The sequence below is a fragment of the Somniosus microcephalus genome, chromosome 33 (genome assembly GCF_052327205.1).
Source record: "Somniosus microcephalus isolate GS21.2 chromosome 33, FLI_Smic_1.0, whole genome shotgun sequence".
NCBI lineage: Eukaryota > Metazoa > Chordata > Chondrichthyes > Squaliformes > Somniosidae > Somniosus > Somniosus microcephalus.
In genome coordinates, this window is record NC_141019.1 from 2,237,614 (window position 1) to 2,309,702 (window position 72,089).

Below are 72,089 nucleotides of genomic sequence, written 5' to 3' on the forward strand. Positions count from 1 at the left end.
CGCATATGTAGAAAGGCATGAGCTTTATTGCATAGTAAACAAGGTGAAAGATGACGAAAAGGCAGCAACCTTATTAAATTCTATGGGGGCAAAAACATACGGTCTGCTGAGGAATCTTCTTACTCCAGAAAAGCCAGCAGACAAAACGTATGCCCAAATTGTTGATACGTTAAAGGAACATTTAAACCCTAAGCCACCATTTATAGCGGAAAGGTACCGCTTTTACAGACGCGACCAAAGGAATGATGAGTCGCAGGCAGCCTATTTAGCTGAGCTCAGACGGTTGTCCAAACATTGCCAGTTTGGAGCCTTTTTGGCGGAAGCGATCAGAGACAGATTTGTCTGTGGCATGTTAAATGAGAGTACACGAAAACGGTTGCTGGCCAAGAAACAGCTCAGCCTAGATCAGGCGATAGAAATAGCATTGGCACATGAAGCAGCAGCACAGGGTGCTGCCCAAATACGACAAAATACAACCGGCTATGACACCCATGAGGTGACATTTCACAAAGGTAAATGCTACCGTTGTGGCAAAACCACCCACGACCAAAGTAATTGTTGGTTTCGTGATAAAATATGCCGGCAGTGTGGGAAAAAGGGGCATATAGCGAAAGTTTGTCGGTCGGGTACGAAACCCAATAGTGGGGGCAATCCGAGCAGTACCAAGGCAAGGACAAAAATACATAAGATATCTGACAGTAGCTCAGACGAGTCACAGGAAGGCACAAAAGCAGAGCCTAAAGGTCTGGGATGTCTCAAGTTATATGGTGTAGACAAAACGGAGGACCACAGCACAATGTGGGTTAAAATGAAGGTAGCAGGCGTCGAAGTTAATATGGAGCTGGACACGGGTTCAGCCCTATCAGTAATTAATGAACAAGATTATAACAGGCTGTTCAAACGCATTCCCTTAAAGGATACCGAAATCAAATTAAAAACATATACGGGACAAAAAGTTTACCCGAAGGGAAAAATGCAAGTAACAGTTAAATACAATGGCAGAAAAGTGCCAGGACTTTATTTATACGTCCTACCAAACGGTGGACCACCACTTTTGGGTAGGGAATGGATAAGAAAAATCCATTTCGACTGGAAGTCGATACACGAGATAAAAGTAGAGACCACCAAGGATGATGCAACCATTACAAGCAGGCTGTCGAAAATATTGGCAAAAACGCCAGAGGTGTTCCAACAAGGGCTGGGGACCTTAAAGGACATTAGAGCAAAAATAACTATTGCTCAAGACGCAAACCCCAAGTTTTGTAAGGCCAGACCGGTGCCTTACGCCATCCGGCCAGCTGTGGAAGCAGAACTGGATGCCTTAGAGAGTGCAGGTGTCCTTACAAAGATTGAGTGGAGTGAGTGGGCCACGCCCATCGTCCCAGTTATAAAGAAATCTGCAAATAACACGCCGGGGGAACCAAAGAAGGTTCGCATTTGCGGGGATTTTAAAATAACTATTAACCCAGTCCTGCACACGGTACAGTATCCGCTGCCGCGGATAGAGGACATATTCGCATCGTTAGCTGGGGGTAGACACTTTACGAAGATTGACCTTTGTCAAGCTTATTTACAGATGGAGGTGGAGCAGGACTCGAAAAAGCTCCTAACGATTAACACCCACAAGGGATTGTACCAGTACAATCGCCTGGTATTTGGTGTGGCGTCCGCCCCAGCCATATGGCAGAGGACCATGGAACAGGTCCTACAGGGCATTCCAGGAACGCAGTGCTACCTGGATGACATCCTGGTGACAGGACAAACGGATAACGACCACCTCGCTAACCTGGAGCGAGTACTTCTGCGGTTGCAACAATACGGACTCAGGGCGAACAAGCAGAAATGTGAGTTTTTCCAGGAACGTATCTCATACTGTGGTCACATTATAGATAAGGAAGGCCTGCATAAGTCCCCAGAAAAGATCGAGGCAGTAGTGAAGGCCCCGCCCCCTGAGAATGTATCTCAGTTACGATCATTCTTAGGCCTTATAAACTATTACCATAAGTTCCTCCCGAACTTATCGTCCATTTTACATCCACTAAATTCATTGCTGCAAAAGGGAGTCTCCTGGAATTGGGACGAAGCGTGTGAGGCTGCTTTTAAAAAGGGTAAACAACTCATTACATCAAAGGAAGTGCTCGCACACTTTGACCCAAAAATGCCAATGAGGTTGGCATGTGACGCCTCCCCGTATGGTATAGGGGCAGTGTTGTCACACAAATTTCCCAATGGGACGGAAAGGCCAATAGCATTTGCCTCAAGGTCGTTAACTACAGCCGAAAGAAACTATGCGCAAATCGACAGGGAGGCCCTCAGTCTGGTGTGGGGTGTAAAAAAATTCCACCACTATCTACATGGACAACGTTTCACACTACTGACGGATCATCAACCATTGGTGTCCATATTTAATCCAACAAAAGGGGTGCCCCTGATGACGGCCCAAAGGCTACAGAGATGGTCACTGTTCTTAGGAGCACACCAGTACCTTATCGAATATAAGGGTACCAAACAGCATGGCAATGCGGATGGCCTGTCGCGGCTACCATTGCCTGCAGAGATCGAAGAGATAGTACAGGACCCCGTGGAAATATATCATACGGCGGTTATGGAACACTTGCCCATCACCAGCCAATGTATCGAGCGGGAAACACAGAATGACCCGACACTGGCAAGGGTTTACGAATTGACCGTGAAAGGCTGGCCGGCGCAGGGTGACGCATCATTGCCGGCGTTTTCGGCAAGGAAGGACCAGTTGTCCGTATGCCGGGGCACATTGATGTGCGGAGCCAGGGTGGTGGTCCCTCAAAAATTACAACATAAAGTGTTGCGGGACTTACACGAAGGTCATCTGGGGGGTGTCAAAATGAAAAGCCTCGCCAGAGCCTACGTCTGGTGGCCCGGCATTGACAGGGACATCGAGGAAGTAGCAAAAGCATGCCAAGGGTGCCAGATGGTACAGAACGTACCACCCCAAGCCCCACTACATCCGTGGGAGTGGCCCTCAACGCCGTGGCAAAGGATCCACGTGGACTTCGCTGGGCCCTTCATGGATGCGATGTTCCTTATTGTAGTGGACGCCCACTCAAAATGGCCGGAGGTCATAAAGATGTCATCAACGACAGCCGAAAAGACGGTCGCAGCCTTAAGGACCATTTTTGCCCGAAATGGGGTGCCCGAGCAAGTCTGTTCGGACAATGGGCCACAATTTGTGGCAGAAGAATTTCAAGCATTCCTAAAAAGGAATGGAGTGCGACATTATACGTCCGCACCATATCATCCGTCTACAAATGGGCTGGCAGAGCGATTTGTACAGACTTTTAAAAAGGCCATCAAGGCGATGGGGGAGGAAAGGTTGCCACTACAACACAAGGTGGACAATTTCCTATTCGCGTACCGTAATGCTGCACATACGGTGACCAACCAGGCCCCCGCCGTCATGTTCTTTAATAGAAGGTTAAGGTCTCGCCTCGAATTGCTCAGACCAAACATCCGGAGAGATGTGGAAAACCGAGTATTTCGTAGGGCTCCTGACAGACAGACACGGAGCTTCGAGGTGGGGCAGCAAGTGTTGGCCCGTGATTATAGAAATGAAAAGTGGCGGTCTGGTACGATAAAGGCCCGCCAGGGACCTTTGATGTACACAGTGGAGACAGGGGACGGCATAATCAGACGACATGCTGATCAACTTGTGGAGTCCAGAAACCCAACTGATTCACTACCTCAAACGTCTCAGCACATTGTTCCAGCGGAATCACGGCCCAGCTCGTCGCTACAGAAGTCTCAGGATGGCGAGGAGTTCAGCACTCCAGTGAGCTCCACGGCACAGGATGTGCCATCAGACACCGACGACTCCAGCGATGAAGTGGTGACGGAAGTACCGCCGCCTACACCGAGACCGACTAGAGAAAGACGTTATCCTAGTCGAGACAGGAGGCCTCCTCAGAGACTGAATCTATAACATGTTTCTTTTTATATATATATAGGTAGACAACTCTGATGTAAATATGTTATGTATGTTGTGTTACCAAATGTTATTAGCCCTAGTTATGGTGCATCTGTTGACTTAATTGCACGGGTACGTTTTAATTAAAAGGGGAGGAATGTTGTGTATGTAATATGTATGCTACTTTAACCCTATGGCCAGGGCAGCACTACTTTGTAGGGCGTAGTGATACCGTAGTACCACTCCTGGCCATAGGGGTATAAATAGTACTGCGGGTACTGATCTCCCCTCAGTTCCCGCCTGTGGGTATGAAGTAAAGACCTAAGTTAAACCCTTCCAAGCTGTCTCTTCCTTTTTGTATATCAAGTATATGCGCATACTTTACAAGTCCGGCCGGGCCTCACGCGGTAGGTTGCGCGGCGGCGTCTCTCTGGTCTTGAAGCCGGCTCGGGCGGGGACATTGGGAGATCTGGGGGCGGGACATCGGGAGATCCGGGGGTGGGACATCGGGAGATCGGGGGACGGGAGGTCGGGAGGCGGCACATCGGGAGATCGTGGGGCGGCACATCGGGAGGTCGCGGGGCGGGACATCGGGAGATCGCGGGGCGGGACATCGGGAGATCGGGGGGCGGGACATTGGGAGATCGGGGGGCGGAACATCAAGAGATCGGGGGGCGGGACATCGGGAGATCGGGGATCGGGAGATCGGGGGCGGGGCTCGGGGACTCCCCCTCTCCTCCCCGTCCTCCCCTTCCTCCCCCTCCCCCTCCCCTTCCTTCCCCCCTCCCCCTCCCCCTCCCCTTCCTCCCACCCCTCCCCCTCCCCTTCCTCCCCCCTCCACTTCCCGCTCCCCTTCCTCCCCCCTCCCCCTTCCCCCCTCCCCCTCCTCCCCCCTTCCCACTCCCTCCCCCCCTTCCCCCCTCCCCCCTCCTCCCCCTCCCCTCCCCCCTCCCCCTCCCTCCCCTCCCCTCCCCCTCCCTCCCTCCCCCCTCCCCCACTCCCTCCCCCCCTTCCACTCCCCCCTCCCTCCCCCCTTCCCCTCCCCCCTTCCCCCTCCCCCCTCCCTCCCCCCTCCCCCCTCCCGCCCCCTCCCCCTCCCCCCTCCCTCCCCTCTTCCCCCCTCCTTCCCCTCTCCCCCTCCCTCCCCTCCCTCCCCCTTCCCCCTCCCCCCCTCTCCCTCCCCCCAGTCGCTGTCTCTCTTCCCCCCAGTCACACTCTCTCTTCCCCCCCAGTCACACGCTCTCTCTCTCTCTCTTCCAACAACAACATGCCCTCGAAAAAGCCTCGGCACCGTCGGGCACTCCAGCTAGTCTATATATATAAAAGGATACTTCTGTCTGTCATTCCGTCTGTCTGTCTGTCTTGAATTAACTCGAAAGTTATAGAGCGTACCTACACGTGCGTTACGTCAAAAGAAAGCTGACGATTCCAGAACCGTCCTAAGCGTATTTACGTTTCGGCCGGACCAAAATTGCGCCCGCGTTATCCCAAAAACGTTCAACATTCCGCTCATTATCCACTCATTAGCATCGAGTGACGTCGAGGTCGACCAATCGTACGGCGGGTTCCTGGCGCGTGCGGCCGGGCCCTCTTCCGGTCGAGTGACGGGACGATTGACCAATCCTACGCTTCGGTGACCTGACGGTCCACCAATCGGTGCCTGTGTGGGCAGGCCTTATCGTTCTGAACCGAGGTGAGTCGCCGCCATCTTGATTCCAAACTTTTCATTTCTTTTTCCCGCTTTCTGCGTCTTTAAAAAAAAAGTTCCTTTTAAAACAGAAATTCGTTTTAAAAAAAGTTAATTACTTTCAGAAATTGTTTTAAAAAAAAGTTAATTACTTTCTAAATCTTTTATCTAATCGCATTAATTTTCCTACCTTTCCCCGTTTTTGCAGGTAGGCCTCTAATCCTGGGCGTCTGTTGCCAGCCATGCTGGACCCTAGGCAATTGTTTTGTGGCAAGCTCCTCCCACCCCTCACCACCGCCCCCCTTTGGTCTCCCCCATCACGTGATGGTTGACCAATCCTATGGCATGTGTGGGCGGGGCTTGATGCTTAATAAGACAGAATAAATAAAAGTTACTTTAGTCTTCGCGAGCACTGGAGTGACTGCAGCAACTATTGCAACGTAAGTGAAGAGATAGAAAATAAATAATTCAGTTTTTATATCTTCTAACTTTATATCTTCTTTCCTTAAAAACTTTTGGCTTTTGTGAAGGCTGACAGACAGCTTTTTTTTCTTTCTGCCCCCGCCCCCTATCCCCTCTCCCCCCCCTCTCAAGGGTTAACCCGGCAACCGGCTCTGGAGATCGGGAGGGGAGGAGGGTTACCCCGGCAACTGGGCCCGGCCATCTTTCATCCTGGCAGCAGTTCAATGCAGCGACACCAAAGCGCCATATTTGATCCTGGCGGCATGACAATTTCCTCGTGACGCCATCTTTGATCATGGCGGAACTTCAATGTGGGCCCGAACAGCGCCATCCTTAGTCTGGGCTGCCCGGTTTCTTCCTCCTTCCCTCTCTCCTTCCCCCTCCCTCCCTCTCTCTCCCCCCCTCCCTCTCTCTCCCCCCCTCCCTCTCTCTCCCCCACTCCCTCTCTCTCCCCTCCCTTTCCCTCCCCCCTCTCTCCCTGCCCTCTCCCTCCCTCCCCCCTCTCTCCCTCCCTCCCCTCCCTCCTCCCTCCCTCCCTCCTCCCCTCCCCCTCCCCTCCCCTCCCTCCCCTCCCCCCCTCCACCCCTCCCCCCCTCTCCCTCGCCCCCTCCTCCCCCTCTCCCACCCTTCCCTCTCCCCTCTCCCCTCTCCCTCCTCCCCCCCTTCCCCCCCTCCCCCTTCCCCCCTTCCCCCCTCCCTCCCCCCCTCTTCCCCCCAGTCGCTCTCTCTCTCTCCCCCCCCAGTCGCTCTCTCTCTCTCTCTTCCAACAACAACATGCCCTCGAAAAAGCCTCGGCACCGCCGGGCACTCCAGCTGTTTAATTATAGTATAATTGGTGGTATTGATTTAATTTAAATTAATTAAAGGGTAAGTCATGGCAGCACAGCTCGGCCCCGTGGTATGCTCCACCTGCACTATGTGGGAAATCAGGGACACTTCCTGTGTCCCTGACGACCATGTGTGCGGGAAGTGTATCCAGCTGCAGCTACTGACAGGCAACACTGCGGCGCTGGAGCTGTGAATGGATACATACTGGAGCATTTGCGATGCTGAGGACGTCATGGATAACACATTTAATCAGTTGGTCACTGTGGTAAACCACTTTTATCGTTCACTATCGTTACACTATAGTTATCACTGTTGTATTGTTATCACTGTTCTCACTGTTGTATCACTATACGAGGTCGCCTCTTGTCGCGCTGTTATACCTGGGCTGACCACCTCCGACTCCGCCCATGGCTCCACCTACCTGCCCAGGTATAAAGGTAGTCGACTGGCTGGTATTCCTCCTTGTTGGACCCGATCACCCACGAGGGTGGGCTCTGTTATTTAGTCAATAAAAACCTTTGGTTACGTTCCTAACTCGTCGCTTTTTATTGGACGAATTGATAGGTATATCAATTTTATTGACTAAATTTTAAAGATGTCTACTACTGGCCAGCCAGAAGCCCTCCCAGAAGCACAGCCACAGCAGCTTTCAGACACCGGGCTACACCAGCCACACCAGCCGGCTTGGCTGCAAGCCCTCAAACCACCGTACCTGGATCTAAACCCACAGGCAGCAAACTCAGCCCTCGACTTCAAACACTGGCTGGGCTGCTTCGAATCCTACCTGGAAGAATCCGGCGTCCCTCAGAGATCCAAACTAAGAGTTCTGAACGCCCAAGCGAGCCCGAGAGTATACGCACTCATCCAGGACACGGCTACATACGAGGCCGCTATCAACCTACTGAAACAGCAGTACCGGAGCCCGGTAAATTACATGTACACCAGGCACCTCCTAAGATCCCGCCCGCAACAGCCAGGAGAGTCTGTAGCTGAATTTTTACGGGCGCTAAGAGCACTCGGCAGGAACTGTGACTTTAAAGCGGTGACGGCTGTTGAAAATACGGAAGATAATATCCGCGATGCCTTTGTGAAAGGCCTACGGTCCGACTACTCACGGCAAAGACTGCTTGAAGCTAAAGACCTCGACCTGGACAAAGCTGAAGCCCTCGCTCTCTCCCTAGAGGTGGCCCATCAGGACCAGGAGGCGTTTTCCAGGTACTGCTCGCGACCCTGGGACTCGGGCCCGACCCCTACCGCAATACCCTTCGCAGCGCCGCCCCCGGGACCTACCTCAGCGTCGGCGTCCCGGACCCGACCGGGACCGCCACCCCCGGTACCGGCTCCGACATCGGGCACCCGCGATCGGGCCGCCGGCTGCTTCTTTTGCGGCCAGGAGAAGCACCCGAGGTCGCGCTGCCCAGCCAGGAACTCTACCTGCTCAACCTGCAGGAAGAAAGGCCACTTCTCTAAGGCCTGCAGGAGCGGATCTTCAGAGGCCAGCAGTGCCTCATGCAAACTGTGGGGGCGGCCATCTTCTTTCAAGGCAACTGAGGCCAGCATCCCCACACGTGAGTCATGGGGGTGGCCATCTTTGATCAAGGCAACCGACCCCAATAGTGCCTCATGTGAGTTATGGGAGCAGCCATCTTCTCCGCCATTTTGTCCTACCTCGTGGGAGACGCCATTTTACCCACCACGCCCGACTGCCACCGGGCCTCCGGACCCGACGACCGCCTCGCCTGCAGACGACAACGACTCGCTTACCTACACACTAGCCTCCGTCACTCTGGATCAAGCCCGCCCACACCACCTGTCCAAGTCGATGATGGACATCAAAGTAAATGGCCACGCCACGACCTGCCTGTTCGACAGCGGAAGCACGGAGAGCTTCATCCACCCAGGCACGGTGAGCCACTACTCCCTCCCTGTCCTGCCAACGCGCAACCGAATCTCGATGACATCGAGGTCCCACGCCACGGACATTAGCGGCTACTGTGTTGTGACCTTGTCGGTTAAGGGTACGGAGTATAAAAATTTTAAACTCCTCGTCCTCCCCCAGCTCTGCGCTGCCGTCCTACTAGGGCTGGACTTCCAATCCCACCTCCAAATTGTAACCCTAGCATACGGTGGACCCCTCCCCCCACTCACAGTCGACAACCAGCGAATGTTAAACCGCCCACCGCGTAACACCTGCAGCCTATCCACCCTCAAGGTGCCGCCACCTTCCCTGTTCGCTAACCTCACCCCTGACTGCAAACCCGTCGCTACCAAGAGCAGGCGGTACAGCGCTGGGGACAGAGCCTTCATTAGCTCTGAGGTGCGGCGCCTCCTGAAAGAGGGCATTATCGAGGGGAGCAACAGCCCCTGGCGTGCCCAGGTCGTGGTCGTTAAGACCGGCGATAAAAATCACCTGGTCATCGACTACAGCCAGACCATAAACAGATACACCCAGCTGGACGCATACCCCCTTCCCCGCATATCTGACATGGTCAATCAGATTGCACAATACCGCGTATTCTCGACCATCGACCTTAAGTCGGCCTACCACCAACTCCCTATCCACCCCGAGGACCGCCAGTACACCGCCTTCGAGGCGAATGGGCGCCTATACCACTTCCTTAGGGTCCCCTTCGGTGTCACCAACGGGGTCTCGGCCTTCCAAAGGGAGATGGACCGGATGGTTGACCAGAACGGACTGCAGGCCACATTCCCCTATCTAGATAACGTCACCATCTGCGTCCGCGACCGGCAGGACCATGACGTGAATCTGGAGAAATTCCTCCGTACGGCCCAACGGCTGAACCTCACCTACAATAAGGAGAAATGTGTGTTTAACACCTCGCGCCTTGCCATCCTTGGCTGTGTAGTAGAGAACGGACTCATCGGCCCCGACCCCGAAAGAATGCGCCCCCTCATGGAGCTACCCCTCCCCCACTGCCCTAAGGCACTTAAGAGAACCCTGGGGCTCTTCGCCTACTATGCCCAATGGGTGCCCAATTATGCGGACAAAGCCAGACCCCTCATGAAGTCCACATCCTTCCCCCTCACGGAGGAAGCGTGCGCAGCCTTCTCCCTCATCAAGGGAGACATAGCCAAGGCCACAATGCACGCAGTGGATGAGTCCATCCCCTTCCAAGTGGAGAGCGATGCATCCGACTTCGCCCTAGCCGCTACCCTTAACCAGGAAGGGAGGCCGGTGGCCTTCTTCTCAAGGACCCTACAGGGCCCCGAGATCCGACACTCGTCGGTCGAGAAGGAAGCCCAGGCAATTGTGGAGGCGGTACGGCGCTGGAGGCATTACCTGGCAGGCAAACGATTTACCCTCCTCACCGACCAACGTTCGGTTGCTTTCATGTTTAATAACAAGCTGAGGGGCAAAATCAAGAATGACAAGATCTTGAGGTGGAGAATCGAGCTATCCACCTACGATTATGATATCTTGTACCGGCCAGGTAAGCTGAACGAACCCCCTGATGCTCTTTCACGAATTACATGCGCCAGCGCGCATATTGATAGACTTCAGACCCTCCACAACGACCTCTGCCACCCCGGGGTCACCAGACTTTACCATTTCATTAAGGCCCGCAACCTGACCTACTCCATCGAGGAGGTCAGGACCATGACCAGGAACTGCCAGACCTGCGCCGAGTGCAAACCGCACTTCTATAGGCCGGACAGAGCAAGCCTGATCAAGGCCACCCGCCCCTTCGAGCGCCTGAGCATCGACTTTAAGGGGCCTCTACCGTCATCTGACCGCAATGTGTACTTCCTCAACATCGTTGATGAGTACTCCCGTTTCCCTTTTGCCTTCCCCTGCCCAGGCATGACCAGTACCACGGTCATCAAGTGCCTGAACGACCTCTTCGCCTTGTTCGGGTTCCCGAACTATATACATAGTGACCGGGGCTCCTCCTTCATGAGCGAGGAACTCCGTCAGTTCCTACTAGCGAGAGGTATTGCAGCAAGTAGGACCACCAGCTACAACCCCCGAGGGAACGGCCAGGTGGAAAGAGAGAACGCGACGGTATGGAAGGCCGTCCTTTTAGCCTTAAAGTCTAAGGGCCTCCGAACCTCTCGCTGGCAGGAAGTCCTCCCGACAGCGCTGCACTCCATCCGGTCACTACTTTGCACTGCCGTTAACGCCACCCCCCATGAACGAATGTTTGTTTTCCCCAGGAAGTCGACTACGGGAACCACTCTACCAACCTGGCTGACCTCTCCGGGGCCCGTCTTGCTGCGAAAGCACGTGAGGGCCCATAAAATGGACCCCCTGGTCGAGAGGGTGAACCTCCTGCACGCCAACCCCCAGTACGCCTACGTGGCTTACCCAGACGGGCGGGAGGACACTGTCTCCTTACGAGACCTCGCACCCTCGGGCACTCCGGAGACACCACCTTTACCCCCCCCCACCACCCCCCCAATTCCAGCCCAGGTAGACGGCATGCCGGAACCCCACGAGCCTTCGCCGACCACGCAGACACCAGCATTAACACCGGATAATGCAGCACCGCCGCTGCGACGATCGGAGAGGCTTACGAGGCCTCCGGACAGACTGACATACCAGAACTGGTAGTACACTTCACCCCGCCGGACTCAAATCTAAACAAGGGGTGAATGTGGTAAACCACTTTTATCGTTCACTATCGTTACACTATAGTTATCACTGTTGTATTGTTATCACTGTTCTCACTGTTGTATCACTATACGAGGTCGCCTCTTGTCGCGCTGTTATACCTGGGCTGACCACCTCCGACTCCGCCCATGGCTCCACCTACCTGCCCAGGTATAAAGGTAGTCGACTGGCTGGTATTCCTCCTTGTTGGACCCGATCACCCACGAGGGTGGGCTCTGTTATTTAGTCAATAAAAACCTTTGGTTACGTTCCTAACTCGTCGCTTTTTATTGGACGAATTGATAGGTATATTAGTCACACCGCAGGTAAAGGCTGCACAGGCAGGAAGGGAATGGGTGACCACCAGGCAGAGTAGTAAGCGCAGGCAGGTAGTGCAGGGGTCCTCTGTGGCCATCCCCCTCTCAAACAGATATACCGCTTTGGATATTGTTGGGGGGGATGGCTTATCGGGGGAAGGTAGCAGCAACCAACTTCCTGGCACCATGGGTGGTTCTGCTGCACAGGACGGAAGGAAAAAGAGCGGGAGAGCTATAGTGATAGAGGATTCTATTGTAAGTGGCATAGATAGGCGTTTCTGCGGCCACAAATGAGACTGCAGGATGGTATGTTGCCTCCCTAGTGCAAGGGTCAAGGATGTCTCTGAGCGGCTGCACGGCATTCTGGAGTGGGACGGTGAACAGCCAGTTGTCATGGTGCATATAGGTACTAACGATATAGGTAAAAAATGGGATGAGGTCCTAAAAGCTGAATATAGGGAGTTAGGAGGTAAATTTTAAAATAGGACCTCAAAGGTAGTAATCTCAGGATTGCTACCAGTGCCACGTGCTAGTCAGAGGAGAAATAGAAGGATATTTCAGCTGAATATGTGGCTAGAGGAATGGTGCAAGGGGGAGGGATTCAAATTCCTGGGACATTGGAACTGGTTCTGGGGGAGGTGGGACCAGTACAAACTGGACAGTTTGCAACTGGGCAGGACTGGGACCGATGTCCTAGGGGGAGTGTTTGCTAGTGCTGTTGGGGAGGGTTTAAACTAAAATGGCAGGAGGTTGGGAACTTGTGCAGGGAGACAGAGGAAAGGAAAGCAAGGATAGAACCAAAAGACAGGAAGGAGAAAAGCAAAAGTGGCAGTCAGAGAAATCAAGGGTGTAAATCAAGCATGGCTGCAGTAAACAATAATCCTAAAAGGTCTAAGAGTGTTATAAAAAACAAGCCTGAAGGCTTTGTGTCTTAATGCGAGGAGCATTCGTAATAAGGTGGATGAATTAGCTGTGCAAATAGATGTAAATGAATATGATATGATTGGGATTACAGAAACATGACTCCAGGGTGACCAAGGCTGGGAACTCAACATCCAGGGGTATTCAATATTCAGGAAAGACAGGCATAAAGGAAAAGGAGGTGGGGTAGCATTGATGGTTAAAGAGGAGATTAACGCAATAGTAAGGAAGGATATTAGCTCTGATGATGTGGAATCTGTATGGGTAGAGCTGAGAAATACCAAGGGGCAGAAAACGTTAGTGGGAGTTGTACAGACCCCCAAACAGTAATGCCGAGGTTGGGGAATGGCATTAAATGGGAATTTAGAGACGCGTGCAATAAGGGCACAGCAGTTATCATGGGTGACTTTAATCTACATATAGATTGGGCTAACCAAATTAGTAACAATGCTGTGGAGAAGGAATTCCTGGAGTGTATATGGGATGGTTTCCTGGACCAATACGTCGAGGAACCAACTAGAGATCAGGCCATCTTAGACTGGGTATTATGTAATGAGAAAGGATTAACTAGCAATCTTGTTGTCCCTTGGGGCGGAGCGATCATAATATGATAGAATTCTTCATTACGATGGAAAGTGAAGTATTTGACTCAGAGACTAGGGTCCTGAATTTAAATAAAGGAAACTACGATGGTGTGAGACGTGAGTTGGGTAGGATGGATTGGGGAATGTTACTTAAAGGGTTGACGGTGGATAGGCAATGGCAAACATTTAAAGATCACATGGATGAACTACATAATTAGTTCATCCCTGTTTGGCATAAAAATAAAACGAAAAAGGTGACTCAACCGTGGCTAACAAGGGAAATTAGGGATAGCATAAGGTCCAAGGAGAGGACATATAAATTGGCCAGAAAAAGCAGCAAACCTGAGGATTGGGAGCAGTTTAGGATTCAGCAAAGGAGGACAAAGGGATTAATTAAGATGGGGAAAATAGTATATGTAAGTAAGCTTGCAGGGAACATAAAAACTGACTGTAAAAGTTCTATAGATATGTAAAAAGAAAAAGATTGGTGAAGTCAAGCGTAGGTCCCTTGCAGTCAGAATCAGGGGAATTTCTAATGGGGAACAAAGACATGGCAGACCAATTAAATACATATTTTGGTTCTGTCTTCACAAAGGAGGACACAAATAACCTCCCACAGATGTCGGGGAACATAGGGTCTGATGAGAGGGAGGAACTGAATGAAATCAGTATTTGTAGGTAAATGGTGTTAAGGAAATTGACGGGATTGAAGGCCGATAAATCCCCAGGGCCTGATAATCTACATCCTAGGGTACTTAAGGAAGTGGCCCTAGAAATAATAGATGCATTGCTGGTCATCTTCCAAAATTCTATAGATTCTGGAACAGTTCCCATGGATTGGAGGGTAGCTAATGTTACCCCACTATTTAAAAAAGGTGGTAGAGAGAAAACTGGGAATTATAGACCGGTAAGCCTGACATCGGTAGTGGGGAAAATGCTAGAGTCCATTATAAAAGATGTAATAGCAGAACACTTGGAAAACAGTGACAGGATCGGACAAAGTCAACAGGGATTTATAAAAGGTAAATCGTGCTTGACTAATCTACTGGAATTTTTTGAGGATGTAACTGGTAGAATAGATAAGGGAGAACCAGTGGATGTGGTGTATTTGGACTTTCAGAAGGTTTTCGATAAGGTCCCGCATAAGAGATTAGCGTGTAAAGTTAAAGCACATGGGATTGGGGGCAAGGTACTGACTTGGATAGAGAACTGGCTGGCAGACAGGAAGCAAAGAGTTGGAATAAACAGATCTTTTTCCGAGTGGCAGGCAGTGACTAGTGGGGTACCGCAGGGATCAGTGCTAAGACCCCAGCTATTTTCACAATATATATTAATGATCTAGATGAGGGAACTAGATGTAATATCTCCACGTTTGCAGACAACACAAAGCTGGGTGGGCGTGTGTGCTGTGAGGAGGATGCCGAGAAACTCCAGTATGATTTGGACAGATTGGGTGATTGGGCAGTTGTATGGCAGATGCAGTATAATGTGGATAAATGCGAGGTTATCCACTTTGGTGGCAAAAACAGGAAGGCACATTATTATCTGAATGGCAATAGATTGGGAGAAGGGGGAGTGCAACGAGACCTGGGTGTCCTTGTGCACCAGTCGCTGAAGGTAAGCATGCAGGTGCAGCAGGCGGTTAAGAAGGCAAATGGTATGTTGGCCTTCGTAGCGAGGGGATTCGAGTACAGGAACAAGGAAGTCTTGCTGCAGTTGTACAGGGCCTTGGTGAGACCGCACCTTGAGTATTGTGTGCAGTTTTGGTCGCATTATCTGAGGAAGGATGTTCTTGCCATGGAGGGAGTGCAGCAAAGATTCACCAGACTGATACCTGGGATGGCAGGAATGATGTATGAGGAGAGATTGGGTCGATTGGGCTTATAGTCTAAAGATAAGGGGTAAGCCATTTAGGACAGAGATGAGGAGGAATTTCTTCACCCAGAGAGTGGTGAACCTGTGGAATTCTTTACCACAGAAGGCAGTTGAGGCCAATTCATTAAATATATTCAAGAAGGAGTTAGATATATTTCTTAAGGCTAAAGGGATCAAGGGATAGGGGGAGAAGGCAGGGACAGGGTACTGAGTTTGGATGATCAGCCATGATCTCATTGACTGGTGGAGCAGGCTCGATGGGCCGAATGGCCTAATCCTGCTCCTATCTTCTATGAGCCTGTTACACAGGAACAGGAGGAGGCCATTCAGCCCCTCAAGCCTGTTACACAGGAACAGGAGGAGGCCATTCAGCCCCTCAAGCCTGTTAAACAGGAACAGGGGGAGGCCCATTCAGCCCCTCAAGCCTGTTACACAGGAACAGGAGGAGGCCATTCAGCCCCTCGAGCCTGTTACACAGGAACAGGAGGAGGCCATTCAGCCCCTCGAGCCTGTTACACAGGAACAGGAGGAGGCCATTCAGCCCCTCGAGCCTGTTACACAGGAACAGGAGGAGGCCATTCAGCCCCTCACGCCTGTTACACAGGAACAGGAGGAGGCCATTCAGCCCCTCGAGCCTTCATTGCTATGCAATTAGATCATTGCTGATCTGCACTCTAACTCCATTTAGCCACCATCGAATTACAGTATGCAGACGATGCTTGCGTCTGCGCTCACTCAGAGGTCGAACTCCAAACCATCGTAAACACCTTCACCGAAGCATACGAGAGCATGGGCCTTACACTAAACATCCGTAAGACAAAGGTCCTCTACCAACCTGCCCCCGCCACACAGTACTGCCCCCCGATTATCAAAATCCATGACAAGGCCTTGGACAATGTGGACCACTTTCCATACCTCGGGAGCCTACTGTCAACAAGGGCAGACGTCGACGACGAAGTCCAACACCGCCTTCAGTGTGCCAGTGCAGCCTTCGGTCGCCTGAGGAAGAGAGTGTTTGAAGACCAGGACCTCAAACCCGGCACTAAGCTCATGGTCTACAGGGCAGCAGTGATACCTGCCCTGCTGTATGCCTCAGAGACATGGACCATGTACAGCAGGCACCTCAAAGCACTGGAGAGGTACCACCAACGCTGCCTCCGCAAGATCCTGCAAACCCATTGGCAGGATAGGTGCACCAACATCAGTGTTCTTGCTCAGGCCAACATCCCTAGCATCGAAGCTCTGACCACGCTCAATCAGCTCCGATGGATGGGTCACATTGTCCGCATGCCTGATACGAGACTCCCAAAACAAGCGCACTACTCGGAACTCCGACACGGCAAGAGAGCCCCAGGTGGGCAGAGGAAACGCTTCAAGGACACCCTCAAAGCCTCCTTGAAAAAGTGTAACATCCCCACCGACACCTGGGAATCCCTGGCCCAAGATCGTACAAAGTGGAGGAGAAGCATCCGGGAAGGTGCCGAACACCTCGAGTCTCTTCGCTGGGAGCAGGCGGAAGCCAAGCACAGGCAGCGCAAGGAGCGCACGTCAACCCAAGCACCCCACCCACCCGCCCCTTCAACCACCGTCTGCCCCACCTGTGACAGAGACTGTAGGTTCCGCATTGGACTCATCAGTCACCTGAGAACTCATTTTTAATGTGGAAGCAAGTCATCCTCGGTTCCGAGGGATTGCCTAAGAAGAGAAGAAGAACGCCATTTAGCCACCTGAGTTCCATATCCCTCCATGCTCTTAGCCAACAAAAAAATTTAAATCTCTGTCTTGAAATCTCCAATTGACCCCCCGCATCCACAGCCTTGTGGGGGGCGGGGGAGAGATGTGGTCTGACAGGCTCTGTGCAATTGAAGTCTAACATTCCTGCCTTTGTATTCCAGCTCACTTGAGGTAAAATGGGGCGGGCTTATTAGTTTTGGCAGCTTTTGAGTCAATAGGAGCTGAACTTTGATCAGCTGCTCTTTGCTATCCTGTTGGGCTTCACATTGGACTGAACACATTTGGGGTTGTAAGCAGCAAGCAGTGGTCCAAGGTAAGTTATATATTACATTCACAGAATGAATATGGGAAATGTTTCATGGTCCTAAACAGTGTGGAGCTGATTGTACATTGTCTCATCTAGGGACATGGGCTCTGTAGAGAGTTTTAAAAATTCATTCTCGGGATGTGGGCATTATTGGCAAGGCTGGCATTTAGTGCCCATCCCTAGTTACCCCTTGAGTAGGTGATAGAGCTGAACCTTCTTCTTGGACTGTTGCAGACTGTGAGTTGAACATGCTCCCATTGTACTGTTAGGTTGGGACTTCCAGGATTTTGACCCTGTGACCATGAAGGAACGTCCAATATATATCCAAGTTGGGATGGTGCACATGACTTGGAGGTTAACTTGGAGCTGATGGTGCTTCCTTGTGTCTGCTGTTCTTGTCCTTCTAGGTGGTGGAGATCGTGGGTTTGGGAGGTGAGAAGGCAGATGGTGCCGCGGTTTAATGGCTCATCCAAAAGCTAGTACATAGAACAATGCAGTACTCCCTCAGTACTGCCCCTCCGACAGTGCGGCGCTCCCTCAGTACTGCCCATCCGACAGTGCAGCACTCCCTCAGTACTGCCCCTCCAGCACTAACTAAGTACTGGCCCTCTGAGAGTGCAGCGCTCCCTCAGTACTGCCCCTCTGACAGTGCGGCACTCCCTCTGTACTGCCCCTCTGACAGTGCGGTGCTCCCTCAGTACCGCCCCTCCGACAGTGCAGCGCTCCCTCAGTACTGCCCCTCTGACAGTGCAGCACTCCCTCAGTGCTGCCCCTCCAATAGTGCAGCGCTCCCTCAGTACTGCCCCTTTGATAGTGCAACACTCCCTCAGTACTGCCCCTCTGATAGTGCGGCCCTCCCTCAGTACTGCCCTTCTGCCAGTGCAGCGCTCCCTCAGTACTGACCCTCCCACAGTGCAGTGCTCCTTCAGTACTGCCTCTCCGACAGTGCAGCACTCCCTCGTACAGCCCATTTGACAGTGCAACACTCCCTCAGTACTGCCCTTCTGCCAGTGCAGCGCTCCCTCAGTACTGCTCCTCCCACAGTGCGGCGTTCCCTCAGTACTGCCTCTCCACGGTGCAGCGCTCCCTCAGTACCGACCCTCCAACAGTGCAGCGCTCCCTCAGTACTGCCCCTCTGGCAGTGCAGCACTCCCTCAGTACTGCCCCTCCGACAGTGCAGCGCTCCCTCAGTACTGCCCCTCTGACAGTGCAGCATTCCCTCAGTACTGACCCTCTGACAGTGCAGCACTCCCTCAGTGCTGCCCCTCCCACAGTGTGGCACTCCCTCAGTATTGCCTCTCCGACAGTGCAGCGCTCCCTCCGTACTGCCCATCCGACAGTGCAGCGCTCCCTCAGTACTGCCCCTCTGACAGTGCAGCATTCCCTCAGTACTGCCCCTCCGACAGTGCGGCGCTCCCTCAGTACTGCCCCTCCAACAATGCGGCACTCCCTCAGTACTGCCTCTCCAACAGTGCAGCACTCCCTCGTACAGCCCATTTGACAGTGCAACACTCCCTCAGTACTGCCCTTCTGCCAGTGCAGCGCTCCCTCAGTACTGCTCCTCCCACAGTGCGGCATTCCCTCAGTACTGCCTCTCCACGGTGCAGCGCTCCCTTAGTACTGCCTCTCCAACAGTGCAGCACTCCCTCAGTACTGCCCCTCTGACAGTGCAGCGCTCCCTCAGTACCGCCCCTCCCACAGTGTGGCACTCCCTCAGTATTGCCTCTCCGCCAGTGCAGCGCTCCCTCAGTACCAACCCTCCGCCAGTGCAGTGCTCCCTCCGTACCGACCCTCCGCCAGTGCAGCGCTCCCTCAGTACTGGCAACCGGTGAGTGTTGGCCTGGATTATGCTGCCCAAGTCTCTGGAGTGGGACTTAATGCACTCTCTGACTCGGGCGAGCGTGGTACTCACTTAACAGAAACTGTTGGAAATGATCATCAGGTCAGTCACTCATCGACCAGAAACATTAACTCTGATTCTCTCTCCATAGATGCTGACTGACCTGCTGATCATTTCCAGCATTTTCTGTTTTTATTTCAGATTTCCAACATCCGCAGTATTACGCTTTTTTATGCATTTTATTTATGTAATTATAAAATAATGAGCACCAATATGAAATAGTTAAAGATCTAAAATAATAAAAGATAAAATGTTCCACTTTACCTTTATCTTTATTACTAACAAAGTTTTGCAAACTGGACTTTGATTTCAATAATAAACATTGAGTTCATGACATTCATCAGCTTTTTGTTTATTCGTTCCGGGATGTGTGCGTCGCTGGCAAGGTCAGCATTTATTGGCCATCCCTAATTGCCCCTTGAGAAGGTGGTGGTGAGCCGCCTTCTTGAACCGCTGCAGTCCGTGTGGTGAAGGTACTCCCACAGTGCTGTTCGGGAGGGAGATCCAGGATTTTGACCCAGCGACGATGAAGGAATGGCGATATAATTCCTGTATTGATGTCCTGGGGCTGAGATGATTGACCTCCAACAATTACAACCATCTTCCTTTGTGTTGGTATGACTCCAACCAGTAAAGAGTTTCCCCCCCCCGATTCCCATTGACTTCAGTTTTACTAGAGCTCCTTGATGCCGCACTCGGTCAAATGCTGCCTTGATGTCAAGGGCAGTCACTCTCACTTCTCCATAGAATTCAGCTCTTTTGTCTTTGTTAGCTTCCAAACTAACTCGGGAATGATTTCTCGAATGTCGTTTTAGTGAGATATGGACACACTTACTCATTCGATCACTCACTTAAAATATCACTCACTCGCTCACTCGCTCACTCGCTCACTCACTCGCTCACTCGCTCACTCGCTCACTCACGCACTCACGCGCTCACTCGCTCACTCGCTCACTCGCTCACTCACGCACTCACTCACGCACTCATTCACTCAATCACTCACTCTCTCAATCACTCACTCACTCACTCACTCACGCACTCACGCACTCACTCGCTCACTCACGCACTCACGCACTCACTCGCTCACTCGCTCACTCGCTCACTCACGCACTCACTCGCTCACTCGCTCACTCGCTCACTCACGCGCTCACGCGCTCACTCGCTCACTCGCGTACTCACACACTCATGCACTCACTCGCTCACTCGCTCACTCACGCACCCACTCACGCACTCACTCACTCAATCACTCACTCTCTCAATCACTCACTCACTCACTCTCTCACTTGCTCTCTCTCTCACTCACTCAATCACTCACTCACTCACTCACTCAGTCACTCACTCACTCACTCACTCCCTCTCACTCATGCCCTCACTCACACTCACTCTCTCAATCACTCACACTCACTCACTCTCTCACTGACTCACACACTCCCTCACTCGCTCCTTCACTCCCTCACTCACTCAATCACTCTCTCTCTCACTCTCTCACTCAATCACTCTCTCAATCACTCACACTCACTCCCTCACTCGCTCCTTCACTCCCTCACTCAGTCACTCACTCGCTCCTTCACTCCCTCACTCACTCCCTCACTCACTTCCTCACTCACTCACTCTCTCACTAGTTCACTCGCTCACTCACTCCCTCACTCACTCACTCACTTCCTCACTCACTCGCTCTCTCACTAGTTCACTCCCTCACTCACTCACTCACTCGCTCCTTCACTCCCTCACTCACTCGCGCACTCGCTCCTTCACTCCCTCACTCACTCGCTCCTTCACTCCCTCACTCACTCGCTCACTCGCTCCTTCACTCCCTCACTCACTCGCTCACTCGCTCCTTCACTCCCACACTCACTCGCTCACTCGCTCCTTCACTCCCTCACTCACTCGCTCACTCGCTCCTTCACTCGCTCACTCACTCGCTCACTCACTCCTTCACTCGCTCACTCACTCGCTCACTCGCTCCTTCACTCCCTCACTCACTCGCTCACTCGCTCCTTCACTCGCTCACTCGCTCCTTCACTCCCTCACTCACTCGCTCACTCGCTCCTTCACTCCCTCACTCACTCGCTCACTCACTCCTTCACTCCCTCACTCACTCGCTCACTCGCTCCTTCACTCCCTCACTCACTCGCTCACTCGCTCCTTCACTCCCTCACTCACTCGCTCACTCGCTCCTTCACTCGCTCACTCACTCGCTCACTCGCTCCTTCACTCGCTCACTCACTCGCTCACTCGCTCCTTCACTCCCTCACTCACTCGCTCACTCGCTCCTTCACTCCCTCACTCACTCGCTCACTCGCTCCTTCACTCCCTCACTCACTCGCTCACTCGCTCCTTCACTCCCTCACTCACTCGCTCACTCCCTCCTTCACTCCCTCACTCACTCGCTCACTCGCTCCTTCACTCCCTCACTCACTCGCTCACTCACTCCTTCACTCCCTCACTCACTCGCTCACTCGCTCCTTCACTCGCTCACTCACTCGCTCACTCACTCCTTCACTCGCTCACTCACTCGCTCACTCGCTCCTTCACTCGCTCACTCACTCGCTCACTCACTCCTTCACTCGCTCACTCACTCACTCACCCACTCACTCACTCAATCACTCACTCAATCACTCACTCTCTCACTCACTCTCTGTGGTAAACCACAGTTTGTTATTGTTGTTGTTGTTGTTGTTGTTGCACACTGCTGTTGCCTCAGCTGACTCCGCCCCTGGCTCCACCCACATGCCCGGGTATAAAGGTGACTGCTCTGCAGCCCCCTGCCCTTTTGGATACCAGGCAACCACGAGAGGCATGCTCTGTTCTTTGCTAATAAAAGCCTATTAATTAACTCTCTGTCTTTTATGAGGAATTGATAGTGCATCACTCTCTCACTCAATCACTCACTCACTCTCTCACTCAATCCCTCACTCACTCAATCACTCAATCACTCAATCACTCACTCACTCACTCACTCAATCACTCACTCACTCACACCCTCACTCGCTCCTTCACTCCCTCGCTCACTCGCTCCTTCACTCCCTCACTCACTCGCTCACTCGCTCCTTCACTCGCTCACTCAATCACTCACTCAATCACTCAATCACTCACTCAATCACTCACTCAATCACTCACTCACTCACTCAATCACGCACTCACTCAATCACTCACTCAATCACTCACTCACTCACTCAATCACGCATTCACTCAATCACTCACTCACTCACACCCTCACTCGCTCCTTCACTTCCTCTCCCCCTCACTCACTCTCTCACGCACTCACTCACTCACTCGCTCACTCGCTCCTTCACCCCCTCACTCACTCGCTCACTCGCTCCTTCACTCCCTCACTCACTCCTTCACTCCCTCACTCACTCACTCACTCACTAGTTCACTCTCTCACTCACTTACTCACTCAATCACTCAATCACTCACTCGCTCACTCGCTCCTTCACTCCCTCACCCCCTCACTCACTCCCTCACTCACTCACTCCTTCACTCCCTCACACACTCCCTCACTCCCTCACTCACTCCCTCACCCCCTCACTCACTCCCTCACTCACTCGCTCCTTCACTCCCTCAATCACTAGTTCACTCACTCACTCACTCCCTCACTCGCTCCCTCACCCCCTCACTCACTCCCTCACACACTCCCTCACCACTCACGCACTCCCTCACACACTCCCTCACTCGCTCCTTCACTCCCTCACACTCCCTCACCCCCTCACTCACTCCCTCACACACCCCCTCACCCCCTCACTCACTCCCTCACTCACTCCCTCACTCACTCCCTCGCTCACTCGCTCCTTCACTCCCTCACTCACTAGTTCACTCACTCACTCACTCACTCCCTCACTCGCTCCTTCACTCCCTCACTCACACTCCCTCACTCGCTCCTTCACTCACTCACTCACTCACTCCCTCACTCGCTCCTTCACCCCCTCACACACTCCCTCACCCCCTCACTCACTCCCTCACACACTCCCTCACCACTCACGCACTCCCTCACACACTCCCTCACTCGCTCCTTCACTCCCTCACACACTCCCTCACCCCCTCACTCACTCCCTCACACACACCCTCACCCCCTCACTCACTCCCTCATACACTCCCTCACCCCCTCACTCACTCCCTCACACACTCCCTCACTCACTCACCCCCTCACTCAATCACTCATTCTCTCACTCACTCCCTCACTCCTCACTCGCTCCTTCACTCCCTCACACAGTCCCTCACTCACTCCCTCAGTCCCTCACTCGCTCCTTCACTCCCTCACACAGTCCCTCACTCACCCCCTCACACAGTCCTTCACCCCCTCACTCACTCCCTCTCACACTCCCTCACCCCCTCACACACTCCCTCACACACTCCCTCACCCCCTCACTCACTCTCTCAAACACTCACACTCACTCTCTCACTCTCTCTCACTCAATCACTCACTCCCTCACTCACTCACTCACTCACTCGCTCCCTCACTCACTCACTCACTCCCTCACCCCTTCACTCACTCTCTCACTCCCTCACTCGCTCCTTCACTCCCTCACACACTCCCTCACTCCCTCACTCACTCGCTCCCTCACGCACTCACTCCCTCACCCCCTCACTCACTCACTCCCTCACTCGCTCCTTCACTCCCTCACACACTCCCTCACTCCCTCACTCACTCGCTCCCTCACTCACTCCCTCACCCACTCACTCACTCACTCGCTCCTTCACTCGCTCCTTCACTCCCTCACACACTCCCTCACCCCCTCACTCACTCATTCTCAGGTGGGTGTAAAGATCCACATCATCATTGGACGAAGAGCAGATGAGTTCTCCCAGGTGTCCTGGGCCAGTATTTGTCCCTTAAATTAACATCACCAAAAGAACAGATTATCTGGTCACTTATCACATTGCTGTTTGAGGGAGCTTGGTGTGCCAAAATTGGCTGCCGTTTTCTATAATACAACAGTGCCTACACCTCAAACAAGTACTTTATTGGCTGTGAACCGCAGTGGGACATCCTGAGGTCATGAAAGGCGCTATATAAATGCTGGTTCTCTGCCATGGAAAGGAGAATGGGGCGGGATGTATTGGCCGTTCTGCCCCTTCACCTGCAAGTAGCACTCGCCCCATTGCTTGATATTAGCGATTGTGTGGTTATTATTTAGCTGGCCTCTGGTGTGTGGTTTGGCCAATCAGGGGCTAAGAATCCCTTACATTTGATTTTCAGAAATGGCAGCCACGAGTGAAGAGAATCCCCGTGGAAAGATTGACGACATTTTGAAGAACTTCGATCCTGCGACCCTTCAGTTTGTCTTGACACACAGTTTAACCTTCAGAGACTTCCTTCTCTGTATGACGGGTCCTATCATTTTAATCAGTTTTGTTGCATTAATTTGTTGCATAGAAAAGAATAAGTAAAGAGACAGAATTGCATATTTTGATCACCAGCCCTATTCTTTCCTTCCTTCCAACTTTCCATCCTATCTTCCTTCCTTCCCTCCTTCATTACTTCCTTCCTTCCTTCCCTCCTTCATAAGAACATAAGAAATAGGAGCAGGAGTAGGCCATATGGCCCCTCGGGCCTGCTCCGCCATTCAATAGGATCATGGCTGATCTGAATCTAGACTCACGTCCACTTCCCTGCCCACTCCCCGTAACCCCTAATTCCCTTATCTGCTAGGAAAATGTCTATCTCCATTTTAAACTTATTTAATGTTGCAGCTTCCACAGCTCTCTGGGGTAGCAAATTCCATAGATTTACTACCCTCTGAGTGAAGAAGTTTCTCCTCATCTCAGTTTTGAAAGGGCAGCCCCTTATTCTAAGATTATGCCCTCTAGCTCTAATCTCGCCCATCAGTGGAAACATCCTCACCGCATCCACCCGATCAAGCCCCCTCAGCAATCCTCTGTCCTTTCTTTCTCCCTCCTCCCTCCTTTCTTCCTTCCTTCCTTCTGTTAAATCCATGAACCTTGATGTATGGTGTCCTTCAATAATTAGACAAGAGACTGCAGAGGAACAATCAACAGGTGTTTACTGGATGAGGGTTACTCTAAAACTAACGGTACAGATACCTACTCGGGGTTTATATACAGGTGTGGTCACTGCCGGTACTACAGTATACAGGAGCTGTAAAAAGTAGTTCTCCCCTTAAAGGTACATACACTACAATTCTGCCCCTTTTAGATTAACAGTACCATAACATTCATTTAACAATTAACACTTTTAACATGCAACATTAACTGAAAATAGTCCATTTATAAATTCAGTCTTTGGGGAGGCTTCCTGGTCCTTTCTGGATAGCGCCTTTCCTGAGTGTTTTGCTCTTGGTGCGGAGGTGATTCTGCCCCCCTGTCGTCGGTTGGTTCATCAGCTTCCGATGCTACTGTTTCTGGGGTAGATGCGACCTGTACATCGGGTTCATCACCAGGTACGCGAGACATGGGGTTGACTCGTTCCTGTGACTCTAGGATCTGGTCGACATGGCGTCTCACAATGTTCTCCCCAACATCCACTGTGTACATTAGTGGCCCCTGCCGTGTGCATATCGTTCCTGGTTGCCATTTCTCTGTTCGGTAGTCGCGGGCCAAGACTGGTTGCCCAGATTGAACCTCCTTGTCGGCTTCTCATTGATGTGCTGGAATTGCTTACTCTCAACATCTCTTCGTACATTTGGTCTGAGCAAATCCAGACAAGATCTCCACCTTCGGTTAAAGAACATCATGGCCGGGGTCTGGTTGGTGAACGCATGTGTCGCATTTCTGAAGGCTACCAGGAAATTGTCCACCTTATGCTGCAGTGGAATGTCGTCATCGCACATGGCCCTTACTGCTTTTTTAAAGGTTTGTACGAACCTCTCCGCCAATCCATTTGTGGCTGGATGATACGGGGCGGATGTGTAATGCCTTACCCCATTCCTTTTCATAAATTTCCGAAACTCTTTGGACACAAACTGTGGTCCGTTATCAGAGCAAATCTGCTCTGGCAAGTCGTTCCTGGCAAATATGGTCCGTAGGACTGCAATCGTTTTCTCCGTGGTGGTGGAGGGCATTTTGATCACCTCAGGCCATTTCGAGTGCGCATCCACTGCTATTACAAACATTGAGTCCATGAATGGACCAGCAAAATCAATATGCACCCGTTGCCATGGCCAGGAGGGCCACTCCCATGGGTGCAGAGAGGCATGTGGCGGAGCATTTTGGACCTTCTGGCATCCTGAGCAGCTCTTTGTCAGGTCCTCGATTTGCTGATCGATCCCCGGCCACCACACAAGCCCTAGCAAGGCTTTTCATTTTCACCCCTCCCAGATGGCCTTCGTGAAGCTCATTGAACACTCTCTCCCTTAACTTGGGTGGAATTACCACTCGGGATCCACACATCAAGGTCCCCTGGCATACTGACAGCTGTTCTCTTCTGGATGAGAATGCTGGCAACAGTGAGTCGCCATGTGTTGGCCATCCCCTCACCGTCAAGTCATATACCCGAGAAAGTGTTGGGTCATTTCGGGTCTCCTTCTCTATATCCGTGTTAGTTACTGGCAAGCGTTCAATTATAGTCGAATAAAATATTTCGACAGGGTCCACTGCTGGTGCTTCTTCCGCCGTAGGCAGTGGCAGGCGTGATAGCCCATCGGCGTTTCCATGCTGTTTCGTGCCCTTATACTCTATTTCATATTGGTTCGCCCCTAGAAAAAGGGACCATCTTTGTAGCCGTTGCGCAGTCATCACCGAAACGCCCTTCATTGGATTAAAGATGGAGACAAGTGGTTGGTGGTCAGTCAGCAAGGTGAACTTCTGCCCGTGCAGATAGTGGTTGAACTTTTTCACTCCCCACACTAGGCTGAGGGCCTCCCTGTCAATCTGGGTGTAGTTACGCTCGGCTGAGGTTAGTGACCGAGACGCAAAGGCTACTGGCCTCTCCGAGCCGTCCGGGAATTTGTGCGACAGCACCGCTCCAATACCATAGGGTGATGCATCACACGCCAACCGAATTGGCAGTGCTGGGTTGAAATGAGCCAACACCTCTTTTGATGTGATCAATTCTTTGCACTTCTGGAAAGCTCGTTTACATTCGTCATTCCACTTCCATGGTACCCCCGTTTGCAGCAGGGTGTTCAGTGGGTGTAGTACTGGAGACAAATTCGGCAAGAACTTATGGTAGTAGTTCACCAGCCTGAGGAACGACCTCAGTTGTGACACAGTTTCTGGTGCTGGAGCCTTGACTACTGCCTCAATCTTTTCAGGGGACTTATGTAACCCCTCCATCAATAACGTGGCCACAATACGAGATCTGCTTCTGGAAAAACTCGCATTTGTGGCGATTAGCTCGGAGCCCATATTCCTTCAATCTAGTGAGCACCTGCTCCAGGTTGGCGAGGTGATCACTGTCATTTTCGCCCGTGACCAGGATGTCGTCCAAATAACATTGGGTCCCTGGAATCCCTTCCAGGACTTGATCCATTGCCCTTTGCCAAATAGCCGGAGCTGATGCTACCCCGAACACCAGCCAGTTGTATTGGTAGAGACCTTTGAGTGTTGATCGTGAGGCACTGTTTCGAGGCTTCTTCTACCTCCATTTGCAGGTACGCCTGGGCCAGATCAATCTTAGTGAAGCATTTACCTCCAGATAGCGAGGTGAAAATATCTTCAATCCGCGGAAGCATATATTGTACCGTGTGAAGGATTGGGTTCACTGTCACCTTAAAGTTCCCACAGATGCAAACCTTCTTTGGTTCCCCAGGCGTATTACTCAATGACCACTTCATTACAGGAACGATGGGTGTAGCCCACTCGCTCCAGTCCACTTTGGACAGTACTCCTGAACGTTCCAAACCTTCCAGCTCTGATTCGACGACTGAGCCGATCGCATAAGGCACCGGTCTGACCTTAAAAACTTCGGGCTTGCATTTTCCACTATTTTGATCGTCGCTGTTATGCCTTTTAGTGTTCCGAGTTTCTCCTGGAACACTTCTTTTGCGTCAGTTAGCATTTTTGACAGTCGTCCAGATGTGACGTCGTCATCCTTTTTGGCATCTACAATCAGTGCTTGTATGGAATGCCAATCTAGCTGTATCTTCCGGATGCATTTACGTCCTAGTAGTGGTGGTCCTCCCACTGGCAATACATATAGGTCAATTTTTGGTGTTTCCTTGCCATTATATATAACGTTCACCTTTATTTTTCCTTTGGGGTAGACTTTTTGCCCCGTGTACGTCTTCAAGACGATCCCTGTATCTCTCAAGGGTATATATGAGAATAGCCGCTTGTAGTCCCTTCGGTTTATGACTGTTAGGGCTGATCCTGTGTCCAATTCCATTTTCACTTGGGCTCCGGCTATCTTGAGCGTGCCCCAGATAGTTTGGTGATCCTCCATTTTGATCACATTATGTAGTTTCAGACAACCCAGCTCCTTGCTTCCGGAGTCTGTATACCTTTTCTGTTCGTCTGAACTACTCTCCATCACCTTATGTACCTTCTTGTACTTCTCCTGTGGAGATTTCTTGCTGCTGGTTTTCTTTTCCGACCTGCAGACACTTGCTCTGTGTCCTACTTTTCCACACTGTCTGCACACTTGGTCCTTGAACCAGCAATCCTTATGGTCATGTGTTGTTCTGCCGCAGCGATAGCACTTCACTGTTCCGTATGCCATTTCATTTGTGCCATATTCTTGCGGTCTCTGTTGTATCTCAGCCGCGCTCCGTGCTGCTGCTTCGTGTGAAACTGCCATGCTGAAAGCCTTGTCCAGCGTAAGATCCTTTTCTGATAGAAACCGTTTCTGGGTTCCTTCACTTTGAAGCCCACACACGAACTTGTCCCATAAAGTATCTGCTAGTCCCGTTCCAAACTGGCAGTGTTTCGATAGCTTGCGCAGTTCCGTTAAATACTCAGCATTACTTTCGTCTTTATGCTGGTTCCTTTTATGAAACTTAAATCTTTCTGCTATCAGCAGCGGTGTGGGGTTTAAGTGGTCCTGTAGGATTGCCACTGTATGCTTTCAAAATCCTTTTCCACTGGCTTCTCTGGGGTTACTAGCTTTTGCAGTAAGCCATACATTTTTGCACCCATGGAATTCAACAATACCAGTGCTTTCCTGGCATCTGGCACTTCAGTCGCCTTGCAGTACACTTCTATGCGTTCTACATATGTCGCCCAATCTTCGACTTCATTGTCAAACGCTGTGACACTGCCACTCTTCGGCATCCCTGGGTGTGGTTAGACTGGCTAAAAATGGTGTCTCCCGCGCTCTATCTTCTCCGCTGTGGCTCAAAATGGCGTCTCCTGCGCTCTCCCTTCTCCGCTGCGGCTCAAATGGCGTCTCCCGCGCTTTCCTTCCCCTGCGGATGCTGCTCAGCCCTTGAACACCGGCCGCGCTCTGCGCGTTTTCCTGCGCGCCTCTCTCGTTGACGCCGCTCGGTCTTCAACCCCAGCTGCGCCCTGTGCGCTTTACCCTCTCTCTTACCCCGTCGACGCTGCTCGGCCTTTTTCCTGTGCCGTCGGTCGGCTCCAGCCGCCGCTGTCCGGGAAGGGCCTGCGCCGTACCTGTTGCCAGCCCATTTCGCTGGACCACCGTGACTGGAGAACCAAGCCCAGCTCTCCACAGCCTCCTCTGCGATGCTCAAGCCTTCTCTGGATGGTCGACGCCTGTATTTCTGGACTCGGCCTTCTTCTTTCACTCTTCTCCAGGAGCGAATCCCTGGGAGGTGATGCAGAGTTGCAGGTAGGTTTGAATCCATTCGTCGCCAATGTTAAATCCATGAATCTTGATGTATGGTGTCTTTCAATAAATAGACAGAGACTGCAGAGGAACAATCAACAGATGTTTACTGGATGAGGGTTACTCTAAAACTAACAGTACAGATCCCTACTCAGGGTTTATATACAGGTGTGGTCACTGCCGGTACTACTGTATACAGGAGCTGTAAAAAGTAATTCTCCCCTTAAAGGTACATACACTACACCTTCCAAACTGGGGGTATAGCTAACATTGAGGAAGAATGCCAAATAATACAAGAAGACATTAGAAAACTTGCAGACTGGGCAGCTAAGGGACAAATTAACATTAACGTAGAGAAATGTGAGGTGATTCATTTTGGTACAAAAAATAGACAGATCACCGACACCTTAGAAAATAAGAAACTGAATTGGATTGAACAGCAAAGGTATCTCGGGATACAGGTGCACAAACCATTAAAAGCAGGATCGCAGGTCAGAAAAGGAATTTAAAATGCTAACAAAATCCTGGGATTTATTTCTAGGGGTAGAGAATTCAAAAGTGGTGAAGTTACGTTAACTTTGTATCGGAGCCTGGTCAGGCTGCACTGCACTATGCACAGTTCTGGTCTCCATATTTTAAAAGGACATCGAAACATTGAAAGTGCAAAAAAAGATTTGCAAGAGTGGTACCAGAACTGAGAGATTACAGCTATTGGGAAAGTTTGAACAGGCTGGTGCTTCTTTCTCTAGAATAGAGAAGCCTTAGAGGTGACCTGATAGAGGTCTTTAAAATTATGAATGGGTTGGACAAGTCAGATGTGAAGAGAATGTTTTCGACTTGTGGAGAATCCAATCTAGGCCCATCAATACAAGATAATTACTATTAAATCCAATGGGGAAATTAGGAGAAATGTCTTCATTTGGCAAGTGGTTAGAATGTGGATCCCATTACCACAGGAAATGTTAGAGGCAAATAGCTTAGAGGCTTTCAAAAGGAAGGTAGATGAGTACATGAGAGAAAATGGAATAGAAAGATATGCTGAAAGGCTGAGATGAGGCCGAAGGACTGGGAGGAGACTCGTGTAGAGCATAAACACCAGCTGAGACTAGTTGGGCCGAATGGCCTGTTTCTGTGCTGTGTATTCGATGTAATTCTATGTAATCCTTCCTTCTTTCCATTCCTTTCCTTTCCTTTGATGGGGATGTGTTAATATCTGACAAACGATGATATTTTATTTCTAGTTAAGGCCTCAGGAACTCCAAAGACCTCACGGCAGAAGATTAGTGATCTCCTTCATCACAGTGATGAAAGTTTGCTGCAGTTCTTCTTCAATCAGCTCGTAACATTCAGAAAGGATATTCGACGTAAGTTATACTGTTGTATTGTAATTGTTGTTATTAATAATATGTTTTCCTACTCGCACCAAGTCCAGTTCACCCATCACCCCATGCGCTCACTGACCTACATTGGCTTGCGACCCGGTAACACCTCAATTTTAAAATTCTCATCCTTGTGTTCAAATCCCTCCATGGCCTCGGCCCTCCCTATCTCCTCCAGATAGGGACCTCCTCCAGCCCTAAAATCAGCCCAGATCTCTGCCCTCCTCCAATTTTGGCCTTTAGCTCGTCCCCGATAATCATCGCACCACCCTTGGTAGCCATGCCTTCAGCCGCCTTGGCCCTAATCTTTGGAATTCCATTCCGAAACCTCACCACTGTCTAATATTTTGAAGAGTCGGGGACTTCTCCCCGGTGTCCTGGGGCCAAGACTTTTCCCTCAAACAACATCACTAAAAAAACAGATGATCTGATCATTTATCACATTGCTGTCTGTGGGATCTTCCTGTGGGCAATTTGGCTGCTGCGTTCCATACATTACAACAGTGACTACACTACAAAAACCACTTTGGAACGTCCTGAGGGCATGAAATGCTCTATAGAAATGGGAGTATGTTTTTTGTGTTGTGCATTTCCAAAAATGTCTGCCTCGGATTTCAAGCCTTTTCTTATTACTTGTACATTTTGTGAACTGTCGGTGTTGAATTTCTCCTACTCACTGTTATTTTATTTCCAGGGATTGCTCCCAGCAGTGAAAGGGACATTAATAAGACTTACCGGCAAAATCTCGGCCACCTCCTCGACCAGTCAGACGAGAGAGATCTGAAAGCCTTTGAGCAGATTATATCGAGCTACCTGTCAATGTCCCAGCGTAGGTCACTAATTCTGTTGCTTGCGACCTCTAAAAGTTCATGAATGTCCACAGATTATATGTCAATCAGAAACACCATGGAAATGTTGGGGGTTAAATTTCAACTTGGGTCGAGGCCCAATACGGATGTAGAAGGATTGGCCTCCCATTGTCGCAAGAAATATCGGGTAGGGTATATGACAAAATAACCTGCATTTACATTGAACCTTTAACGTAGTAACATTTGCCAAGGCGCTTCACAGGTGTGTGATCAGACAGAAAATTAACAGTGAGCTACATAAGGAGACATTAGGACACGCGACTAAAAGCTTGGTCAAAGAGTTTGGTTTTAAAGAACGTCTTAAAAGATGAGAGAGAGGTAGAAAGTGGGAGAGGTTTAGGGAGGGAATTCCAGAATTTAGTGTCAAGGTGGCTGAAGGCATGGCCGCCAATGGTGGGACGAAGGAAGTGGGAGATGGATCAGAGGGCAGACCGGGAGGAATGCAGAGATATGAGCGGGTTGTAAGGTCCCGTGTTCGCTGATCCACACTGGCCTCCAATTTAAAATTTTCATCCCTGTGTTCGGATCTCTCCATGGCCTCACCCCTTCCTATCTGTGCAAACTCCTCCAGCCCTGCCACCCTGCGAGATCTCTGCGCCCCTCCCATTCTGTCAACTCCTGAGCGCAGATTTCTGTGGTATCTTGAGGTGGCCATAGATGGAGACAGACACAGGTTAACTCCTTAACATGGTTTAATCAACACTTGCACATAAAAGCTTCTGCCATGAGGCAGCAAAAACAAAGAGTACAACCAGTACAGATCAGACTTCACTCAGGAGAGCAATTGCCACAGCACCACCTGGTGGATCAGGTTACTCATAACCTCCCAGGTTACTACACTCCTTCCCCCCTTAAGATTGCCGTATGCAATTCTTAAACAATAACCCTTACTAGGTACTACGTTTTAACTAACCAGTATGCTCTAACCATGGTTAACCCCTGACTAATTTAACAGGTTTGTATAAGTCTTTCTGGTTGCTTGCGAATCCTTTGTGAATGTCTTAATTCCACTTGTGGTGGATTCTCAGATTCATTCGCACTTGAGATTGGAGTAGTCTCTGATGTTGGTTTTACTCTGTCCCGCTGTGGCCTGGCAGTACCAGTGTCCACTGACACCTTATAAGCCGTGCTGGGTCCTGGAACAGCCTCCTCTACTGCCCTTTGTTCCATCTGAGGCAGTTCCCCCTGCTGCCGGCTGAAAAGCTGATCCACATGCTGACAAACCCCTCGACCATCCCCTAGTAACACGGAGTACGACACAGGTCCTGTAATGTCCTGGATTAGTCCTGGTATCCATTTAGGTCCATAACCGAAGTTCCAGGTGTACACAGAGTCCCCTATGGCGAAATTGCGAGCTTTAGTATGTTTGTCATGGTACGCTTTTTGGTTTGTTTGTTTTGTCTCCACCTTGCTTTTGAGATCTGGATGTATCAGGTCTAACGTGCACCGCAACTTTCTCCACATCATCAACTCAGCTGGAGAAAGCCCCGTGGTAGCTTGGGGTGTTATACGATAACTAAACAAGGCTCTATTGAGCTTGGTCTCCAGGGTGTCACCTGAGCTCTTCCTCATGAGCTCCTTAAAAGTCTGCACGGCTCGCTCGGCTAACCCATTTGAGGCTGGGTTATATGGAGCCGAGGTGACATGTGTGATTCCATTCCTTACCATGAATCCTTTGCTCCCTTCACTAACAAAACACTGTGCATTGTCGGATACAATCATTTCTGGAATACCATGCGTGCTGAAGCTGTTCCTGAGACAATCCAGTGTAGCATCAGTCGTTGCAGAGCTCACTGGATAAACGTCGATCTACTTTGAGTGAGCGTCTACCAGCACCAAAAACATTTTGCCCATATTCGTCCCGCATAGTCTATGTGAATTCTCCTCCAGGGTTTGCTGGGCCACTCCCAGGGATGGAGTGGTGCCCCGGCAGGTGCTTTCCTCTGTTCCTGACATATAGTGCATGACCTTTGACTCAATTTCAGCATCCAAGTTAGGCCACCACAGGTAGCTCCTAGCCAGTCCTTTCATTCTAGTCATTCCTGGGTGCGATTGATGCAACTGTTCCATCAAAGTAGAGCGTCCCCGCTCTGGGGCTATGATGCGTGCTCCCCATAGCACACATCCATCTTGGACACTGAGCTCGTGCTGTCTCTGTCTGTACGGCGTGAACTCCGGTCCCTCACGGTGATCTGGCCAGCCTTTCAACACATACTCATGGACCCTAGACAGAATGGGGTCTTTGGCTGTCCAGCCCTGGATTTGCACTGAAGTCATCAGGGGACTGATCTCCTGATCCAGCATCAGGACGTGCTCCTCAGGGGAAGTACTGCGAGGAGATTTTGAGAGGGGCAGGCGGCTGAGAGCATCCGTGTTCCCGTTTTCATTGCTGGCTCTGTACGTGATCACATATTCATAGGCTCTTAGTATTACTGCCCATCTCATTATTCTCTGTGATGCCATTTGAGGCACCGCTTTCGTCTCATTCAGTAAGCTAATAAGAGGCTTGTGGTCAGTACTGATTACAAACTTCCTCCCATATATGTACTTATGGAATTTCTTTACTCCAAATATAATGGCCAGCCCCTCTTTATCAAGCTGTGAATAGTTCTTTTCCGCAGCTGTGAGCGTGCGTGAAACAAACCCGATGGGCCTTTCCGCTCCATCTGGCATGCGCTGGGCCAACACTGCCCCCATTCCATAGGGTGATGCGTCGCAGGACATTATCAGCTCCTTCTTCTCGTCGTAATGCACTAACACCCTGCTGGACTGAAGTAACTCCTTTGACTGCTGAAACGCTTTCGCTTGCTCTGGCCCCCAACGCCATGGCTCCTCCTTTCTCAGCAGTTTGTGCAGGGTTGCCAGCAGCATCGATAAGTTTGGAAGAAACCGGTTATAATAATTCAGGAGCCCTAGATAGGCTTTCAGTTCAGTCACTGAGGTGGGTGCCGGTGCATCCTGCACTGCCCGCACTTTCCCTGGTAATGGATGGAGGCCTGTGGCATCCACCTGATGTCCCAGGAATGTAACTTCCTTCTCCATGAAACTACACTTACTCCGTTTCAGGCGTAGCCCCGCCTCTTCCAGCCGCTGTAGCACTTTGTCCAGTGTTTTTACGTGATCCTGATCGTCACTTCCTGTTAGCAGAATATCATCTAAATACACGGCCACCTTTGGAATGCCCTGCAGAATGCCCTCCATAGTCCGTTGGAATATTGCTGGGCTAGAACTGACACCAAATGGTAACCTGGCATACGTGAACAGCCCCTTGTGCGTGTTCACCGTGACAAACTTTTTTGATTCTTCATCTAGCAATATCTGCTGATACGCATGACTCATGTCCAGTTTGCTGAATCTTTCTCCCCCAGCGAGCGATGTTAACACGTCCTCCATTCTCGGAATGGGGTACTGTTCCAGTGATGATACTCTGTTCACTGTTAACTTATAGTCACCACACACCCTTATGTTACCGTCGGGCTTCAATATCGGGACTGTTGGTGCCGCCCAGTCCGAAAATTTCACTGGTTCTATTACTTTGTCCTTTAGCAGGCGATCTAGTTCCGCCTCAACCTTGGTTTTCATTGCAAAAGGTACCGACCTTGGTTTAAAGAAACGAGGTGTGGCATCATTGGCTACATGAATCTTGGCTGTGGCTCCCCTTAAGGTGCCCAGTTTGTCCTTGAACACTAACTCATGCTTCATCAGCACTTCTTGCAGTGCCTCTGTACTGTCCTCCATTTTATTCATTGCCTACCAGTCCACACTCAACTCACAGGGCGAGGGTGGATCAAACAGGTTTGGCCCTGACCCTGCTACCACTACCACCGTAAGCTCTTTGGTGACTCCTTTGTGTTCCACTTGTACTTCGGCCGCCCCCAAAATGTCCACCTTCTGTCCTGTGTAGGTTTTGAGACTAATGGGCATGTACCTAGCTCTGGTACTTTTGCTTCCCCCATAGCTTGGCGTACTCAGTCTGCGACATTATGGTTACGCTACATCCGGTGTCAATCTCAAACTTTACTTGACCTCCGTTCACTATCAAATACTGAGTGAGAGGGGGTACGTTGGGCCTTGAAGTGTCGATACTGTATATAGTGAAAACCTCCTCACTAGACTCACTAGACTCTTCCTCCTCTTGTATGTAATTTGCCCGCTTTGTGTACTTCTCCCTCCCCCCTTTAGCATGCTTTGCCCCTTTAGCACTGCTTCTCTCACTCACTGCCCTTTTACAGACTTTCTTTAAGTGCCCTATTTTTCCACAATTGTGGCACTTTGTCTTTGCAAACCTGCAGTCCTTTGCATAATGGCTCATCCCGCCACATCGGTAGCAATCCCCAACCCCGACTGGTGGACTTTTCGCGCCAGCTTCCATCTTGAAAACAGCTCCTCCCACTGGTTTACTCCATTTCTCCTTGCTCATACTGTTTAAGTCCTTAATGTCCTTGTTAGCCGTCTCCATGGCTTGTGCTTTTTTAAGTGCCATCTCAAACGTTAATCCTTCTTCTGGCAGCAACCTTTGCTGTATACTGTCGTCATTAACTCCGCATACTAGTCTGTCCCTTAACATGACTGAGCGCATTTCCAAAATTACAGTCCTCTGCGAGCTTCCGAAGCTCCTCCACATACTCAGTAACGCTTTCTTCCAGCCTCCTAATCCTCGAATTGAATTTCCATCTCTGTACTATTTCACTAGGTTTCGGATTGAAATGATTCTTTAGTAGACTCATCAACTCGCCAAAAGATTTTTCTCCTGGCCGCTCCGGGCTCAGCAGATTCCTCATCCGTGTATAGGTTTGCGCTCCCAAACAACTCAGTAAAATGGCCCTTTTCTTTTCAGCACTGTCCACCTCGTTTGCCATAAAGAAATGGCTCAGTATTTCAATATACTCCTCCCAAGACTGCGACTTGCTGTCAAAAGGTGCCACGGAGCCTACCGTTCCTGCCATCCTTGGAGTCCGGTCACTTCAGCCAAAAAATCAAACTCCGTTTCGACTCCCGCGGCCTAGCCTCGTGCTTTTCCGACTAGTTTGCTAACCAACCCGAGCACCTCTTCCGAATACTCCAAAACTCTTCCGTCCTTTATTCTCGTCGCCATATGTGGTATCTTGAGGTGGCCATAGATGGAGACAGACACAGGTTAACTCCTTTAATGATATGAAATTCCTCAAGCAGATTACCCCTCAATCTACTAAACTCAAGGAAATACAAGCCTAATCTATGCAACCGGTCCTCACAATTTAAGAATTTTAGCCTCGGTATCAGTCTTGTGACTCAGAGCTACATAATCTCCAAGAACAATTCCATGGGTAGAATACTGAGTACTGAGGGAGCGCTGCACTGTCAGTGGGGCAGTACTGAGGGAGCGCCGCACTGTCGGAGGGGCAGTACTGAGGGAGCGCCGCACTGTCGGAGGGGCAGTACTGAGGGAGCGCCGCACTGTCGGAGGGGCAGTACTGAGGAGTGCTGCAGTGTAGGAGGAGCAGGACTAATGGAGCGCTACACTATCGGATGATCAGTACCTCAAAAGACCGGCACTGTCGCACTGGCAGTACTGAGGGAGCGCTGCAGTGTCGGAAGATCACTATTGAGGGAGTGCTGTACTGCCAGAGGGGGCAGTACTGAGGGAGTGCTGTAATGTCGAAGGAGCAGTACTGAGGAAGCGCCGCAATGTCTGAGGGGCAGTACTGACGGAGTGCCGCACTGGCGGAGGGGCGGTACTGAGGGAGTGCTGCACTGTCGGAGGGGCAGTACTGAGGGAGCGCCGCACTGTCAGAGGGGCGGTACTGAGGGAGCGCAGCAATGTCGGATGGTCAGTACTGAGGAAACGCATCAATGTCGGAGGGGCAGTACTGACGGAGTGCCGCACTGTCGGAGGGGTGGTACTGAGGGAGTGCTGCACTGTTGGAGGGGCAGTACTGAGGAGTGCTGCAGTGTAGGAGGGGCAGTACTGAGGGAGCGCTACAGTATCGGATGAACAGTACCTCAAAAACCCGGCACTGTTGGACTGGCAGTATTGAGGGAGTGCTGTACTGCCAGAGGGGCAGTATTGATGGAGTGCTGTAATGTCGAAGGAGCAGTACTGAGGGAGTGCTGTACTGCCAGAGGGGCAGTACTGAGGGAGTGCTGTACTGCTAGAGGGGCAGTATTGAGTGAGTGCTGTACTGCCAGAGGGGCAGTATTGAGGGAGTGCTGTGCTGCCAGAGGGGCAGTAATCAAAGATTGCTGCACTGTTGGAGGGTCCGTGTTTCAGATGACGCTCCTTCAGCACTGCCCCTCCGACAGCGCAGCACTCCCTCGGTACTGCCCCTCTGACAGTGCAGCACTCCCTCAGTACTGCCCCTTAGACAGCGCAGCGCTCCCTCAGTACTGCCCCTCCGACAGTGTGGCGCTCCATCAGTACTGCCCCTCCGACCGTGTGGCGCTCCTTCAGTACTGACCCTCCGACAGTGCGACGCTCCATCAGTACTGCCCCTCCGACAGTGCGGCGCTCCATCAGTACTGCCCCTCTGACAGTGTGGCGCTACCTCAGTATTGACCCTCCAACAGCGCAGCACTCCTTCGGTACCGATCCTCTGACAGCGCAGCGCGCCCTCAGTACTGCCCCTCCGACAGTGTGGCGCTCACGCAGTACTGCCCCTCCGACAGTGTGCTGCTCCTTCAGTACTGACCCTCCGACAGTGCGGCGCTCCATCAGGACTGCCCCTCCGACAGTGCAGCACTCCCTCGGTACTGAACCTCTGACAGTGCAGCGCTCCCTCGGTGCTGACCCTCTGTCAGAGCTGCACTCCCTCAGTACTGACACTCTGACAGTGCAGCGCTCCCTCGGTACTGCCCCTCTGAAAGTGTGCCACTCCCTCAGTACTACCCCCCCACAGTGCAGCGCTACCTCAGTACTGCCCCTCCGACAGTGCAGCGCTCCCTCGGTACTGCCCCTCAGAGTGCGGCGCTCCCTCAGTACTACCCCTCCCACAGTGCGGCGCTCCCTCAGTACTGACCCTCTGACAGTGCAGCTCTCCCTCGGTAGGTAGTGCAGGGGTCTCCTGTGGACATCCCCCTCTCAAACAGATACACCACTTTGAGGACTGTTGCGGGGGATGGCTTATCAGAGGAAGGCAGCAGCAGCCAACTTCCTGGCACCAGGGGTGGCTCTGCTGCACTGGACGGGAGGAAAAAGAGGGGTAGAGCTATAGTAATAGGGGATTCTATTGTAAGGGGAATAGATAGGCGTTTCTGCGGCCACAAACGAGACTCCAAACGAGGGGAACAAAGAAATGGCAGACCAATTAAATACATACTTTGGTTCTGTCTTCACAAAGGAGGACACAAATAACCTCCCAGAGATGTCAGGGAACATAGGGTCAGATGAAAGGGTGGAACTGAAAGAAATCAGTATTTGTAGGGAAATGGTGTTAGGGAAATTGATGGCATTGAAGGCCGATTAATCCCCAGGGCCTGATAATCTACATCCTAGGGTACTTAAGGAAGTGGCCCTCGAAATAGTAGATGCTTTGCTGATCATCTTCCAGCATTCGATGGAATCTGGAACAGTACCAATGGATTGGAGGGTAGCTAATGTTACCCCACTATTCAAAAAAGGTGGTAGAGAGAAAACGGGCAATTACAGACCGGTAAGCCTGACATCGATAGTGGGGAAAATGCTAGAGTCCATTATAAAAGATGTAATATGATGGAAAACAGTGACAGGATCGGACAAAGCCAACATGGATTCACAAAAGGTAAATCATGCTTGGCTAATCTGCTGGAATTTTTGGAGTATGTAACTGGTAAAATAGATAAGGGAGAACCAGTGGATGTGGTGTATTTGGACTTTCAGAAAGTTTTCGATAAGGTCCCGCATAAGAGATTAGCGTGTAAAGTTAAGGCACATGGGATTGGGGGCAAGGTATTGACTTGGATAGAGAACTGGCTGGCAGACAGGAAGCAAAGAGTTGGAATAAATGAGCCTTTTTCCGAGTGGCAGGCAGTGACTAGTGGGGTACCGCAGGGATCGGTCCTAGGACCCCAGCTATTCACAATATATATTAATGATCTAGACAAGGGAACTAGATGTGATATCTCCAAATTTGCAGATGACACAAAGCTGGGTGGGCGTGTGTGCTGTGAGGAGGATGCCGTGAAACTCCAGGATGATTTGGACAGGTTGGGTGATTGGGCAAAAGCATGGCAGATGCAATATAACGTGGCTAAATGTGAGGATATCCACTTTGGTGGCAAAAACAGGAGGGCAGATTATTATCTGAATGGCAATAGATTGGGAGAAGGGGACGTGCAAAGAGGCCTGGGTGTTCTTGTGCACCAGTCGCTGAAGGTAAGCATGCAGGTGCAGCAGGCGGTTAAGAAGGCAAATGGTATGTTGGCCTTCGTAGCGAGAGGGTTTGAGTACAGGAACAAGGATGTCTTGCTGCAGTTGTACAGGGCCTTGGTGAGACCACATCGTGAGTATGTTTGCAGTTTTGGTCGCCTTATCTGAGGAAGGACGTTCTTGCCATGAAGGGAGTGCAGCGAAGATTCACCAGACTGATACGTGGGATGGCAGGAATGATGTATGCGGAGAGATTGGGTCAATTAGGCTTATATTCGCTAGAGTTTAGAAGAATTAGAGGGGATCTCATTCAAACTTATAAAATTCTGACAGGACTGGACAGACTAGATGCAGGAAGGATGTTCCCGATAGTCAGGGAGTCCAGAACCAGGGGTCACAGTCTAAGGATAAGGGGTAGGCCATTTAGGACAGAAATGAGGAGGAATTTCTTCACCCAGAGAGTGGTGAACCGGTGGAATTCTCTACCACAGAAGGCAGTAGAGGCGAATACATTAAATATATTCAAGAAGGAGTTGGATGTATTTCTTAAGGCTAAAGGGATCAAGGAGTATGGGGAGAAATCAGGGACTGGGTACTTAATTTGGATGATCGGCCATGATCGCATTGAATGGCGGAGCAGGCTCGCTGTACCGAATGGCCTACTCCTGCTCCTATCTTCTATGTTTCTCTGGTACTGACCCTCTGACAGTGCAGCGCTCCCTCGGTACTGACACTCTGACAGAGCTGCACTCCCTCAGTACTGCCCCTCCGACAGTGCAGCGCTCCCTCAGTACCAACCCTCCGACAGTGCAGCGCTCCCGCGATAGCTAGTGCAGGGTTCCACTGTGGACATCCCCCTCTCAAACAGATACACCACTTTGAGTACCATTGCGGGGGGGATGGCTTATCAGAGGAAGGCAGCAGCAGCCAACTTCCTGGCATCAGGGGTGGCTCTGCTGCACAGGACGGGAGGAAAAAGAGGGGTAGAGCTATAGTAATAGGGGATTCTGTTGTAAGGGGAATAGATGGGCGTTTCTGCGGCCGCAAACGAGACTCCAGGGTGGTGTGTTGCCTCCCTGGTGCAAGGGTCAAGGATGTCTCGGAGCGGCTGCAGAACACCTTGGAAGGGGAGGGTGAACAGCCAGTTGTCATGGTGCATATAGGTACCAACGATATAGGTAAAAAGTGGGATGAGGTCCTAAAAGCGGAATATAGGGAGTTAGGAGTTAAATTGAAAAATAGGACCTCAAAGGTAGTAATCTCAGGATTGCTACCAGTGCCACGTGCTAGTCAGAGTAGAAATAGAAGGATATTTCAGATGAATACTGTAATGTATGTACCTTTAAGGGGGAGAACTACTTTTTACAGCTCCTGTATCCTGTAGTACCGGCAGTGACCACACCTGTATATAAACCCTGAGTAGTGATCTGTACAGTCAGTTGCAGTTTGAAACCTCATTCAGTAAACACCTGTTGATCGTTCCCTGCAGTCTGTTGTCTGATTATTGAAGGACACAACATTAAGATACACGGATATAACAAATACGTGGCTAGAGGAATGGTGCCAGGGGAAAGGATTCGAATTCCTGGGACATTGGAACCGGTTCTGGGGGAGGTGGGACCAGTTCAAACCGGACGGTTTGCACCTGGGCAGGGCTGGAACCAATGTCCTAGGGGGAGTGTTTGCTAGTGCTGTGGGGGAGGGTTTAAACTAAAATGGCAGGGGGTTGGGAACCTGAGCAGGGAGACAGAGGAAAGGGAAACAAGGATAAAAGCAAAAGATAGGAAGGAGAAAAACAAAAGTGGCAATCAGAGAAATCAATGGTTTAAATCAAACATGGCCAAACTAAATAATTCTTATAGGTCTAAGAGCGTTAAAAAAACAAGGCTGAAGGCTTTGTGTCTTAATGCAAGGAGCATTCATAATAAGGTGGATGAATTAGCTGTGCAAATAGAGGTAAACAAATATGATTTGATTGGGATTATGGAAACATGGCTCCAGGGTGGCCAAGGCTGGGAACTCAACATCCAGGGGTATTCAATATTCAGGAAAGATAGGCAAAAAGGAAAGGGAGGTGGGGTAGCATTGATGGTTAAAGAAGGGATTAACACAATTGTAAGGAAGGATATTAGCTCTGATGATGTGGAATCTGTATGGGTAGAACTGAGAAATACCAAGGGGCAGAAAACGTTAGTGGGAGTGGCATCTAGACCTCCAAACAGTAATGCGGAGGTTGGGGATGACATTAAAATGGAAATTAGAGAAGCGTGCAATAAGGGCACAGCAGTCGTCATGGGAGACTTTAATCTACATATAGATTGGGCTAACCAAATTAGTAACAATAATGTGGGGGAGGAATTCCTGGGTGTTTAAGGGATGGCTTCCTGGACCAATATGTCGAGGAACCAACCAGAGATCAGGCCATCTTAGACTGGGTATTATGTAATGAGAAAGGATTAATTAGCAATCTTGTTGTACGAGGCCCCTTGGGTCGGAGCAATCATAATATGATCGAATTCTGCATTAAGATGGAGAATGATGTAGTTGACTCAGACTAGGGTCCTAAATTTAAATAAAGGAAACTATGATGTTCTGAGGCGGGGAACTCTAGCGGCAGCGGGGCTATAAAAGGCTCCAGAGACCCAGGTAAGGCCTCAGAGCATCAGCGGGAAACTCGAGCGGCAGAGCAGGGCTATAAAATGCTCCAGAGACCCAGGTAAGGCCTCAGAGCGTCGGCGGGAAACTCGAGCGGCAGAGCGGGGCTATAAAAGGCCCCAGAGACCAGGTAGGTTTACCAGTCTCCGAATTCGGAGGGAAGGAGAGAGGTAAAAAGTAATCCAAGTGTGACGTCACCAGAAAGCAGGTAAGTGATTGGTTGGTAAGTATTTCTCTCGTTTTAAACTGAAACTCTTTGGTTTATAGTTTCTAAGGTGTGATATTCATCATCATCTAAAATCGGGGCAGAGGGTATTTAAAAATAATATTAATAAATTTAATTAATTACATAGAATGGGAGAGCAGGTGCTGTGTTGCTGCTGCAATATGTGGGAGCTGGTGGACACCATTGATGCTCACGGTGATCACATTTGCAGTAAGTGTTGGCTGCTCGAGGAATTCCGGCTCCGTGTTGAAGAGCTGGAGTCCGAGCTTCAAACAGAGACACATCAGGGAGGGGGAGAGTTACCTGGACTCTGTGTATCACGAGGTAGTCACACCAATTAGATTAATTAATTCAGATGTAGTCCGTGGCCAGGGACAGGATGGTGTGGCTAGAAGTGAGGCAGGTACGGGGATCCAGGAGGTAGTGTTGGAGGAGCCGTAGCCTTTGCTCTTGTCCAACAGGTTTGAGGCTTTTAATCCCTGTGAGGATGGGAAGGGGGACTGCGGGGAGGATGAGCAACCTGGCCACAGCACCGTGGAGCAGGGGGCCATTCAAGTGGGGGGAGTTAAAAGAAATGTTGTAGTGGTAGGGGATAGTATCGTTAGGGGGATAGATAGGGTTCTTTGCAGCTGAGAGCGAGAGTCCCAAAGGCTGTGTTGCCTGCCCGGTGCCAGAGTTAAGGACATCTCCTCTGGGCTGGAGAGAAACTTGGAGTGGGAGGGGGAGGATCCAGTTGTCGTGGTCCATGTTGGTACCAACGACATAGATAGGCCAAGGAAAGAGGTTCTGCTGAGGGAGTTTGAGCAGCTAGGGGCCAAATTAAGAAGCAGAACCACAAGGGTAATAATCTCTGGATTACTACCTGAGCCACGTGCAAATTTGGCTAGGGTAAATAAAATCAGAGAGTTAAATGTGTGGCTCAAAGACTGGTGTGGGAGAAATGGGTTTTGCTTCTTGGGACACTGGCACCAGTACTGGGACAGGAGAGAGCTGTTCCGTTGGGACGGACTTCACTTGACCAGTGCTGGGACTAGAATCCTGGTGAATCGAATAACTAGGGCTGTAGAAAGGGCTTTAAACTAATTAGTGGGGGGGGAGGTTTTAAGAGAGCGAAAAATAAAAATGACAGAGGAGAAGGCAATAGAGCAAGGTAGCAGTGGGGGAATTAAAAACCAGAGCGTGTCAGGAAGGGACAGAATGTATTATGATAAAGGTAAAGTAGTAAAAGGTGTAAAAGCAGGAATAAATTGTCAGAAAACATATTTGAAAACTCTTTATCTGAATGCACGCAGCATTGGTAACAAAATAGATGAGTTGACGGTACAAATAACTACACATGGGTATGATCTGGTGGCCATTACGGAAACATGGCTGCAAGATAATTATGAATGGGAACTAAACATACAAGGGTATTTGACAATTAGGAAGGACAGACAGGAAGGAAAGGGAGGTGGGGTTGCTATGTTAATCAAGGATGGAATCACTGCAATAGTCAGAAATGATATTGGGTCAAAGGATCAGGATAGTGAAACAGTTTGGGTGGAAATAAGGAATAATAAGGGGAAAAAGTCACGAGTGGGCGTAGTCTATAGGCTTCCTAACAGTTGCAACTCTGTTGGTCGGAGTATAAATCAGGAAATAGTTGGGGCTTGTGATAAGGGAACAGCTATAATCATGGGAGATTTTAACTTTCATATTGACTGGACTAATCAAATTGGGCATGGCAGCATTGAGGAAGAGTTCATAGAGTGTATTAGGGACGGGTTCCTTGAGCAGTATGTAACTGAACCAAACAGGGGGCAGGCAATCTTAGATCTGGTCCTGTTTAATGAGACAGGATTAATAAAAAATGTCCTAGTAAAGGATCCCCTTGGAATGAGTGACCATAATATGGTTGAATTCCAAATTCAGTTTGAGGGTGAGAGAGTTGGATCTCAAACCAGCGTACTAAGCTTAAATAAAGGAGACTATGAAGGTATGAGAGTAGAATTGACTAAAGTGGACTGGGAAAACAGATTAAAGTGTAAGACGGTACAAGAGCAGTGATGTACATTCAAGGAGATATTTCACATCTTTCAAGATAAATATATTCCACTGAGGAAAAAGGGGAGTAAAAGAAAAGACAGCCATCCGTGGCTAAGTAAAGTAATAAAGGATAGTATCCGACTGAAAACAAGGGCATATAAAGTAGCCAAATCTAGTGGGAGGATAGAAGATTGGGAAGCATTTAAAAGCCAGCAAACAATAACTAAAAGATTAATTAAGGGAAGATAGATTATGAAAGTAAACTAGCAAAAAATATAAAAACAGATAGCAAGAGTTTCTACAGCTATATAAAAAGAAAAAGGGTGGCTAAAGTGAACGTTGGTCCCTTAGAGGATGAGACCGGGAAACTAGTGGTGGGGAACATGGAGATGGCAAAGACGCTGAACAAATATTTTGTATCAGTCTTTACAGTAGAGGACACTAAAAATATCCCAACACTGGACAAACAGGGGGCAATGGGGGGGGGGGAGGAGCTAAACACGATTAAAATCACTAAGGAGATGGTACTCGGTAAAATAATGGGACTTAAGGCGGATAAATCCCCTGGACCTGATGGCCTACATCCTAGGGTCTTGAGAGAAGTGGCGGTAGGGATTGTGGATGCATTGATGATTATTTTCCAAAACTCCCTGGACTCAGGAAAGGTCCCGGCAGATTGGAAAATTGCTAATGTAACACCCTATTTAAGAAGGGAAGTAGACAGAAAGCTGGAAACTATAGACCAGTTAGCTTAACATCTGTGGTGGGCAAAATGTTGGAGTCCATTATTAAGGAAACAGTAACGGAGCATTTGGATAAACATAATTTAATAGGACAGAGTCAGCATGGTTTTATGAAGGGGAAGTCATGTTTGACAAATTTGCTCGAATTCTTTGAGGACGTAACATACAGGGTGGATAAAGGGGAACCAGTGGATGTAGTGTATTTGGACTTCCAAAAGGCATTTGACAAGGTTCCACACAAAAGATTACTGATCAAGATAAAAAATCACGGGATTGGGGGTAATATATTGGCATGGGTGGAAGATTGGCTATCTAACAGAAAACAGAGAGTTGGGATAAATGGTTCGTTCTCGGGCTGGCAATCAGTAACTAGTGGTGTTCCGCAGGGGTCAGTGCTGGGACCCCAACTCTTTACAATCTATATTAACGATTTGGAGGAAGGGACTGAGTGCAACATATCCAAGTTTGCCGACGATACAAAGATGGGAGGGAAAGCAGTGAGTGAGGAGGACATAAAAAACCTGCAAAAGGACATAGACAGGCTAAGTGAGTGGGCAGAGATTTGGCAGATGCAATATAATATTGGAAAGTGTGAGGTGTGGTAAACCTATAGTTACTATCTTAACTCGTTGCTTTTCATGGACTGAATTGATAGGTATATCAATTTTATTGGCTAAATTTTGAAATGATTGGATCGGAGCAGCCAAACGACCAGCCAAACGGCCAGCTACAACAGCCACAGCAGCCGGCCTGGCTGCGAGCCCTCCGACCGCCGTACCTGGATCTAAACCCACAGGCAGCGAACTCAGACCTCGACTTCGAACACTGGCTGAGCTGTTTCGAATCCTACCTGGGAGAATCCGGCGTGCCTCCGGGATCCAAACTAAGAGTTCTGACCGCCCAGGTGAGCCCCAAAGTATTTGCATTCATCCGGGACCGTGCTACATACGAGGACACCCTCAACCTGCTGAAAGAGCAGTACCGGAGCCCAGTAAACTCAATGTACGCCAGGCATCTCCTAAGATCCCGCTCGCAACAGCCAGGAGAGTCGGTTGATGATTTCTTACGGGCGCTACAAATACTCGGCAGGGACTGTGACTTTAAAGCCGTAACAGCTGCAGAACATACCGATGGAAATATCCGCGATGCCTTCGTGAAAGGCCTTCGGTCAGACTACTCACGGCAAAGACTGCTGGAATCAAAGGACCTCGACCTGAAAACAGCTGCTATCCTCGCTCGCTCCTTGGAAGTGGCCCATCGGGACCTCGAGGCGTACTCCAGGTACAGTGCTGCGCGACCCTGGGACTCGGACCCAACTCCGGCCGCAATACCCCTCGCACCGCCGCCCCTGGGACCTACCACAGCGTCGATGTCCCAGAATCGATCGGGACCGCCACCCCCGGGACCGGCTGCGGCAGCAGAGCCCCGCGATCGGGCCGCCTGCTGCTTCTTCTGTGGCCAAGCGAAACACCCGAGGGCGCGCTGCCCTGCAAAGAACGCGACCTGCTCCGACTGCCAAAAGAAAGGCCACTTCGCGAAGGCCTGCAGGGGGAAAGCCACTGATGCCAGCAGTGCCTCATGCGAGTTGTGGGGGCGGCCATCTTTAATCAAGGCAACAGATGCCAGCATCGCCTCGTGTGAGTCGTGGGGGTGGCCATCTTTGATCAAGGCCACCGACGCCAGCAGTGCCTCATGTGAGTTGTGGGGGCGGCCATCTTCTCCGCCATTTTGTTCAACTTCGTGGGCGCCGCCATTTTGTTCACCGCACTCGACCACCACCTTGTCTCCAGACCCGACCACCGCCCCGCTTGCAGACTACAGCAGCTCGCTCAGCCATACACTGGCCTCCGTCACGCTTGACCAAGCCCTCCCGCATCATCTGTCCAAGTCTATGATGGACATCGGAGTAAACGGCCACGCCACGACCTGCCTGTTCGACAGCGGAAGCACGGAGAGTTTTATTCACCCAGACACGGTGAGCTACTACTCCCTCACTGTCCGGCCAATGCGCCAGCGGATCTCGATGGCGTCGAAGTCACATTCAACTGACGCCAGCGGCTACTGTGTGGTGACCCTGTCGGTTAGGGGCACGGAATATAAAAACTTTAAACTTCTCGTCCTGCCCCAGCTCTGCGCTGCCGTCCTACTAGGGCTGGATTTCCAATGCCACCTCCAAAGTGTCACCCTGGCATACGGTGGACCCCTCCCCCCACTCACAGTCTACAACCAGCAGGTTTTAAACCGCCCGCCGCATACCACCTGCGGCCTCTCCACTCTCAAAGTCCCGCCCCCCTCCTTGTTCGCTAACCTCACCCGCGACTGTAAACCCGTCGCTACCAAGAGCAGGCGGTACAGCGCCGGGGACAGAGCTTTTATTAGCTCCGAGGTGCAGCGACTCCTGAAGGAGGGCATCATCGAGAGGAGCAACAGCCCCTGGCGTGCCCAGGTCGTAGTCGTTAAGACCGGTGATAAACACTGCCTAGTCATCGACTACAGCCAAACCATAAACCGGTACACCCAGCTGGACGCATACCCACTTCCCCGCATATCTGATATGGTCAATCAGATTGCACAGTACCGGGTATTCTCTACCATCGACCTTAAGTCTGCCTATCACCAACTCCCTATCCACCCTGAGGACCGCCAGTATACCGCCTTCGAGGCGAATGGCCGCCTCTACCACTTCCTTAGGGTTCCCTTCGGCGTCACCAACGGGGTTTCGGTCTTCCAAAGGGAGATGGACCGGATGGTTGGCCAGAACGCGCTGCATGCCACGTTCCCTTATCTAGATAACGTCACCATCTGCGGCCGCGACCAGCAGGACCATGATGTTAATCTGGAGAAATTCCTCCGTACGGCCCAACGGCTGAACCTCACCTACAATAAGGAGAAATGTGTGTTTAACACCCCGCGCCTTGCCATCCTCGGCTGCGTAGTAGAGAACGGAGTCATCGGCCCCGACCCCGAAAGAATGCGCCCCCTCATGGAGCTTCCCCTTCCCCTCTGTCAAAAGGCACTGAAGAGAACCCTGGGGCTCTTCGCTTACTATGCCCAATGGGTGCCCAATTATGCGGACAAAGCCAGACCCCTCATGAAGTCCACCTCCTTCCCCCTGACAGCAGAAGCATGCGCAGCCTTCTCCCTCATAAAAGGAGACATTGCTAAGGCCACAATGCACGCGGTGGATGAGTCTATCCCTTTCCAAGTGGAGAGCGATGCATCCGACTTCGCCCTAGCTGCAACCCTTAACCAGGCGGGGAGACCTGTGGCCTTCTTCTCAAGGGCCCTCCAGGGCCCTGAGATCCGACACTCTTCTGTCGAGAAGGAGGCCCAGGCGATCATGGAGGCAGTACGACGCTGGAGGCATTACCTGGCAGGCAAACGATTTACCCTCCTCACCGACCAGCGTTCGGTCGCTTTTATGTTTAATAACAAGCTGAGGGGCAAAATCAAGAACGACAAGATCTTGAGGTGGAGAATTGAGCTCTCCACCTACGATTACGATATCTTGTACCGGCCTGGTAAACTGAACGAACCCCCAGATGCTCTATCACGAAGTACATGCGCCAACGCGCAAGTTGATAGACTGCAGACCCTCCACAACGACCTCTGCCACCCCGGGGTCACCAGACTTTACCACTTCATTAAGGCCCGCAACCTGCCCTGCTCCATCGAGGAGGTCAGGACCATGACCAGGAACTGCCAAACCTGTGCCGAATGCAAACCGCATTTCTATAGGCATGATCAAGGCCACCCGCCCCTTCGAGCACTTGAGCATCGATTTTAAGGGGCCCCTCCCGTCCTCTGACCGTAATGTGTACTTCCTCAACATTATTGACGAGTACTCCCGTTTCCCCTTTGCCTTCCCCTGCCCAGACATGACCAGTACCACGGTCATCAAATGCCTGAACGACCTCTTCGCCTTGTTCGGGTTCCCGAACTATATACATAGCGACTGGGGCTCATCCTTCATGAGCAAGGAACTTCGCCAGTTCCTGCTCGCGAGAGGTATTGCTGCGAGCAGGACCACCAGCTACAACCCCCGAGGGAACGGCCAGGTGGAAAGAGAAAACGCGACAGTTTGGAAGGCCGTCCTCTTAGCCCTAAAGTCTAAGGGCCTCCCAACCTCTCGCTGGCAGGAAGTCCTCCCGGCAGCACTCCATTCCATCCGGTCACTGCTTTGCACTGCCATTAACGCCACCCCCCATGAATAAATGTTTGTTTTCCCCAGGAAGTCGACTACGGGAACCTCGCTACCAACATGGCTGACTTCTCCGGGGCCCGTCTTGCTGCGGAAGCACGTGAGGGCCCATAAAATGGACCCCCTGGTCGAGAGGGTGGACCTCCTGCACGCCAACCCCCAGTATGCCTATGTGGCATATCCAGACGGGCGGGAGGACACTGTCTCCTTGCGAGACCTCGCACCCTCGGGCACCCCTGAGATACCACCGTTACCCCCCACCACTCCCACAAATCCAGCTCCTGTAGACGACATGCCGGAACCCCAGGAGCCTTCGTCGACCACGCAGACACCAGCATTACCATCGGATACTGCACCACCGCCGCCACTGCTGCGCCGATCAGAAAGGCTTACGAGGCCTCCTGAGAGACTGACATACACGAACTGGTAGTACACTTCACCCCGCCGGACTCAATTTAATAAAAGGGGTGAATGTGGTAAACCTATAGTTGCTATCTTAACTCGTCGCTTTTCATGGACTGAATTGATAGGTATATCATGAGGTTATGCACTTTGGCAGAAAAAATCAAAGAGCAAGTTATTATCTAAATGGAGAGAAACTGCAAAGTGCTACAGTACAAAGGGATCTGGGGGTCCTGGTGCATGAAACACAAAAAGTTAGTATGCAGGTGCAGCAGGTGATCAGGAAGGCCAATGGAATCTTGGCTTTTATTGCAAGGGGGATGGAGTATAAAAACAGGGAAGTCTTGCTGCAGTTATACAGGGTACTGGTGAGGCCACACCTGGAATACTGCGTGCAGTTTTGGTTTCCATATTTAAGAAAAGATATACTTGCTCTCGAGGCGGTTCAGAGAAGGTTCACTCGGTTGATTCCGGAGATGAGGGGGTTGACGTATGAGGAAAGGTTGAATAGGTTGGGACTCTACTCATTGGAGTTCAGAAGAATGAGAGGCGATCTTATCGAAACATTTAAGATTGTGAGGGGGCTTGATCGGGTGGATGCGGTGAGGATGTTTCCACTGATGGGTGAGACTAGAACTAGGGGGCATAATCTTAGAATAAGGGGCTGCCCTTTCAAAACTGAGATGAGGAGGAACTTCTTCACTCAGAGGGTAGTAAATCTATGGAATTTGCTACCCCAGAGAGCTGTGGAAGCTGCGACATTAAATAAATTTAAAACGGAGATAGACAGTTTCCTAGCAGATAAGGGATTTAGGGGTTACGGGGAGTGGGCAGGGAAGTGGACGTGAGTCTAGATTCGGATCAGCCATGATCCTATTGAATGGCGGAGCAGGCCCGAGGGGCCGTATGGCGGAGCAGGCCCGAGGGGCCGTATGGCCTACTCCTGCTCCTACTTCTTATGTTCTTATTATGTTCTTATGAGTGGGGAATGTCACTCAAAGGGTTGATGGTGGATGGGCAATGGCAAACATTGAAAGACCGCATGGATGAACTACAGAATTTGTTCATCCCAGTTTGGCATAAAAATAAAACAAAAAAGGTGACTCAACCGTGGCTAACAAGGGAAATTAGGGATAGCATAAGATCCAAGGCGAGAACATATAAATTGGCCAGAAAAAGCAGTAAACCTGAGGATTGGGAGCAGTTTAGGGTTCAACTAAGGTGTTTTATAAGTATATTAAGGGCAAGAGGGTAACTAGGGAAAGAGTAGGGCCCATTAGGGACCAAAGTGGCAAACTGTGTGTTGAGCCAGAGGATGTAGGTGGGGTTTTAAATGAATTTTTTGCATCTGTGTTCACTGGAGAAGAACGATGTGGACATAGAAATCAGGCAGGGGGACTGTGATATACTTGAACATATTAGCATCGAGAGGGAAGAGGTACTAGCAGTTTCAGCAGGCTTAAAAGTGGATAAATCCCCAGGCCCGGACGAGATGTATCCCAGGCTGCTATGTGAGGCAAAGGAGGAGATTGCAGGGGCTCTGACACGAATTTTCAGAACCTCTCTGGCCACAGGGGATGTACCAGAGGACTGGAGAACAGCCAACATAGCACCATTATTCAAGAAGGGTAGCAGGGATAAACCAGGGAATTACAGGCCAGTGAGCCTAACATCAGTGGTAGGGAAATTATTGGAAAAAATTCTGAGGGACAGAATTGGTCTCCACTTGGAGAGGCAGGGATTAATCAGGGATAGCCAGCATGGCTTTCTCAAGGGAAAATCATGTCTGACCAATTTGATTGAATTTTTCGAGGGGGTGATTAGGTGTGTGGATGAGGGTAGTGCAGTGGATGTGGTTTACATGGACTTCAGTAAAGCTTTTGACAAAGTCCCGCATAGGAGACTGGTCAGGAAGGTAAGAGCCCATGGGATCCAGGGTGCCTTGGCACATTGGATCCAAAACTGGCTTAGCGGCAGAAGGCAGAGGGTGATGGTGGAAGGTTGTTTTTGTGACTGGAAGCCTGTGTCCAGTGGGGTATCGCAGGGATCGGTGCTGGGTCCCTTGCTGTTTGTGGTCTACATTAATGATTTGGACGTGAATGTAAAAGGTATGATCAGTAAGTTCGCAGATGACATGAAAATTGGTGGGGTGGTAAATAGCGAGGAGGGAAGCCTCAGGCTACAGGATGATATAGATGGGTTGGTCAGATGGGCGGAACAGTGGCAAATGGAATTTAACCCTGAAAAGTGTGAGGTGATGCATTTTGGACGGACTAACAAGGCAAGGGAATGCACAATGAATGGTAAGACCCTAGGAAAGACCGAGGATCAGAGGGACCTTGGTGTGCATGTACATAGATCCCTGAAGGCAGCAGAACATTTAGATAAGGTGGTTAAAAAGGCATATGGGACACTTGCCTTCATTAGCCGAGGCATAGAATATAAGAGCCGGGAGGTTATGATGGAGCTGTACAAAATGCTAGTTAGGCCACAGCTGGAATACTGTGTGCAGTTCTGGTCGCCACACTATAGGAAGGATGTGATTGCATTGGAGAGGGTGCAGAGGAGGTTCACCAGGATGTTACCTGGGCTGGAGCGCTTCAGCTATGAAGAAAGACTGGACAGGCTGGGGTTGTTTTCCTTAGAGCAGAGAAGGCTGAGGGGGGACCAGATTGAGGTGTACAAAATTATGAGGGTCATAGATAGGGTAGACAGGAAGTTACTATTCCCCTTAGTAGAGGGGTCAATAACAAGGGGGCATAGTTTCAAGGTAAGGGGCAGGAGGTTTAGAGGGGATTTGAGGAAAATCTTTTTCACCCAGAGGGTGGTTGGAATCTGGAACTCACTGTCTGAGAGGGTGGTAGAGGCAGGAACCCTCACAACATTCAAGAAGCATTTAGATGAGCACTTGAAACGCCATAGCATACAAGGCTACAGACCAAGTGCTGGAAAATGGGATTAGAATAGATAAGACTTTATGGCCGGCGCAGACTCGATGGACCGAAGGGCCTCTTTCTGTGCTGTATAACTCTATGACGCTATGAGTACTGCCTCTCTGATAGTGCAGCGCTCCCTCAGTACTGTCCATCTGGCAGTGCAGCGCTCCCTCAGTACTGCCTCTCTGAGAGTGTAGCGCTCCCTCAGTACTGCCCCTCCAACTGTGCAGCACGCCCTCAGTACTGCCTCTCTGACAGTGTAGTGCTCCCTCAGTACTGCCCCTCCAACTGTGCAGCACGCCCTCAGTACTGCCTCTCTGATAGTATAGCACTCCCACAGTACTGCAACACCGACAGTGCAACCCTCCCTCAGTACTGACCATCTGACAGTGCAGCGCTCCCTCAGTACTGCCCCTCTGACCGTGCAGCGCTCCCTCAGTACTGCCCCTCCGACAGTGCAGCAATCTCTCAGTACTGCAGCTGCAACAGTGCAGCACTCCCTCACTACTGCCTCTCTGACAGTGTGGCGCTCCCTCAGTACTGCCCCTCCGACAGTGCAGCACTCCCTCAGTAATGCCCCTCCGACAGTGCAGCACTCCCTCAGTACTGACCCTCTGACAGTGTAGCACTCCCTCAGTAATACCCCTCTGACAGTGTAGCACTCCCTCAGTAATACCCCTCTGACAGTGCAGCAAGCCCTTAGTACTGCCTCACTGATAGTGCAGCACTCCCACAGTACTGCCCCTCCGACAGTGCAGCACTCCCTCAGTACTGACCCTCTGACAGTGTAGCACTCCCTCAGTAATACCCCTCTGACAGTGTAGCACTCCCTCAGTAATACCCCTCTGACAGTGCAGCAAGCCCTTAGTACTGCCTCACTGATAGTGCAGCACTCCCACAGTACTGCCCGTCTGACAGTGCAGCACTCCCTCATAACTGACTCTCTGACAGTGCAGCACTCCCTCATAACTGACTCTCTGACAGTGCAGCACTCCCTCATAACTGACTCTCTGACAGTGCAGCACTCCCTCATAACTGACTCTCTGACAGTGCAGTGCTCCGTCAGTACTGCCTTTCTGACAGTGTAGCATCCCTTAGTACTGCACCACTGACAGTGCAGCGCTCCCTCGGTACTGCCCCTCCGACAGTGCAGCACTCCCTCAGTACTGACCCTCTGACAGTGTTGTATCTCTGCTTTAATGCGTTCAATCAAGCATGTAGATACGTCGAATTAAATCAGCGTCAGGCAGACAGGCTTCTAACTGCAATCTTCTCTTTATTGGTGAAATGGCTGACTGCTGCTTTCCTGGGTAATTCCCATAATGCAATGCACATTACATTACATTACTGTATTGACTGGTGTCAAACTCGCAATCAATACACGACAGACAGTGCAGTGCTCCCTCAGTACTGCCCTTTCGACAGTGCAGCACTCCCTCAGTACTGCCCGTCTGACAGTGCAGCACTCCCTCAGTACTGCCCTTCCAACAGTGCAGCGCTCCCTCAGTACTGCCTCTCTGACAGTGCAGCACTCCCTCAGTACTGCCCCTCCGACAGTGCGGCGCTCCCTCAGTACTGCCCTTCCGACAGTGCAGCGCTCTCTCAGTACTGCCCCTCCGACAGTGCAGCGCTCCCTCAGTACTGGCCCTCCAATACTCTACCACTCCGAGTACTGCACCTCTGACAATGTATATAAAATCTAATCATTTTCTGTCTTCTGTCAACTTCTAGCCTCTGTAAACATGAGCTCATCCAAAACTCAGCTGCCTGTGTACTAACTCGCACCAATTCCGGTTCAGGCAATATCTCGATTTTATAATTCTCATCTTTATGTTCAAATCCCTCCATGTTTCGCCCCTCCCTATCTCTGCAATCTCCTGCCGCCCTACAAACTTCCGAGATCTCTGCGCTCCTCCAATCCTGGCCTCTTGTCATCCCTGATTTCTTCTTCCCGCTGTTGTCATCCTTGCATTCAGCTGCCGAGGCCATAAGCTCTTGAATTCCCTTCCTAAACCTCTCCGCATCTCTACCGCTCTCTCCGCCTTTAAGAACAACTTTAAAACCGACCTCTTTAACCAATCTTTCGCTCATCTGACCTAATATCTCTTTATGTGGCTCGGCGTCAAATTTTGTTTGATAACGCTCCTGTGAAGCAGCTTGGGATGTTTTACTACAATGCAGGTGCTATATAAATGCAAGTTATTGTTACTGTTGCTAAACTAGTCTCAATTGCTACCATGTATTTTACAGCAACACCAGCCAGCGGGGAAGAGAATCCTCGGCAAATGATCGACGCTGTTATTGATAAGCTCGATTCCGCAAGTCTCAGAGTCCTCTTACAACACCTTTCAATATTCCGAGAACAAAGTGTCTGTAAGCAAGATTTTACATTTGTTTTTTAAAATGGCTTAAAGCTATTTGGAGTGCAATGTGAGCAAGTGTGCGATCGTCCACTTTCAACCAAGAAAGATAAATCGGAGTGTTTTCTAAATGGGGAGCGACGTGGAACTGTGAAAGAGCAGCGAGATATGGGGGCCCGTGTACAGAAATCACTAAAAGCTAGTAGACCGGTGCAAAAGTCTAGGGAGGTTGTGAAAGCCTCGGAGAGGGTGCAGAGGAGATTTGGCAGAATTGTACCAGGGATGAGTGACTTCAGTGACGTGGAGAGACTGGAGAAGCTGGGATTGTTCTCCTTAGAGCAGAGACGGTTAAGGGGAGATTTACTAGAATGGTACCGGGGATGAGGGACTTCAATGATGTGGAGAGACTGGCGAAGCTGGGGTTGTTCTCCTTGGAGCAGGGAAGGTTAAGGGGAGATTGACCAGAATGGTACCAGAGATGAGGGACTTCAGTGATGTGGAGAGACTGGAGAAGCTGGGATTGTTCTCCTTGGAGCAGGGAAGGTTAAGGGGAGATTTACTAGAATGGTACCGGGGATGAGGGACTTCAGTGATGTGGAGAGACTGGAGAAGCTGGGATTGTTCTCCTTAGAGCAGAGAAGGTTAAGGAGAGATTGACCAGAATGGTACCAGGGATGAGGGACTTCAGTGATGTGGAGAGACTGGAGAAGCTGGGAATGTTCTCCTTAGAGCAGAGAAGGTTAAGGAGAGATTGACCAGAATGGTACCAGGGATGAGGGACTTCAGTGATGTGGAGAGACTGGAGAAGCTGGGATTGTTCTCCTTAGAGCAGAGAAGGTTAAGGGGAGATTTACTAGAATGGTACCAGGGATGAGGGACTTCAGTGATGTGGAGAGACTGGAGAAGCTGGGGTTGTTCTCCTTAGAGCAGAGAAGGTTAAGGGGAGATTTACTCGAATGGTACCGGGGATGAGGGACTTCAGTGATGTGGAGAGACTGGAGAAGCTGGGATTGTTCTCCTTGGAGCAGAGAAGGTTAAGGAGAGATTGACCAGAATGGTACCAGGGATGAGGGACTTCAGTGATGTGGAGAGACTGGAGAAGCTGGGAATGTTCTCCTTAGAGCAGAGAAGGTTAAGGAGAGATTGACCAGAATGGTACCTGGGATGAGGGACTTCAGTGATGTGGAGAGACTGGAGAAGCTGCGATTGTTCTCCTTAGAGCAGAGAAGGTTAAGGGGAGATTTACTAGAATGGTACCAGGGATGAGGGACTTCAGTGATGTGGAGAGACTGGAGAAGCTGGGATTGTTCTCCTTAGAGCAGAGAAGGTTAAGGAGAGTGTTCATCGTGTAAATAAGCAAAAACTGTTTCCAGTGGCAGGGGGTTTGGTAACCAGAGGAAACAGATTGAAGGTCATTGGCAAAAGACCCAGAGGGGAAATGAGGAGAATTTCTGTTATGCAGCGAGTTGTTATGATCTGGAATGCGCTGCCTGAAAATGGTGGATGCAGATTCAATAGTAATTTTAAAAGGGAATTGGATAAATTCTTGAAGGAAACAACTGCAGGGTTATGGGGAAAGAGCAAATCAAATCAAATCAAATCAAATCAACTTTTATTGCCATTGTTAGTGCACAAGTGCAGTACAATGAAATGTAGGCTTGCAGCTCCCGAGAGTGTACATTTAGATTAAGACATTTAAACATTCAACATACATTTGGCTTGTAATACATTAACATAAACATAACCATAATAAAATGCATTGGCAGATGTGCAGGCTTTAGAGTTTATTTGTGGAGTTCAGTAGGATGACAGCCCTGGGAAAGAAGCTGTTCCTAAATCTGGTCGTTCGGGTGCGAATGCATCTGTAGCGTCTCCCAGATGGCAGGAGGGTGAACAGACTGTGGCTGGGGTGGGTAGGGTCTTTGATGATGGACCGTGACCTCCGTAGACAGCGTTTCTGGTATATGTGCTCTATGGTCGGTAGCCGGGTGCCGGTAATGCGTTGGGCAGTTTTGACTACCCGCTGCAGGGCTTTCCGGTCACAGTAGCTACAGCTGCCGTACCATACTGTGATACAGTTCGTCAGGATGCTCTCTATTGTGCAGCGGTAAAAGTTAGAGAGGATCAGGGGTGACAGGTTACATCCCTTCAGCCTCCTTAGGAAATACAGGCGCTGCTGGGCCTTCTTCACCAGAGAGGAGGTATTGAGGGACCAGGAGAGGTCTTCCGTGATGTGGACTCTGAGGAACTTAAAGCTGTCCACCCTTTCCACCACAGCCCCACTGATGTGGATGGGGGTGTGACTTCCGCCTTTAGGGGAGTGGGACTGATTGGAGAGCTCTTTCAAAGTGTTGGCCCAGGCACGATGGGCCGAATGGCCTCCTCCTGTTCTGTGTGATTCTATGATGATGGAATGTTGGCCTTTATCTCAAGGGGCTGGAATACAAGCGATGCTCCAGCTGTTCGGAGCTCTGGTCAGACCCCACCTGGAGTAACTGTGATCAGTTCTGGGCCCCGCACCTCAGGAAGGATACATTGGCCTTGGAGGGGAGCAGCGCCGATTCAGCAGAATTATATTGTAATTATCCCAGTGTCTCTTTAATGCGGTGCCTTTGATTTGTTCCACAGGAGATTCCCGTCAGCTCTGTCCCTGATGCCTTACCGCTCCTGACCAGAGATCATTCTGTAACAGATCAGGAACATTATCATCCTTGTACTGAACAGCACTCATTAAAAAGCCATGCTTGAATTTTCACTTGTCTTTCCTCGCCTGTGATTATTGAGCCCAGAAGCCAACACACAGATGCAGTGGTGTAATGGCGATGTTTCTGGACGGTGATGGCAAAGGTCCTGGACTGATAATCTGCGGGGTTGGGTAGGGGGGTGGAGGGAGTTTGAAATCCAGCAGGAGAGTTTGAATCCATTTCCTAAACTCTCAGCAGGTGATCTGCTCTTTTCATTTTGCTATTCTTTAATCATAGGAAGGTTGATCTTCGCCCCAATTGGTCTCAGCTCGCCTCGGTTAGGGAGGCGATAATCAGCGAGGGTCGCTACCACTACTCCAGGGTCACTGACTCATGCTGGAAAGTATGCCTGTGAACACTGCAGAGGGTGTGGCCTCTTGGAGAACTGGGACTGAATGGAAGACAATGATTCATAATTGCAGGGTCGTGGGTTCGGGCCCCAGGGGAGGAGGAATGTTTATCGAATTTTTCGGCTGAATTCATTGTTTCCAACACTGTGAGGCCTCCCCTAGTCTGTCGGCTATCTTTGGTTATAAACAATTCAGTTCATTTCACTGGGCCCAACACTGTGAGGCCTCCCCTGGTGTGTCTCACTGAGCATCCTGTCTCTCTGCTCACTCTCGCACTGTGACTCCTTTAAACACACCCATCCCCTGGCCGAGCTTTCAGTCTCTCTCCTGACTCTCCCACTTTAACCTCCCTGACCCTGAGAGGATTTGCTTGGACAGTGCGAGCGGTGCTTTACACTTTGACACTGAAAGTATTTGATTGGTCAGTGTTAAGGGTGCTCTACACTCTGACCTCTGGGGGTTTGATTATACAATGGGTTAGGATCTTTATCCTCATATTGATCATGTTTGATTGGACAGTGTTAAGGGAGTTTTCCACTCTGACCCCAGAAGTACTTGAACCATTCTGGTGGGGTCCATTGGAAAGAGTGATGTCCCCTCCAGGAAATCATTTTTAGTAAAAAAGTGGTGGCAGTCATGTAGGAGCCGCAAAATTGGACTTTATATTAATAAGGGTCAAAGGGCAGAAGAGGCCATGATTTTAAAGACTGTTTTAAAAGAAGCCCCGAAAAAGGGGCATACAAAATGGCCGCCATACCATGTGACCAACTTATTGGTACACTTTAAAATGGTTCCTGCGCAACCTCAGACAGTTTTGTGGATTCAACCCACAGTAAGTTCTGGAAGCCGTTCCTGAGAGAACGAAACCAGACCCACAGGTATGCATATGGATTGGATGCAGATCTAGTCAAGATCGGCCTGGAGACAGAGGCCACCTAAATGTTGCCCCAGACAAAAGGGGACAATTTCATATTCATGAGGACAGCACCCAGGACTAGATAACGAGATCAGCAGGACATTCAAAACAATGGAGGTAATTCCAAACCAGAGATGGGCCTGTTACCAGCCGTTTCAGACATTTTAAATATAATAACTACCCCACTGTGCTCGCAGCCTGCCAAAATTAAAACAAAGTCTGTAATGTATGTACCTTTAAAGGGGAGAACTACTTTTTACAGCTCCTGTATACTGTAGTACCGGCAGTGACCACACCTGTATATAACCCCTGAGTAGTGATCTGTTAAGTTAGTTCTAGAGTAACCCTCATTCAGTAAACACCTGTTGATTGTTCCCTGCAGTCTCTTGTCTAATTGTTGAAGGACACAACATCAAGATACACGGATCTAACATTGGCGATGAGCAGATTCAAACCTACCAGCAACTCTGCATCACCTCCCAGGGATTCGCTCCTGGAGAACAGTGGAAGAAGGTCGAGTCCAGAAGCACGGGCGTCGACCACGGGCAACCGCCCAGTCATCCAGCGGAGATTTGAGCATCGCAGGGGAGGCTGTCGAGAGCCAGGCTTGGCTTTCCAATCACGGTGGTCCAGCAAAACGGGCTGGCAACAGGTACTGCGCAGACCCTTCCCAGACAGCGATGGGCTAGAGCCCGACCGAGCGGCACAGAAAAAGGCCGAGCAGCGTCGACGGGGGAGAGAGAGGGTAGAGCGCACAGGGCGCAGCCGGTGTTCAGGACCGAGCAGCGTCAACGGGGGAGAAAGGAAAGCGCGGGAGACGCCATTTTAAGCCGCAGCGGGGAAGAAAGGAAAGTGCGGGAGACGCCTTTTTAGGCCAGTCTAACCACACCCAAAAATGCCAAAGAGTGGCAGTATCACAGCGTTTGACAATGAAGTCGAAGATTGGACGACATATGTCGAACGCATAGAAGTATACTGCAAGGCGAATGAAGTGCCAGATGACAAGAAAGCGCTGGTATTGTTGAATTCAATGGGTGCAAAAACGTATGGCTTACTACGAAACCTAGTAACCCCAGAGAAGCCAGTAGAAAAGGATTTTGAAAACAGTGTCAATCCTACAGCAACACTTAAACCCCACACCGCTGCTGATAGCAGAAAGATGTAAGTTTCACAAAAGGAACCAGCATAAAGATGAAAGTAATGCTGAGTATTTAACGGAACTGCGCAAGCTATCGAAACACTGTCAGTTTGGAACGGGACTAGCAGATACTTTAAGGGACAAGTTTGTGTGTGGGCTTCAAAGTGAAGGAAGACAAACGGCTTCTATCAGAAAAGGATCTTACGCTGGACAAGGCTTTCAGCATTGCAGTATCACACGAAGCAGCAGCACGGGGTGCTGCAGAGATACAACGGAGACCGAAAGAATATGGAACAAATGAAATGTCATACGGAACACTGAAGTGCTATCGCTGCGGCAGAACAACACACGACCATAATGATTGCTGGTTCAAGGACAAAGTGTGCAGACAGTGTGGAAAAGTAGGACACATAGCAAGAGTCTGCAGGTCGGGAAAGAAAACCAGCAGCAAAAAATCTCCACAGGAGAAGTACAAGAAGGTACATAAGGTGACGGAGAGTAGTTCAGATGAACAGAAAAGTGATACAGACTCCGGAAGCAAGGAGCTGGGTTGTCTGAAACTACATAATGTGATCAAAACGGAGGATCACCAAACTATCTGGGTCACGCTCAAGATAGCAGGAGTCCAAGTGAAAATGGAATTGGACACAGGATCAGCCCTAACGGTTATAAACCGAAGGGACTACAAGCGGCTATTCTCACATATACCCTTGAGAGATACAAAGATTGTCTTGAAGACATACACGGGGCAAAAAGTCTACCCCAAAGGAAAAATAAGGGTGAACGTTATATATAACGGCAAGGAAACACCAAAAATGGACCTATATGTATTGCCAGATGGAGGACCACCACTACTAGGACGTGAATGGATCCGGAAGATACAGCTAGATTGGCATTCCATACAAGCACTGACTGTAGATGCCAAAAAGGATGACGACGTCACACCTGGACGACTGTCAAAAATGCTAACTGACGCACCAGAAGTGTTCCAGCAGGGACTCGAACACTAAAAGGCATAATGGCGATGATCAAAATAGAGGAAAATGCAAGCCCAAAGTTTTTTAAGGCCAGACCGGTGCCTTATGTGATCCGCCCAGCCGTTGAAGCAAAGCTGGAAGGTTTGGAACGTTCAGGAGTACTGTCCAAAGTGGACTGGAGTGAGTGGGCTACACCCATCGTTCCTGTAATGAAGAGGTCATTGAGTAATACGCCTGGGGAACCAAAGAAGGTTCGCATCTGTGGGGACTTTAAGGTGACAGTGAACCCAGTCCTTCACACTGTACAATATCCGCTTCCGCGGATTGAAGATATTTTCGCCTCGCTATCTGGAGGGAAACGCTTCACTAAGATTGATCTGGCCCAGGCGTACCTGCAAATGGAGGTAGAAGAAGCCTCGAAACAGTACCTCACGATCAACACTCATAAAGGTCTCTACCAATACAACTGGCTGGTGTTCGGGGTAGCATCAGCTCCGGCTATTTGGCAAAGGGCAATGGAACAAGTCCTGCAAGGGATTCCAGGGACCCAGTGTTATTTGGACGACATCCTGGTCACGGGCGAAAATGACAGTGATCACCTCGCCAACCTGGAGCAGGTGCTCACTAGATTGCAGGAATATGGGCTCCGAGCTAATCGCCACAAATGCGAGTTTTTCCAGTAGCAGATCTCGTATTGTGGCCACGTTATTGATAAAGAGGGGTTACATAAGTCCCCTGAAAAGATTGAGGCAGTAGTCAAGGCTCCAGCACCGGAAAATGTGTCACAACTGAGGTCGTTCCTCGGGCTGGTGAACTACTACCATAAGTTCTTGCCGAATTTGTCTACCGTACTACACCCACTGAACACCCTACTGCAAACGGGGGTACCATGGAAGTGGAGTGACGAATGTAAACGAGCTTTCCAGAAGAGCAAAGCATTGATCACATCAAAAGAGGTGTTGGCTCATTTCAACCCAGCACTATCAATTCGGTTGGCGTGTGATGCATCACCCTATGGCATTGGAGCGGTGCTGTCGCACAAATTCCCGGACGGCTCGAAGAGGCCAGTAGACTTTGCGTCTCGGTCACTAACCTCAGCCGAGCGTAACTACGCCCAGATTGACAGGGAGGCCCTCAGCCTAGTGTGGGGAGTGAAAAAGTTCAACCACTATCTGCACAGGCAGAAGTTCACCTTGCTGACTGAACACCAACCACTTGTCTCCATCTTTAATCCAAAGAAGGGCGTTCCAGTGATGACTGCGCAACGGCTACAAAGATGGTCCCTTTTTCTAGGGGCGCACCAATATGAAATCGAGTATAAGGGCACGAAACAGCTATCACGCCTGCCACTGCCTACTGCGGAGGAAGCACCAGCAGTGGATCCTGTCGAAATATTTCATTCGACTATAATTGAATGCTTGCCAGTAACTAACGCTGGTATAGAGAAGGAGACCCGAAATGACCCGACACTGTCTCGGGTATATGATTTGACGGTGAAGGGATGGCCAGCACATGGCGACTCACTGTTGCCAGCATTCTCATCCAGAAGAGAACAGCTGTCAGTATGCCCGGGGACCTTGATGTGTGGATCCCGAGTGGTAATTCCACCCAAGTTAAGGGAGAGAGTGCTTAATGAGCTTCACGAAGGTCATCTGGGAGGGGTGAAAATGAAAAGCCTTGCTAGGGCTTATGTGTGGTGGCCGGGGATCGATCAGCAAATCGAGGACCTGACAAAGAGCTGCTCAGGATGCCGGAAGGTCCAAAATGCACCACCACATGCCCCTCTACACCCATGGGAGTGGCCCTCCTCTCCATGGCAACGGGTGCATATTGATTTTGCTGGTCCATTCATGGACTCAATGTTTTTAACAGCCGTGGATGTGCACTCGATGGCCTGAGGTGATCAAAATGTCCTCCACCACCACGGAGAAATCTATTGCAGTCCCACGGACCATTTTTGCCAGGAACGGCTTGCCAGAGCAGATTTGCTCTGATAACAGATCACAGTTTGTGTCCGAGTTTCGAAGATTTATGAAAAGGAATGGGGTAAGGCATTACACATCCGCCCCGTATCATCCAGCCACAAATGGATTGGCTGAGAGGTTCGTTCAAACCTTTAAAAAAGCAGTAAAGGCCATGTGCGATGACGACATTCCACTGCAGCATAAGGTGGACAATTTCCTGTTAGCCTACAGAAATGCGACACATGCAATCACCAACCAGGCCCCGGCCATGATGTTCTTTAACCGAAGGTTGAGATCTCGTCTGGATTTGCTCAGACCAAATGTACGAAGAGATGTTGAGAATAAGCAATTCCAGCACATCAATGAGAAGCCGACAAGGAGCTTCAATGTAGGGCAACCAGTCTTGGCCCGCGACTACCGAACAGAGAAATGGCAACCAGGAACGATATGCACACGGCAGGGGCCACTAATGTACACAGTGGATGTTGGGGAGAACCTTGTGAGATGCCATGCTGACCAGATCCTAGAGTCACAGGAACGAGTCAACCCCATGTCTCGGCCATACGTACCTGGTGATGAACCCGACATACAGGTAGCATCTACCCCAGAAACAGTAGCATCGGAAGCTGATGAACCAACCGACGACAGGGGGCCAGAATCGCCTCCGCACCAAGAGCAAGACTCTCGGGAAAGGCGCTATCCAGAAAGAATCAGGAAGCCTCCCCAAAGACTGAATTTATAAATAAACTATTTTCAGCTAATGTTGCATGTTAAAAGTGTTCATTGTAATTCATTGATATTTAATTGTTAAATGAGTGTTATGGTACTGTTAACCTAAAAGGGGAGGAATTGTAATGTATGTACCTTTAAGGGAGAGAACTACTTTTTACAGCTCCTGTATACTGTAGTACTGGCAGTGACCACACCTGTATATAAACCCTGAATAGTGATCTGTACAGTTAGTTCTAGAATAACCCTCATTCAGTAAACACCTGTTGATCGTTCCCTGCAGTCTCTTGTCTAATTATTGAAGGACACAACATCAAGATACATGGATCTAACAATGACTAACCTGATTTTGGACGGGAAGTGAAGCCTCTGGAAGAAAGGTATATCTGTCAAGACGTTTTGGCAGTTGATACGGCAGTAGCTCGGAGCTACATGCAAGCACTCAACGAGCTTGGAGGAGACGGCAGTAGCTTCTGGACACGAAGGGACGAGAAGACACGAGGTGAGCTTCAGGCAATGCAAGCTTGAACAGTCACAAGGAGAGTCGAGCTAAAAGACAGTTTACAGTCGGACAATCGTTGCAGCCTCAGCAGCCGGTCCAGCTTTTGAGCTGGGCAAAGAGGAGCTGGCTTGGGGAAAGATCAGCGGACTCCTCTCCACCATCGGAGGAGAAAGATAATTATGACTGTATAAAGAAAGCTGCTCAAAACCAGCATCCCGCCCCGGGGAAAACCATCAGGAGATCATCGACCATCCCCGGGCCGTAGCCGAAAGCAAAAGGGCCATACCAGCCCAAGGCTCCCCTGACCAGGGTCGAGCCAATGATCCTCGACCCCGCCGACATCCAGGCCCGCTGGTGTCCAGCCGCCCCCGACCCCCTCCTCAGGAGAGAGGTGTGGCGCAGCTCGCAGGGGGCTCCACGATCCACGTGGAGACGAAACGCCTGAAAGGACCAAACACAGACTCGATTTCAAAACCTTGCACTCCCTCGTGGGATTGGTGAGCATGTTTCTGGCCCTTCACAATCAGACCTAGATAGGTTTAATAAGGGGGTGGATTTAAGGGTACAATTAACATGAGTTGTTGTCCCTCGATGTTCCGTGTGTTTACTTATTTCATGATGATCTTTGTAGAGTATAAGATGCCCGTATTTGCTTTAGTTAGTACTGTGTCATTATGATTTGTTTGTGTGTTTTTCCCTCCCATGTATTCCCTCATCTGCTTGCATTTGATTTGATATATTTTTCCATTTGCAATAAAATTTCATTTTGATTCATCAAACTTGGTCTACAAGAGTTTTCTCTACATTTGTAGTTCCTGCGCCTAAGTCCAGAGTATAGAATCTAAGGGGCGAGTGGGTCGAACCACTCAAGGTTTTACTGTGCAAGAGAGAGAGGCCTCTAGGGAGAGAAACCTCAGGGAAACCTCTCGAGGACCAAACCCCTTACAGTCATTAGGATCTGAAATTGTTGAACTCGATGTCGACTATGGAAGGTTGTAAAGCGCCTAATCGAAAGAGGTAATGCTATTCCTCGAGCTTCCATTGAGCATCATTGGAACAGTGTAGGAGGTGGGGGAGAAAGAGGTCAGAGAGAGAGTGGGACAGATATAAAATGACAAGCGACCTGATATGAATGGGGAGGCAGAGAGAAACTGAGACAGACGGGGAGATGGACGGGGGAGACAGAAAGAGAACAGATGGGGTTGAGACAGACGGGGGAAGCAGACTTGGTGTAGACAGACCGGGTATACAAGGGAGAGGAGTCCCATAGAGTTAAGGGGGAGGGGATCCCCCTGGTGTTGAGGGGAAAGGATTCTCCTGGTGTTGAGGGGAGGGGATCCCCCTGGTGTTGAGGGGAAGGGATTCTCCTGGTGTTGAGGGGAGGGGATTCACTGGTGTTGAGGGGAGGAGATCCCCCTGGTGTTGAGGGGAGGGGATCCCCCTGGTGTTAGCACCTCGGTGATCTTTCCTGCTACCCCCAGTAAGGTGCAGTGAAAATCTGATCCCTCTCTATCATACCTGACTCCTGACCGGGTGATTCTCGTACATTCGCAGGTGCAAGTCATACTGAAAGCCCATCTCCCGTGCAGGTGTGTATCTCTCTGACTTGTTCCCACTGGACAGGGTCCAGGAGCAGCAACATGTGGGGAGGTAGAATCATAGAAAGTTACAGCACGGAAGGAGGCCATTTTGGCCCATCGAGTCCGTGCCGTGTTTAAAACAGGATTAACATAGAGCTTTAAAAGGGGGATTTAAAGGGGTATTAACGGTGTATAAAGGGGCTTCAAAAATTGGTTTTAATGTTTTTTTTATAAGAACAGAAGAACATAAGAAACAGGAGCAGGTGTTTAAAATATTTTTTAATGGGTTTTTTAACTGTTTTCTAAAAAGAGGGTAAGGAAAGGGTTAATCAGACTGGCTTGAATTGTGCTAATGTAATTCTGCCAGTGATATTGTGGTAATGTCAGCTTTTAGCTTTCATGTGAAATAGGGAAGTGAGATTCTTAAATTGTAATATTGTAGGAATGTTTAGTTCCTATCCAAAGACTGAGGTCCACTCAGGCGCTCAAACAAAACGAAGTTTAATGGAAACTAACAGGTTTAAACAAGTAACTGCAGGAGAACATCGAGTGTAGGTCTATTCAGTTCAGAGGCTCCATGAGGACTGCTGGCTGGTCCCGTGGTTGACGTCATGACGTCATGACGTTCTTCCCGCCAGTGTGGGGGATCACGTGATGTACGGCGTGACGTCATCGCGTTTACCCGCGCTGTTAAAGTAATCACGCTCTGTACAAGTAAACAGTATAAATAAAGATACAGACTCGGGCTGTAGCTAACATGTTGTTAAAGGGAATTATATACAAACGGTCTGAGTCCTTTAGTGGCTCCGCCACAATATCTTAAAATGGTGAGAAGCACATGGCAATTCTAAGGTTGTAACGACCTGTTAAATGAGAGAAGTTAATCGGAGACATGAGTAAGAAGGGGTTCAGCACAGACTCGGGACAGGCAGAAAACCAACCTTTGCGCCACAGAGGGCGAGATAGATTACATTCATTAGAATGGAGACTTTGAAGCCATAAAACAACAACTTTTATTTACATAGCGCCTTTAACATAGTAAAATGTTGCTTCAGTGGACCGTAAATCAAAAAGAATTTGTCACCGAGCCACGTCAGATATTAGGATAGGTGACCAAAAGCTTGGTGAAAGAGGTAGGTTTTATGGTAGAAGGGAATGCCAGAGCTCAGGGCCGAGCCAGCGGAAGGTATGGCCAGCAATGGTGGAGCGAAGGAAACTGGTGATGCGTAAGAGGCCAACATTGAAGCAGCACAGAGATCCCGGAGGGCTGTAGAGCTGGAGCAGGTTACAGAGCTAGAGAGGTGTGTGGTCATGGAGCTATTTGAAAACAAGGATGATCATTTAAAAATTGTTGTGGAGTATTTTAAACCAACACTCGACACAAGGTTTTAGATCGATAGTCAAGTTGTCTTTATTGCAATGTCTTTAGCCAGACTTCTCCAAATTGTTACAGAAAACACTACAGTTTTATACATTACAATAAGCATGGCCACCTCAGGTTAAATTCATTCCTGCCACCTGATTGGATCTTGGCCCACATGCACCTTCACCGATTGGTTACCAATCTTAATATAAACATGTATAAGCTGCCCCCTCAATCAATCACTCAAACTGCTGAATGCTAATTAAAGATACCTTGGAACGTAACCTAGTTACAGGCAGTGGAAATGCTGGACATCCTGTCTCCATTTAATTGTTTTATATCTCTCCAAAGGTCAGCTATCTTTGACCACATCTTTATGGATGTGGTCTTTCATGGCAGTCCCTGTCTTCCTTACACCATTCAGTGAAACTGCCAGCGATGTCAGTTTAACTCTTTCCCCACTGCAATCCCCCCTTTTGGTACTTGGCCCTTGCCCAAGTTAAACCACATGTATAAGCATCACTGTGCCTCCTGCCCCATGCGGTGATCAGGCGCTGGTTCGGGAGGCCCTGCATACCCATCATATTTAGAGCAAACTTGTGTTTTCCATCTCTCTTCGACTCGCTTTAGCTCTTTGTTTGGTCCGTTTCTTTTTACAAGTGGTGCATGCTGCTATTCCCCATCCTATAGCCATGACTAACTGTACTATCACTAATATATAAGAAATGATGCAAATCCATGGGTGTATGTTGACATTCATTCCCCAATCCCACAGCTTCTCATACCACGGGACTTCCTGTAGCTCTACCTCTATGTCCTTTTCTAATTCCCCAAGATTCCTTTGCAACACTATGTATTGTTTCACCATCTTACTTAAATCCTCTTTCATTTCTTGCAGATTCTCTTGCAGGTGGGGTATTGGGGCCCCTACCGGATCTTCATAATTAACCAACTCGTCCTTTAGACTTTCTGGCACATTTAGTTTTATCTCCTCTCTTGAATGTACATACACCAATCTGGTGTGTCCAATTATCACAGGGATCTTTGGTGTGAAGCAGAAGTTAGGTATTGTGATTGCACATACAAGGTTATATATTGGTACTCAGTCTCTGTGGTGGCTATACAATACTCCCCTTCATCTCTATATCCCGAGCGGGTGTGATGGTGATCAACATGTGATAATTCCAATACACACCCCTCTGTCTTATTATAGCCGCACTCATCCTTAGGGCCTTCTCCTACCAGATGTGGGCATAGCGTAAGCGTGCCTTTCCCGTGGCATCGTTTAGGGAGACTCCTCTCATAGTACCATTCTTCCTGATGGCATAGGTATCAATTGGATAGTATTGGAGGTATGTCTCACCCTTCACTATGACTATGTTTGTTACCTGGTACTATGGGTATGGAGTCATGTCTAGTCCCACCTCTGGCATCATGAGTACCATGCCTATCATTGCTGTCACTTCTGCTTTACATTTTTGTATCACCGGATATACTCTGGTCATCCCTTTGAGGATACAAGCACTCAGAGGGCCTGGATTCTTGCTCAGGCCATGGAGCTGTGTGCTGTTAATCCAGTCTGGTACCTCGCCTCGCTCTATCTGTGCCAGATTGTGTTTTAACTGTCCGGTGATCCATTGGCCATAGGCATGACACAAGCCTCTCCCTACCCTGTCTTTTGTGTGTTCCTCATCTCTATGGTTTAGTTTGTTGATAATGCTAGCATGGTCCTCTATAACCTTGATTCCCTCGAGTAATTTCCTTATCGTATGTCCTCCCAACTCTGATACTTGTCGAACCAAACTAGTTTACTTCTCTAAAATCTGTTGTACAGGAAACTATTTTTTATCCGGCACCGACGGGACCGCCGTGTTGCCCGTTGATCAAAAATTCCGGATGATGGAGAGGGTTATCTACCGAAGCTATTTTTAACAAAGAAAAATAAAAAAAATCAAGAAATGTGCAGTATACAGTAATTGGGTACTCACCTACAGAATGTTGTGTTAAATGGATGGCGGAAGATGCTTGATTAAGTACAGTACTGCCAGTTGAGGGTAATGCAATGCAATGACTGCCAGCAGCGTGGGAGACACACAGTACCCCTGTAAAATGGCGGATCAGAAGAGACTACCGGCAGCGCGGGAGAGTCAGACTCCTGTTACAGGGGTATTGAGGTGTTCCGACTTCCGACAGCGCCAAGAAGCCGAGTAGTAGCAGTTTGGAGAACTACCCCCACTGACTAACTCGGCCACCGCGGGATACTCGGACTCGGACACATTGCCGGTTATTGAGGTGTTGTTTTCGGAGCGAGAATTTTGCCAGTTCATAGAGAATTCTGGATATTTAGGTGCTGTTTAAACAAGAGTTTCCTGTAATACCCTTTGTAGTCATTCCACACGATTCTGGACTCCTTGGGGGGATTTTAACTCGGGTGCGGGATGGTGTCGTGTTATCCGAATTTCGTGTTTCCCACATGAATCTAAATGGATGTGGGAGATTGATGCAATTTTAACTTAAGTGGCCAATTGATTTCCAATGTGTGGGAAGCCTTTGCAAATGGGTTTTTCATGACTGACAGTCCCCTCCGATTACGTCATCATTGCTGCTGCATTTAAGGTCCACAGCAAGCCTTGCTTCTTCTGCAGACTGCCAAGCATCTTGACTGTGCAGTGTGAGGGAGTTGCGGCAAAAATGATGAGCGGGAGGGCAAGATCAGCTCCTCGCTTTGATGAGGTGGCCCTGCAGGCATTAGTGGATGGGGTTAGGGCCAACAGGGAGGTGCTCTTCCCTTCATCAGGGAGGAAGAGGCCTCCCACTCAGACCAAGGCTGTGTGGATGCAGGTGGCTGAGGAGATCAACTCCTTGGGAGTCACCCGCAGAACCTGGATACAGTGCAGGAAAAGATTTCATGACCTTCAGCGCACTGGAAAAGTGAGTATGAATTTCCCATCACCCTCAATCTGATCCCCATTGCCTTTCTTCACCAGCACTCAGCTTTAGCAATCTTTTCCTCCACATCCCACTTGACCACTGACATCAATGCATCGTTATCCATTCCCTCTCTCTCTATGCTCACATTCGCATAACTATTCCACCATGCAGCCCTCACACTCCCTATCACTCTGATGCTTTGAACACAACTGACAACACACTTGGTCTTGCAACCTCACTCCATCTTTGTCTTCTAAGTATCTATGCTATGCAATCTCTACACTCACTCCTTCATTCTCACTCAACCTCCACTTGTCTCCCTCATTGCAGGAAAATAGAGCTCACAACAGGAGAGAGCGAGCCAGGACAGGAGGATGGACAGCCTCAATAGCCCACCTGACCCCCTGGGAGGAGGCCGTCCTGGAAATTATGGGCATTGAGGATGATTCGCGCATGGGGGATGGACAAACGGGTGCAACACAGCAAGCTGTTGACAGAAAAGTTTCCCATCTCTCTCTTTGACATTGCATGAGTCGCTGATAATGATTGTGAAGCTGTAACAGATGGACTTATGAGCATCTGCAAAAAGCTATGTGCGTGTAGCCTTTGCATCACATCTCTGACTCTTTCCTTAACTCCCCCACAGGACCATCACAAGCATCCGTCCCCCCTAGCCAGGAAGAAGAGACTGAGCAGCCAGACTCCTCAGAGGAAGCTGCAACCTCTGAGGGCGCAGCATCACCAGAAATCTGTGCACCCAGCACCAGCGCAGACACTCACACCTCAGTGGGACCTTTGAGACATAGAGTAGTGTTGTCACCTGGTGTATCACAGCTCACAAGTGAGCATCAGCAGATTGTGGAGACAGGGACAGCAGTGGAGAGTCCTAGTCGGAGGGCGCAGGACTCTGCCAACTCGGCTC

General features: G+C 49.9%; 1 protein-coding gene across 2 annotated transcripts; it reads left to right on the plus strand.

The window, feature by feature from the left end:
- Positions 1–17,205: 17,205 nt before the first annotated feature.
- LOC147096929 (uncharacterized) lies at positions 17,206–58,728 on the plus strand. 2 transcript variants are annotated; one of them, XM_085972582.1, is made up of 6 exons: positions 17,206–17,276; positions 24,371–24,493; positions 31,096–31,218; positions 31,928–32,062; positions 55,864–55,986; positions 58,602–58,728. In XM_085972582.1, coding segments are annotated over exons 2-6 (504 nt in total). In that variant the 5' UTR covers positions 17,206–17,276; positions 24,371–24,372; the 3' UTR covers positions 58,604–58,728. The 2 variants fall into 2 exon arrangements, with proteins under 2 accessions (XP_085828708.1, XP_085828707.1); XM_085972581.1 differs by lacking the exons at positions 17,206–17,276; positions 24,371–24,493; positions 31,096–31,218; positions 31,928–32,062; positions 58,602–58,728 and adding an exon at positions 45,818–48,049 and having other exon boundaries at positions 55,864–55,951.
- The last annotated feature ends 13,361 nt before the right edge of the window (positions 58,729–72,089 follow it).

Excerpts from the sequence above, each read along its gene's own strand:
- LOC147096929 (XM_085972581.1), top strand. The coding sequence starts at position 46,760 with ATGATTGGATCGGAGCAGCCAAACGACCAGCCAAACGGCCAGCTACAA. Across the intron at positions 48,050-55,863 it reads GTTTTATTCACCCAGACACG|CAACACCAGCCAGCGGGGAA; the intron begins GTGAGCTACTAC and ends TGTATTTTACAG.